We start from the raw sequence: 72,089 nt of genomic DNA, 5'->3' as shown, positions 1-72,089 counted from the left end.
TGACCACATGGCCTGGCAGACCTCTCCTGACCCGCCCGCTGCTCCATTCAGCAGTGTACTTCGTGGATCTAACTGTTCTGCTCCCCGACTCTGTCTCTGGTGAAGCCTCTTGCCGCCCCTGCGCCTCTGGCCTGTACCCCAGTTCTGTATGCATCAATAAATAAATCTTAAAAAAATTAAAAAAAAAAAAGACACTGTCCTAAACCTAGTATTTAAAAGTAGAGAAAGTTTCAGCCTTAGCTCCATTCTGAGTCCAATTAAGTCAACTTAAATACTGTTCTGAGATCTATGACTAAAAAGTAGTTTTCTACTCAGAGTCTCATTGTTTACTAGACATTCAACTTGTGCAGTTATTCTGATTGGGGTAACATCTCCTACACGAGTACTCACTTCTGATAATTGAAAGCAAGTCAGGACATGAAAAGCTGTCAGCACTGCTAATGCCTCCTAGGCTTGCTCCTATTTCTGTGGTGGGACTTTTCTTCCCAGGATACAACATGTCGTCATTTATCTACATGATAATACATGATTTCTGAGTTGTGCTATTTGCATGACTGTATGTTAACAAGAGGCAGGGGAAGCTAATATAGTGTCCACCTCAAAAGCAAGCGTCCTCAGCTGTTTGGACCCTCCCTACTTAGCTACAGGGAAGGCAGAGCTTGTGGAAGGAAAGATTATTTCCTTTTCATTGTTAAGAGTGTTTGCTTTGTTCTGGGTCAGTATCAAATTCTTCATTTTTCTCCTATTACTTTAGATTCTGAATTGTGCTCTGCAGGTCTTATAGTTTATGCAAGTTCTTTTCAGATTTGCAGTAAGTTGGCTGGTGTTTGGAGATTTTCACCTTTACATTTTTTGATTGTTAGGTGTTTTTATTTTTTCTTTAATTTCACATACATTTTTAGAGGAATTCTTAGGGGGTGCTGCATGAAAGCCTGAACTTCAGATGCCATGTGAAAATTGAAGCCCCACAATTCTGTCAATTTTAATAATTGTACATACTGATTTAGGACAGACTACTTTGGGGGCTTTGGAGGCCATAGAAGAATGTGGTGGAGAACACCATCATGTAACAAAGAAAGCAGAAAAACACACAGAAAAAACAAACAAACACTACAGACATATTTTCTTAGTCATTCCTGACTGAGTGTTATATATCACTTTCTTAGTAGAAGCAGGGAGTCAATATATCAACACAAGTCAGTTGATGATTTTAACTCATAAATATGCTTAAATTATATAAATATATGTATATAAATATATATTTACTATTTTTGGTATGTTTTAAAGAGAAGTGTGGAATCCTCTGGGCTTCAGCCAGATATTGAATATCCAGAACAGTTAAGAATACCTACTGTGGGACCTCCCTGGTGGTGTGGGGTTAAAATCTTTGCTCTATTAATTTATCACCAACCACTGCGCATGAGTTCCACCTGGGCTAGGGAGCTGACCCACAGGGCGCAGCAGATCTCTCCTGTCTCCCCCACTGCTCTCCTCTGAAGTGTATCTGCCTGTTCTGCTCCTCACTCTGTCTCTGGTGAATCCTCTAACCCTCTCCTCTCTACACCCAGTTCTTGAATGCATAAATAAATAAAAATAAATATTAAAAAAAATAGCCACTATGGTGTAGGATGTTACATATTTGCAATAAGAGTTGTGTAATCTCATTATAGGGGAAGCAGATGTCAGCATAGGATTATATATGAACCACATTTTTTTTGGAAGCACCAGTGTAAGATGGAAGGGAAGAGAACAGGTAGAAACTTTAGGTGATGATGCTGGCTTGGGACTTGAAGAGAAGAAAAGAAAGGAAGGAATGGGTAGGAAGAGTCTGAGACTGCAGCATATTTCTGGAAAAATCTGACCAGACTGATGGGTCTTTGATCAAAGTGTGTCCTTTGGGATATTCTGCTTTAGATTGTACTGGGCCAGTTCTAGTCCTCTCATTGAGCTCCATCATTGGCTGGAGGGAGAATTGTAATCTCGGCATGAACAGGGTGGCAACTGAAAGGGTCAGTCTCCATCAACATTCATAAAACACACATTATTGTCCATAGCATTTTGATATCTAATTGACACAACAAACTTGTGAGGTAAATGGTTTTGACTCTATTTTATGAATAAAGACATGTCAAGTGGAGAAGATAAACAATTAAGGTCACACAATTAGCAAGAAACATGTCAGAATTTTAATACTGAAATAATATATATTAGACTGCTTTTGGTCAAAAGTAATAGAAATTAGTTTTTTAAAAAGGAATTTATTTTTAGGTTATAGGAACAGCTACCATCTGGAACCAAGGGCGACATAAACCCAGGGTGCCAGAAGCTGTCCTCCCCCTCAGGACTCTCCATTTCCCAACTTTGCTCCTTTCAGGCCATCATTTCTCCCATTTTGTTACTGGATAGATTTTCTTGAATATTGTAGAAAAGTGGCCGCTAACTACTTGCTTTCCAGAGAGCACCCAGGGCTAAAGTTGGAATCACTTTCTTAGGGAAGGGAATTCTACATCTGCTAGGATCAGGCATCCACCTTTACACTGATTCATTGGTTTGGGGACTGGGATCTCGTGAGGACATTCTGTGGGGTGTAAGTGCACTGCTGAGGTTATTCTGTAAATGACTGTGAAAGGTAAAAGGAATGACCGGAAGGGGAGCTGGCAAACAAAGTAGTTCAATAGATAGCTGCTACAAGATAAAGTCTTCTATAGGGTGAGTGCTAAGTATAATTGTAGTGACATATCTGTGCATGTTTATATTGGAAGACAGGCAGCAACACTGTCTCTTCAATTGTTGAACAAGCTATGTTCTTGACTGAGTACCCACTTACTTCACTTAGAGAACTGATCTGATTTTCCCTGATTAAATAACCCATAAAGTTATAATAAACTTTATAATATCTAAATTTAAGTAATACATAAAAATAACTGTAAATTACACTGAAAATGATATAAGGAAATAAAAATGTGAGTTTATAGTGGATCCCTGGGGAGAGAGAGGTTAAGCAGCTGGCCCCTGTCTATATCTCTAAAGATTCTGGGAGGGTCCTCCCAGGTAAAGGAACAAGACGGGTGGGTGACCCATTCTAAACTTGTAAGCCTGGAAGTAGCTGAAACTTCTGGTAAATAAATGAAGGTTTTGTTAGGAAAAGGATCCTTATGTATGTATGATCCTGGTATAAGATTGTCTATGGTGACCAAATACAAATGTATGTGTCACGGCTTCCTGGAAAATGTCCTGTAAGGAGATATAAAAAGGAGGTTTTTCATATATTTTTTTTTAAAAAAATTTTATTTATGCATATAGGGTACAGGCCAGAGGTGCAGGGGCTGCGAGAGGCTTCACCAGAGACAGAGGGGGGAGCAGAACAGGCAGATCCACGAAGTACACTGCTGAGGGGAGCAGTGGGCGGGTCAGGAGAGGTCTGCCGCGCCATGTGGTCACCTCCGGGGCAGGCGGGAATCGAATTTACGAGGAAGTGACTTTAGCTTCTCAGTGCTGTGCTTTAACCCGCTGCACCACCAGGGAGGGCCCGGTTTTTCATATTTTACGTGTTTCCTGCTCTGTGAAGTCCCATGTACCTCATTAAAAATTTATCACTCTGGGCTGGACAGCACATGTCCAATATTAAGATTGAATATTTCAGAACTTCTCTGCTTCATATGTGCCTTTTGATTATTTGTGTTTTTTTGAAATTAATTAGTAAAGCTTGATGCTTAGAACTCTGATTTAGGTGAAATGGATGGAAAAATCTGATCACTGGTGCTTACTCGATTCCAAAAGAAATAGCTGAATTTCTTATAAACATTTCTCTTCTGTAGAATTATCACCTCACAGGATAATATAAAATGAATTGTGTTCTCTCCAAATTGTGTTCTTAAATTATGTTTAAGTCTTACTTCCCAATTCCTCAGCATATGACTATACTGGGAGAGAGTCTTTAAAAAAAAATTAAGTTAAAATGAGTTTATTATGGTGGGCCCTAATCCAGTATTGCTGGTGTCACAATTTATGAGAAGAGGAAGTTTGGCCATGGGAGCACATATGAGACGCCATCTTACCAGCGGAGGAGAGAGACTTGAGAAGACACCCACCTGCTGACACCTTGATCTTGGACTTCTAACCTCGAGGTACCAAGAAATGAACTCCTATTAGTTAAATCATTTGGCCGGTGGGACCTATGCTGGCAGCACTAGAAATTTAATACAGATGGGAGGGGGACTGTGTATTTTTTTCCCCTCTTTTTTTCACTCATAAAATACATAGAGGGGGCCCTCTCTGGTGGTGCACTGCGTTAAAACACAGCACTAAGAAGCTAAAGTTTGATCCCCGCCTGCCTGCCCCAGAGGTGACCACATGGCGCGGCAGACCTCTCCTGACCCGCCCACTGCTCCCTTCAGCAGTGTACTTCGTTATCTGCCTGTTCTGCTCCCAGCTCTGTCTCTGGTGAATCCTCTCACCCTCCGCATCTCTGGCCTGTACCCCAGTTCTGTATGAATAAATAAATAAATGTTAAAAAAAAAGATACCTAGAGGGTCCACTCTTGTTGGTTTTCTTGTCTTTACTCTAGGGTTTTCATTATAATTAAAATTCTTTACCTCTTTAGTATGTAAGGTATGTTTATAAACACAATTTTCTTGCATACTACTACTAATAAATTAGTATCAAGGAATAATTTTCTCAAAGTACAGTAATTCTTGTGAATGATTTCTTTCTCTATTGTAGCATTTATGTCTGCTGCTGGAAACTGCAGGTCAAATATTGTACTCTCATGAATGGAGTAAATTATCTTGATAATATTTTGGGAATATATTAAAATATTAAAAAAGAGAGATGTGTAATATTTACCTGGAAACCTAAGAGTACTTATTTTGCTTTGTGACTATAGTTGGAGATTCTGAACATTTTTATGTGATTTAATTAACTTGTCTTTTTTTTTTTCCTGGAAGCTTTGCAAATTACAAATTTCTAGTATTCTCAGTAGACTCTACCCTGCTTATTATACAAGCAAATGAAGATTCTACTACCATTTTAAATGGAGAAGTTCCCTAGGTGAATGTTAAAATTTAGAACTATCTCATTTAATTCCTTCGTTTGGAAAATGTCTATGATTTTTTTCTCCAAATAGAACAGAAGGGAGTCACTTTACTTAATGTTTAAAGGTCATGGGGGAATCTAAATATTGAATTTTTATTTCACTCATTCCCTGATTGCTAATTTGCACAATGTTTGAGCTATTTGAAAACATTCTTAGAAATAGATACTTGATGTGATATTTTAAGTTTTCAAACAGTTCTGCAGTGAAAGTTGTACCTCCAGCATGATTTCTTTATGAGTCCCTACCTCCATTTTCTGGCTTCAGGCAAATGTTCAATCAAACTAGAGAGTGTCAGAGCTTGTACCAAATCTATTCCTAAATTGAATACCTACCTTCTGCTTGCTGTGTAAAGGAATAGCACAGAGTAGGTAATTTTGAAAAATATTTTAAACTATGGGAACTATATTTTAAACTGTAGTCTTTCTTATTAACTCACAGAAGCAGTCCAAACCAAACAGAAAAGAGACAGAAAGAGTGATTGAGGATTGTTTTATAGATGTATCTTTCTGGAATTAGTGTTGCTAAGGGAGCTATCTTTGAACTGGTGAGAACTAGCTTAGGTACCAAGTTTGAACAGAAGCGAGCAGAGGGCGAGAGGGAAGGGGCCCTATTACTGGCTTCCTTGTAGGTAATATTCGTAGCAGTTTCTGAGCAATGTCTTAGAGGACTTTAAGGGACATCTCCTAAGGGAAGCCATAAAGGTCTTTATTTTCTGTAACCATCTACAAAGTTTGTGTTAGTGTGCAGAAATGTGCTTCTAAATTTGTGCGAGGTTTATTTCTGGTCTGAGGCCCTGACCAATTATATGTGATATCAAATCTTTCTGTTCTTCTCATCTCAGGTCATTTCAGCAGGTGTTTTCTTGTTGCGTATAAACCCCAAGCTCATCCAGTTCTAAGGTTGTGTACAGAAGGGACTACAACAGGATGAATAAACATTTTTCTTTCCTTTAAATACTTTATATTCTTATAAAAGAGAAAGTCGGGAAATAGAAATCACTCAAAATGCTAAACTCTAACTGGTTGAGAAAGCAAGGAACACATATTTAACTTGAGTTATACTGTGTATATGTGACCTTTCCAGAAAAAAGGAATTCAGATTTTATGAAGAAATGTAGCATCTTGTGACCCTCAGAATGATAAGTAGAATGATTAGATCTTTGTCTGTGCATGTAAGTGTGTTATGAGTGAAGGCGGGGGAGAGAGCTGTACAATGGTGACTGGTGTCTTCTCATTCTGACCAGATCATCTAAAAGGCGGTTGCTGTACATAAGGCATGGAGGCATGGGCAATGTTCTGTTGTCTTGGAGGAGATAGGTGAGTTGTGACACAAGTTTTCACTAATATATGACAGCTTACCAACTGTTGTTTCATTCTGTTAATGCTTGTGAGGTACCCTGTGTCTGTCTTACAAAACATGAGGTAAGTAGCCAACATGGAGAAGTCCTCTTAGAAACAGAAGAAGGTTGATACACAGAGGGCTGGCCTATAGAAAAATACAGAGGGTAAATAAATGTATTTATTTATTAGATGAATAATAACAACAAAACACCCAAAATAAATTTTTGGACTATACAACCAATTAAAGTTTACCAAAAGGGAAGGGACAGGGTGGTGGGTTATTTGGCACCAAAGGAACAGTTGTGTGGTGAAGGACAGAATTGGACTTTTGTGGTGAACTTCAGGAAGTATATATTGATTTTTCAACAATGTACACCTGAAACTTATATAATATAATAATGTAATGTTACTTTAATAATAAACAAACAAAGAAAAAAACAATGACCTGTTTACTCATTTGAACACACTCATTAGAGAGGGCAGAGATTTGTCTACCCTGTTATTACCATAACACATTATATAAAGTGTTTTCATGAATTGTATCTATTAGAGAACTACATGAAAGAGGAAAAATTTGTTGTTGAATGGATACCATTGTATAAGGTGTTGTTGATTTTTGAGCTATAACTTAAGACTCCAGAATGGTGGGCTTTTTGGGTATGTGAGAACAGAGGTCAAAATTATATGGATAAGATTTAAACTGAATATGAATGGGAGGAAGCCAAATAATCGGATATACTGGTATAGACTATGATTTTGGAAAATGAATGTAGTAATAGGAGATGTAGGTGATGGGTAATTATTTTCATGGAGAATCAGAAATGGTACTAAAAGCCAAAATTATAGCTTTCAACACATGCCTCTGCAGAAGATGAGAAATGAATGAGCTGTAGCAGCAAGAGGCTTATATACCTTAATAATTTTCATTGAAATTCATTGAGATATAATTCAAAATTGGAAGATGATGATAGTATCCCTTTAAAAGGGACAGACATTTTGTGATAATAGGTTGGAGAAGTAGTTATGTATCATGGAGACATAGACTAATGTGGTAACTCATGAAGTTAGACTATGGCTGGGGAAAATAGACAAGAAAATTGAAATTATATATTGGAGGGTTGATCTTCAAACCTATGGCTAAATGGAAGGAAGAGGTAAATATGTTTTTGACATACAGAAGATAAACTTATACCAAGACACAGTCATATTAAGGGCAGTACATTCATAACGATATCTATTAGAATCTGTACCCGGCTTAGAAGCTGAACACTCACAATCTCATGAGGTCCTTTGAGAAGTTATCAATCTCTTGAAATATAGACCAGTCAGAATACAATAGCTCTGAATTTGCAGCTCACATTTAGGAGGAGAGCCTTGACAGGTTGAAGGAATAGACATTTTGGAGGAAGTTACTATAACATAGGAGTTTATGATAATCACGGAGGGGAAAACTGGCGTGGTTGCTGCAGACCTCAATTTAAAGAAGATCAAGGAACTTATCTTGATGGGAACTTATAAATACAGTTGATTATGTGTATTGTAAACTATATATCTGACAATAATTGGGGAGGAAATTTCAAAAAAAATTAGATGCTCATAAATAGAAATCTCCAATTAGTTCAGATTTTTGGAATGATAAGCTTAAGTGGTAGACAAAAGGTCATGTATCAATAAAGAAGTATGTTAGGAAAAAAGGTATGTTAGGATGGTCCACATGTATAAGAATAATTCTGTTAGACTGAAGGATATTCATGCTTGCAGAAAACGACAGTAACCTTTTCATTATGTTGTGAAAAAGAAAAAGATCAAAGAAGAGCTAGAATAATAACACTTGGGAAGAAGGTGCAGTATTATATCTTACCCAGTAGATTTCCTTGTAGAAGCCTGATCTTCATACTAAAGAGAATGGGCCAAACACTGGAATGGGAAATGCAGTATCAATACAGATGAGGCAGAGAGCATCTGTGGTTTAATTCATATATTGTGATCAAATGAATGACATCTAAGTGTACTTAGAAAAGTCCAACAAATGAGCTGAATAGCTATTTGTTGCCACAAAACTTAGAAACTGGGTGAGATGTGGGAGATGGAAATTAGACAAATATCTTAAAAGTTTTCAAAGGAAAGATCATCTTTGTCAGCACAATACTCATTTCTGTTGCTATTTAGTCATACTGAAAGTTAATCTATTGATGTAACAGTCCTTCCCTCACTCCACTTTTGCCTATAATATTAGTATGATGCTAGATATGCAATTTTATTGCTGAATATAGCAGTATTCATTTGAAAATAAAATAAAGATTTTCTTTACACACAACCATAATACAGGCAAAAGAAGTTAAAAATTATTTAACAAAGATTCATTATCTACTGGAAGTGGAAAGCCATCACTGAATGCATAGGATGTGTTGACTGACACACAACCTTATTGGACTTGCCTCATTTCTTTCTAGGATGGAATTTCTTGTCAAGGATATGCAGCCAAAGTGATGCTATATATATTGAAAATTAATAAGTAGTTTGGCAACTTATTTTTAAGAAGTGGACAAGATAAAGACATACAGATTGGACTTTATTAATTTGATTAAAATAATGAATTATTGTCCAATTGGAAGAAAGGTTTTTAATCTGGGATTTTTGATATTTTTGCTAAAGATTTGAAGAAAATATTGAAAGTCAACTCATTCAAGTTGTGGCTAACAGAGTCATTAACCAAAACAAGCAAACAAACAAAACAACAACAAACCCTACTAGTTGAACTGTATTCAAAGTGCTGAAATTTAACAGATACGAATATAGCTTTGTTTCCAAAAATTTTGCGCTAAGGGGCATGAAGTTTTAGTTGGTAGTAACTATACAATTGGCTTTCATGAAAATTGAAGTGATGATATCATAAGGCTTTCAAAGAAAAGAGAATATGATCTGATGTTGTTGAATACACGTAGGAATTTAGAAGAATACTTTAAAGCCTTGTTCCTTCTCTGCTCCCTTGACTCACTTTAAAGGCGCTCAACAGATAGAGCAGTCATGTAAGCCAGCTTTGAATGAAATCATTTGGAAAATAGAAACCTTGGGTGATATAACCACCTTTTGATATTTGAAGCATTGTTATGTAAACGTATAACTAGACTTTTTGTGAAGACTTGAGTGTTAGCATTTTAGCCTGCAATGTAAGATTTTGGTGCAAGATATGGAGTAATTCTTCTGATGGTCAGATCCATCAAAAGGGAAAAGTGTGTGATTTATTTTTAAGTCACTGGGCATATTCCAGAACAGAGGCATCATTTCTTGGACTGCTATAATAGGCATCCAAGTTTTGGATGATTAGGTAACACTTAAAATCTTTTTTCATGCCTGAATTTTTAACATTCTATGAAGCTGTTTTCAGCTTGTTTGACTTCAAAGAGGCCAATTTTCCAGCAATCCAATCCTAGATAATTGTGCTTTAACCCCAAAGGGCTGGTAATAAGGATCTTGCTTAGTTTCCTTTCTGCTAACTTCTTGCCTGACTCACTTTCAAGTGGTTTCTACGTGTCATCCTGGAAAATTCCTTCCTTCTTTAAACACAACCCTCTTTTATGGCACAGGGATCCAGATCACTTTTCATCTTCTAGCTCTGGCCTGATGGAAATGTACTTTGACATTTGGTTGGCTGGAGTTTGGTGACAAACCCTTAATTAGTTCCAGTGAATATTGTAGTTCTTTCTTAGCATATTACATTTGACCGGTTACAGAACTTTGTATGAAAATTCATAATCTTTATAAATTTAATTTACAGACTATCCCAGTTTAACGCTACACATCATAACCTCCAACATTAGTAAATGTCCTTTCCCAAGTCAGTTTATGTTTGAAAGTTTCTTTTGGGTTGTGGGAGGGTTGGCAGTAGTGTTGGCAAACACAAGCTGAGATGAGCAGGGAAGTTGGAAGGTAAAATTAGACAAAGATTTAGGAAAACTTGTCTAATGGATAAGTTGCTTACGGTACATTTAGAGAGTGGATAATGACAATTTTATCTGTGGGGTGGGTGAATTTTCATGGTGGCCCTCTAGGGGTGCTCTGGTTGTTAGGTAGGAGACAAATTTGTTCAACATTTTGATCAAACATTAATGTAAGAAAAGAATAAAGGAAAATAATGTTGATTTGTGTGTGTGTGTGTGTGTCATAACCTGTGCTAAGTACTTATTTCATTCAATTCCAGCGACAACTGTCAGAGGCAGGGATAAGAGATGCAGGCAAGGAAAAAATTCAGCATGATAAATACTTTCCCAGTATATGCAGCTGGTAAGTTACAGAGCTGTGAATCTCAGTGATGTGTATTTGCGTTTTCTGCTATGCCACACTGCTTTCTCTGTTTTAGGGTTTAGGGATGGAGACATAACATATAGCAATGGGGTGATGAACCCACCACTATCATTTCATCATTTTAAGCAACAAATAGCTATTTGCTCTAAATGGAAAATTCATATGATTAAAGTATTGGATTTCTGGAACCCCTTTGAGTTCAAAGCGCAGCTTATTTTAAGAAGCCACAAGGTACATGCAAATTTGTCAGTCATCAAATACATTGAGCAGGCAGCTCAAAGCATTCTGTTCAACATGAAAAAGCAAAGGTTGTTCTTTTATAATGCTGTAGCTGCCCCTGGGAACCAATGTGGCGAGTTTGCACGACCTCAAGTATTTCAGGTGACAGAGATAAATCAATAAGGGAAAAGGTCTGATCTCCAAATACCTCGAGTTCAATGAGCTCTGCTTGAGAGGAATACAACTGGTTCAGAGCTGTGGGAACCCTTTGACAGGGGGTGACATGTTGGTGGAGGGTTGTGATAAGGCAATCCCCATCAATTCCCTTATCACCTGATTACTCTACTTTTTAGAAGCTATCTCTAGGGTAAATCTCTTCAATTGATTTTGCTGTCAGGAGTCAGTTCGAGTTCACATAGGAAAGGAAGATTAGTACCTCACTGGTTAAGTGCTTTAGCAATTTGCCCTACATGTTAAATTATGGGCTTTATCAGCTCAGAGCTGCTTAATTTCTGGAACAGGGTGAAAATGATACCATTTGGGCCAAATGTTGCTCTTTACTTTTAGTCATTGTGGAGTCTGGCAGTTGGAACTTCTCGTAAGTAAAATTCTCCAAGGCCCAGGACTGACTTTTCTATTATATCTGGCAGTCCCTGTCTCTCTTAATAAGTTTTGTGATCAGGTTACTGTGAATTGTTATAGAGTGTGTCTCTACTATGTCTTCCAATTTCTTTAAACAAGTATATACATTTGACACAAATGATAACATTATTAGTATTGGTTCCCAGTTCATGTGGCTGTGTGTGAGATGTGACGTGTGAAAATCAAGAATGATAGCATTACAGACAGAAGAAGATATAGTTCAGTTCAGTGTAAAAAGTTGGGACATGGTGCTTGTCCCAGTTCCAGTGAGAAGGGAAACAATATTCATGTTCTCAATGGTACATATCTTTAGAAAACTTTCACTGAAACTTCCAGACACCAAAACCCTTTTTTTTCTATTTATAAATTATTTTATTTTCTTTAACCCTAACAACTTGAAATACATGACTTCTATTTTGCAAAGCAATTGTTTTCTAAATGGGAAAGATTTTTTTCCTTAAAGATTTATTTATTTATGCATACAGAATTGGGATACAGGGCAGAGGTGCAGGGGCAGTGAAAGGATTTACCAAAGACAGAGTAGGGAGCACAACAGGCAGATCGACAAAGTACCTGGGGAGTAGGGGTCAAGATTGCTGAGGGCCAAGCCACGTGGATCACCTCTGGGGCAGGGGACTGAACTTGTGCTGAAGTGGTTTGGTGTTAGCTTATTTAGATCACTCTTTTTTTTTCCCCCTATTTTCTATTTATTTATTTTTCTATCTTTACATCATTCCTTGTTTTGTAAATTTTTTCATCTTGGCTGTAATCCCCATGGACTTCCCACCACTAATTCACCCATGTGCCATCACCATAGTCCCGTGCCCTACTTTTGATTCTATTACTCTCTCCACCCCTGTAGAATGTCTCTGGTTTATAGTTGTTTGTTGATTTTCATTTTTACTTTATTAAAATTATTATTTTTCTCAAAATGGAAAAGATTTCTAATGAACTGTCTTATTGAGTGTTGAAAGAGGCTTCGTTACTGTTACCACAAAGGCCTTTTAGAAAAGTGGATGAAAATTTGTTCACAAAATAGCACCTTATAATTTTTCTAAGCAATAGAGTCATCAATTTTGCTCCATGGCTTGTTCCCGATCTCCCGATCTCCTTGACTTCTGACCATTTCTATACCTTTATTTATCTATTTGTCTATCTGTCTGTCTGTCTGTCTATCTATTTACACCTATCTATCTATCTAAATTTATATTTGTTCATGGCTATATGATTCTTACCAAATAGGAATATTGTATAAATAGGAGCAATGTCTTAGGTTTGCCTTCATCTTTATAACTCCAGAATTTAGTACAATACTTATATTTAGATCACAAGACATGGGATTGAAACATTTTTGTGAAATTGAACTTAGCAAATGATACTGTGCATTGGATGAGCATTCAGCTATTTAGAATATGGCAGAAATTGCTGGAAAAAAGGGTAAATATCCAGAAAGAGACAATGGGTAGTTTTTAAGGACAGTCTGCATTGGGTAAATTGTTTATTAAAATATTAAATAGTAATAACATGATTGACAGGTAGGTATCTGACTTAATAAATGCTGCAGGTATTAATAACACCTCTTTTAGAGAACAATAGAACCTCAGAGAGGTTATAAGATATAAAAATTGCATAGTATTCATTATTCTTTCTGGTTGTCTACAGGTGAGATGAGGCTGATCGCTGAATGCAGCATCATTAGGCTGTAGCTGAGGAAAGACGCCATAACAGTTATGACGGGCTATTTGGTTTAGAAAAAACAAATTAATTCACAGAAAAGTAGTGAAAGTGAACTAGGAAATGATTGGTGAATTAGTAAAGGAGTCACCAGAGGTTACTGTAAAGTTGAGTAAATGAATTAATGAATTTATTTATAATTTTTATTCATGGTATGTTCTATTGAATGGCTAAGTTAGTGTTATAAGTACAATTTTAGGGTAAACTCAGTAGGTGCATGGCATACTGATAGTTTGGTGAGAACTTTTACTATACTACATGTTAAGGGATAGTCAAGAAAGCATTTTATTCTGAAGTTAAAATCTATTTTGGCCCTCCCTGGTGGCGCAGCGGGTTAAAGCATTGCACTGAGAAGCTAAAGCCACTTCCGTATGAGTTCGATTCCTGCCTGCCCTGGAGGTGACCACATGGCGCGGCAGATCTCTCCTGACCCGCCCGCTGCTCCCCTCAGCAGTGTACTTCGTCAATCTGCCTGTTCGGCTCCCCACTCTCTCTGGTGAAGCCTCTCACTGCCCCTGAGCCTCTGGCCTGTACCCCAGTTCTGTATGTACAAATAAATAAATCTTTAAAAAAAAATCTATTTTAGTCAAATAGGTTGAAAATAATTATATAATCATGTCAATTCACAATTTCCCAATTTTAGAAAAGGTAGAATTGTAAATAAAAATAGGTTGGAAGAAAAGTTTAAAATAATAATACACACGAAATTTTTAAAAAAATTTATTTACTTATGCATACAGAACCGAAGTATAGGCCAGAAGTGCAGGGCCAGTGAGAGGATTCACCAGAAACAGAGTGGTGAGCAGGGCAGGCTGACTGATGAAGTACTCTGCTGAGGGGAGCAGCGGGTAAGTCAGGAGAGGTCTGCCACACCATGTGGATCACCTCTGGAGCAGGCATCAAACTCATGCTGAAGTGGCTTTAGCTTCTTAGTGCTGTGCTTTAACCTGCTGCACCACCAGGGAGGGCCGATACACATGGAATTTTAACAGGTGAAGAAGACTTTCCATACATCTAATTTACCTAGATACTGGTCTGCAGTCAAGTGAGTCAAATTTGGCTGACACTGAGCAAACTGAATCTTCTTCCAATACTATTTCTATTACCCCAAACTGAAAACCCTGTAAGAATGAAAATATACTCTTTTACCCAGTTATCACTTTGTAATGAAAGAGCATTTATCAAAACAGAGAACTATATTTTCCTTTAATATTCTAGCATTTTGTATTTTTTTTTTCCGGGAGATTTAAGAGATGTTCATCATTGGTTTAAGAAACTTTTTATGACAAATAACTTGTTGACTTTCTTGAAAGTATCTAGTACAAAATGGTCCTTGCAAGCTTTTGGAACAAGTGATTGCATTAGTATGTTTTACTTTTTTCTTTCCAAAGCTGTATTTAGTGTGGAAAACCCACATACTGTTGAAGGCGTTTGAATTTTCTTTCATCAATTGCTGTTTTCTTGAATATTAGCATGAGCCTTTCAAACGTCCTGTCTCGAGTGAAAGGAGCTAGAAACTGGGAAGGAAAAATAAAGGGAAAGGTAAAAGGACATGCCAGGAATCAACTCTCAAAGAGCCCTTCAACTGCCCTTGACTAGTGTTTGCATAGTGCCTTATTATTGACACAGACCTTCGTGTATTTCAGCCATTTGACTTTTCTGACACCCCTCTGTGTTTTTGTGGGGGACATCATTTTATAACAAAAACCAAGGCTCAGAAATGCTTGATGATTTCCCCCATGTAACACACCCAGCACATTGTAAAATAAGGAACTGTTTCAGGGCTGAAGACTTCTAGCCTAGCATTCTATCTTCTCTTCTCAGCTATCACAAGGTGTGGAGATCTTTCAAAGATAATAGCATTTCTGTCTCTAATGGAATTCCTCTGCATTATTATTATTTTTTTTCCAGATTTAATTATTTATGCTCATAGAACTGGGGTACAGGCCAGAGGTACAGGGACGGTGAGAGACAGAGTGGGAAGCAGAGCAGGCAGATCAAAAGAAAGTACACTGCTGAGGGGAGCAGTGGGCGAGATAGCAGTGGGTTTGCAGTGCCATGTGAATCGCCTCCAGGGCCGGAGTGGCTGTGGATTGAACTCACACTAAAGTGGCTGAGGCTCGCTTTCAGTGCTGGCCTTAACCCGCTGCACCACCAGGGAGGGACCCCCTCTGCATTATTTTAAAACACTTGGGACTAAGACTGAATGATCCATATATGTATGTATGTGTGTATGTATATGTGCATGCATGTATGGATATGTATGTGTATACATACATACATACACACATATGTATGTATGTATATATTTATTCTTATTTTAGGACTTTTTTAAAAAAACAATATAATGGATTATTTTCACATCATTTTTCACATCTTGTGCCTTTTTCCATCTCAGTTGTAATCCCTGTGGGCTTCCCATCACCAAATCACCCGGGTGCGATCACCATAGTCCAGTGCACTCCCCCCCCCACCATTTTTTGATCTCTTTCCCCACTCAACCCCCATAAAATGTCTCTGATATATAGTTGTTCATTATTATTATTATTTTCTTTCCTAGTCCTTTATACTCCTGGTATGAGTGAAACCATCCAGTATTTTTCCTTTTCTTTCTGGCTTATTTCACTAAACATCATCTCTTCCATCTCCATCCATGTTGCTGCAGAAGGAATGTGTTTATCTTTTTGATTGCTGAGTAATATTCCTTTGTGTATATGTACTACATCTTTTTAATCCATTCATCTTCTTTTGAGCATTTGGGTTGTTTCCATGTCTTTCCTATTGTAAATAAAGCAGCAATAAACATGGATTTGCAGATATCTTTTTGAATCAGTGTGTTTGTATCTTTTGGATAGATACCTAGGAGTGGGATTGCTGGGTCATATGGAAGCTCCATTTTTAGCAGTTTGAGAAACTTCCAAACAGTTTTTGAATGATCCATAATTTAATCTTTAAAAGAGTTCATGTAACCATTTTTTTGTTACTCCAGATTTCTGATAATCTTCCAGTAGGAGTTTCATATTTACTTGTGGAAATGAAAATTACAATGTGTCAGATTTTCCCACCACACATTGAAGTTTTTTCTTTTAACAGTATGAGTAAAGCTGTTTTGTTTCCTTGAATCTATCATATTTCCATCCCCACAGTAGTCACTTACATAATATCCTACCCAAACAAAGAGCTTGTGGATGTGAATTTCAGTGCTATTAATCATCAAACTTCAACTTAGCATCAATTTTATAATTCTGTAGGTTCATGTTATGGAAAATAAATTAATAATTAATAATATTACACATACTACCATTTTGTTTCAGAAATGTATTTATAATGCATTCACTCTTACAAGATTCCCTTTTTTTTTTTTTTTAAAGATTTATTCATTTGCTCATAGAGAACTGGGGTACAGGCCAGAGGTACAGGGGCAGTGAGAGGATTCACCAGGGACAGAGTGGGAAGCAGAACAGGCAGATCGATGAAGTACACTGCTGAGGGGAGCAGCGGGCGGGTCAGGAGGGGTCTGCCACGCCATGTGGTCACCTCCGGGGCAGGCGGACATCGAACTCATGCTGAAGTGGCTTTAGTTTCTTAGTGTTGTGCTTTAACCTGTTTGCCACCAGGGGAAGATTCCCATATTTTTCTATACAGAATCTAACTTTGATGTTACTAATAATGGTATTGAAATGTACGGTAGCTGTACCTGTTAATGTGGTTTACATGTGTATATGCTCCTATTTTAGACATCAGCTCCTTATTATATCTGATCAGGTCTTCTCCCTGTTGGTGATGTCAAACCATCACTAAGTTAAGTTGGTAACTACTAGAATGCTCTGTTGTACATGCATGTTAACCTTTTATAATAAATAAATAATCCATCTGTAACACATTGAAATCATGTAAATATCTCTATAACTTTCTTTTTCCCTCTGTGGGAAAACTGGGTCCATGCTGTTCTCTTCTGAGATCCTTTTCTATTAACTCCATCCCTTGAAATATCCTTGCATTAACTATATCCCATGCAATATCCCTTTCATATTTACTGTGTTTGGCATCTCTAAGATCACTCAATTTTGATGGCTTATTAGGACTCACACAACTTAGAAAAGCTGCTGTACTCATGGCTATGATTTATTACAGGGAAATGATACAGGTAACTATCAGCAAATGGAAAATATATATAAGGTAGAGACCACTGAAAGTCAAGTTCAGACTCCAGTTGTTCTCTTCCAGGGCAGGCACATGAAGAGCTCTTAATTCTCTTAGTAGCAGTTTGACTTGGCATGTATGATGTATTACCTACTACGGAAACTGTAGGCATGGACAACCCACCTATCTCCCTGCCTCTTGGAGCTCCATTTCTACCTGCGTTCCCCTTTTCTTGGAGATCAAACTTAAACAACATGGCCTAGAGGCCCAGGAGAATGAGAACAGGCATTCGTTATAAATCTCATTGTTGGCGTCAGGTTTCTGGCATAATCCAAGGTCTTGGTATTACAAAAGCTGTATGATTAAGCAGAATTTACAGATTATTTTGCAGGAATTGGTTAAGGGCCTGTGCTTTCACTAGAATGTGCAAGGTTTGAGTACCCCAGCTCTGCTGAGATAGTCCTTAATGGAGCATTAACACAAATATTTTTATTCTTTTTTTAATTAACAGTTTTTTTAAAGAAAATTTTTAATCTTTACCTTTTTGGCCAGTTCTCTATTGTATTTATGAGTTCTTAAAATGTCACTAATATGGCCCTCCCTGGTGGTGTAGCGGGTTAAAGCACAGCACTAAGAAGCTTAAGCCACTTCCGCATGAGTTTGATTCCTGCCTGCCCCGGAGGAGATCCACACCGCGCGGCAGACCTCTCCTGACCAGCCCACTGCTCCCCTCAGCAGTGTGCTTCGTCGATCTGCCTGTTCTGCTCCCCATTCTGACTCTGGTGAATCCTCTCACCCTCCACATCTCTGGCCTGTACCCCAGTTCTATATGAATAAATAAATCTTAAAAAAAAAGTCACTAATACTAGCTGAAAAGATGTGCATAATATTACTGTATTTATATTTCAGTACATGTATTTCTTGATGCTTGTACTTTCTGAAGAAAAATTAGACATAGAAATAAATCAGTACCATCACTTCTAATATTCTGCTGAGAAGCTCAACAATTTCTAAGACTTTTTTCATCTTATGAAACTCATTTGTCCTTTAAAGAACTAGTATCCACAGTAAATTTAATTTTTATTTAATTTCTTCCTGCTTAGTATAATCACTAGTTTCATAATGTGATAATTTTTTATTTTACTTTAATGGCAATTTTGTTTCATCTCAGCTCCAGTAAGCCTTATGCAATATTTTAAGTATGACTTTGGATTCAGTCACCACTTAGACCATCAGTGTTCTCTATAATTGAGATTATAACCATATAGCTGCAAATTAATTTAGGAATATAATTTACTTACAATTTTAAGATTGTATTTTCCTGGTGTCTGAAGCAAAGCTTCTCTTCTGTCTGATTTATAGATTTTTTACACAGCTGTATAAAGCAGTTTTTAAAATCACCTTGTTAATTTTCTGAGTACTAATGTATTATTTCATTCAGCAATTGCTTTCTATTAACCCGAGACTACTACATTAGTAGTCAGAGTTCCTATATACACACGCAACAGAATTCATTTTGGCTTGTATAATGAGAAGATATTTATTTAGAGAATTAAATAAAGAAATCAAAGCTTCACTGAAAAGTCTGAAGAGACACACTCTGGTGGAAGTTTTGCTTTGCTGTAAGCACAGTGTAAGACCAGGCCACCCATGCCCAAGTGACAGAGCTGGTTCTTAGTCACCTGCTCTACTGTCACAGAGCTGGCAACTCGGAGCTAGTGAGAGAGGTGTTGATTTGCTTGCCGCTTGTAAACTCTCAGGTCAAAGTTTGCAGTGACCACCTTTCTCTTCAAGTGATTCCATCCTGATCAGGTATCTTGCATCAGGATACCTGATCAGTGATGGCTAAGTAACATGGAGAATGGAAGCTTCAAGAAAGCTTGGGAAATGTCAATATTCAGCTTACCTGCTTTGGCACTTGAGGAAGGGGTTGGAACTGGTGTTAAACCTCCAAACCCTCTGTTGGTCATGGAAGGGAGGAGTGAGTGAAAGAACCAATGCTCTTGGGCCCTCTCTGGTGGCGCAGTGGTTAAAGTGCAGCACTGTGAAGTTCTGCAGCCACTCCTGCATGAGTTCGATCCCCAGCCAGGGAGGGGACCTAAATGACACAGCAGACCTCTCCTGTCTCACCTTCTGCTCCCCTCAGCAGTGTATTTCAGTAGATCTGCCTGTTTACTCCCCACTCTGTCTCTGGTAAAATCTCTCATGCCCTGTACCTCTGTACCCCAGTTGTTATATATATAAATAAATATATTTAAAAAAATACAAAGAACCAATACTCTTATTTCTCTCAGTTTTTCCCTCTATCAAAATGGATGCTCTATAAATGGATTACACATACCCAGAAGGTACTTTTTAACTAATGCTTTTTGTTGTCCTATTAGTAGGAGCCTGAACGGAGAGTAATTTCCCAAAATGCATATCATTTATGCTTTAAATTTCACTTAGGCCAATGTGGGATTTTCTATTCTCTCTGAACAGATGTTGGAGACTCCATGGAATCACGACCCATGAAGTTGCTTTAGGGTGGGGCAGGGGCATAGAAGATGGCAAGGAACACACTCCAGGTTAGGAAGCAAAGGTTTTTATTTGTTTGTTTAATAATATAATAGTTTACTTTTACATGACTTTGTGCCTTTTTCCATCTCAGTTGTAATCCCTGTGGACTTCCCTTCACCAAATCACCCATGTGCCATCACCATAGTCCAGTGCACTCCCCTCCCCACACTGTTTTTGATCCCATTCCCCACTCCACCCTGTAAAGTGTCTCTGGTATATAGTTGTTCATTGTTATTATTTTCTCTCCTGGTCCTTTATACTCCTGGTGTGAGTGAAACCATCCAGTATTTTTCCTTTTCTTTCTGGCTTATTTCACTAAGCATGGTCTTTTCTAGTTTATGGATGAAAGGTTTAAAAAATTATTTGAAGAGAATGGAGTGATCTATCGTGCACCCCATTTTCCCTGTGGAAGTAAGGCCTGTCACACTTTTGCAAACTTTCCTTCATTCTTTAAATGAAATTAAATGTTATTTGAGAACCATTCACATTTATAAACTTTCTCTACCCTTCCATAGCTGACACGACTGGTTCTTTACCTAGTATGTAGCTCACTAACCCTTGAATTAAGCCTTTTCTAAAAAGTATAAAGTTATTAAAAAGGAATTTTTTGTGCTCCCAAGTTTATTTAAGTCTTGATCCTTTGAGGAGAGGTCTTGCAATATCTTATTTGTTGTCTTTAATATCAAAGATTTTTGGCAACTTACTTAAAATTCCCTTGTTAACAATTTATATTTGGTAGCAGTTGAAATGCCCTGGAAGAAAATTGGTCACTAGGGGACAGTTGAGAGAAATGAATATAATTTCCATATTACAAAGAGATCACTAGTAAAAATATGTATTAGACATTAGAAGATAGCCTATTAAATGGCCAAGAAATTTTGGGGGTTAAAATATATTTTTCTTGGATTCCATTTCTGGGTCTTAAAGTTTTACATAACTAAAAATACAAACCACAGTACCAGTTTTGGCAGATTTATCTCCAGCCGTTGTTTATATAAGAAACATGTATCCAACTGAGTTTCACAAATAGACTTGAAGTAATTCAGTTTAGAGCACGACATCCCATTTAGCCACGAGCGCAGCTGTGAAAGGAAGCTGTTGCCTGCTTTCCAGCATTCTCCTGCTGACATCCCACTCTGTAGCTGCGAGTCCTGTCTTGACTCCGCAGCCCAGCTGCAGACCCAAGACTTCCAAACAAGCTTGATGTTTCCAGGAGAATTATGTATTCAATTCTAATTCCTTTCATTTTGTGATTGTTAGCAAAAAATGTGGCACCTGAGTGAATGGAGAGGCTGATAATTTGAGAAAAATTGTACCCCTGAGGGATTGAGAGTGTGATGTGTCTATCAGAGTCAATGAGAACTTTGCTCAAGGCTTTGCTTTTGGATAACATATGAAATACTTTCCCATATAACAGACATGGTCCAAAGGAACTTACTCATGTTTGTATCATCAGTAACTTGATTTGTAGGGTATCTGTGAGCAGTTCTTTTGAAAAATAAAATCATTTTTTGAGATGTCAATTATTTCAAAAACTTTCTACCACCTGTTGGGTTTATCACCTTTATGGGAAGGTGAATGAAAACTTTTCTAGTCTCCAAAGATGGTCTACTTAGTCCTGTTTTCTACTTTTCTTTGGGTTGTTTTTCATGCAGGCTGCTAAGATTACCCAGGTCCTCTGGATCTGGTTTTCTCTTTCTATTGTGTGGGTAGCAAAAACACACTTAGAACAATGAACAACTATAAACCAGAGACATTTTATGGGGGTGGAAGGGGGGATGGGATTGGAACTGGGTGGGAAGAGTGCACTGGACTGTGGTGATGGCACATGGGTGAAGCCTGTGGGGATTCCAGCTGAGATGAAAAATGCACATAATGAAGAATGATGTAAATAAAAAACAAGGAAACAAACAAATAAAGAATATGACACAGAGGTACACTAAAATAAATTTCCAATTATCCATAAGTAATGTATGTTTAAGTAATTTCATTCTTGGAAACCCCCTCCCAGTACCCCCTCCAAACAGGTACTTAAGTTAATAGAGAAGGTGATATATCACTTCTTAGTGAGGCACATATTATGTATAGCTGAACATTTAGTGCATTTTGAAGAACATTTTAATGGAACTTGATAACACTGAGGGATTTGTCTTAGCAGATATTAATATTTATTACAAAATTATAGTGGTTAGGACAGTATGGGCTAGTGGAGATGAATAGCTTGACCAATAGAGAGATGTAGCTGAACTACATCCATGCAAAGATGTCTCTAGAGCAAACATGCATGGCGTTGCTAATCAACAGGGAGAAGTTGTAATATTCAAAAATTATGTAGGATGATGAACAATGTGGAAAAATTTCCTTGTATACCCATCTCATACTAAAATAAAATAAGTATATAATAGGTAGACTTACATAGGCAAGGTAATCTTTAAAATCTTTAGTTGGAAATATAGAATGCCTTTATGCTCTTTGGCTATGAGAGGGTTACTTAGGGACATAGACACAAATCAGTAAGGAAATGAATGATGCATTTAGCTTTATCAAAAAGAAGAATTTCTCTCCATTATAGATGCTGTAAGGAAAACAACCATTCACAAGGTGTGAGAAAACATTTGCAGAAGAAAACATTGGAAAGGATTTTGTACACAGGACATGTAAACTATATTTTAAGTCAATCATAAAGAACACAACGAGACACAGGCAAAATACGTGAGCAGGCATTTCACAGAAGACTCAGGCCTATAAAAACACAAAAATGAGGAATTATGTCTTTATTAACCTGAGAAATACATATTAAAAGCATAATGTGATTATTTTTAAAGGCAGCTATGTGGATGTTATTGTGGCCCATAATGTAGAAATACATTTAAAGCACTTTTTGACATATTTCTTAATGTTTCTAGAAAAGTACATAATCATTCAAATAATTTCATTTTGTTTTGTACTCTAACGAGTGTTTTCTCATAGTGAAGAAGGCTAGGAAATAATATGGGTCCATTTTTTTCTTTCATGCATATAGAAAAGCATGATTAAATGAATTTATTTAAATTCTGCATCTAGTTAGTGAATGAAACGGGACTAAAACCCAGGAATCCTTACCCTTGGCTGCTTAATAATTTTACTGCAGCAGAAAAGAAGAGAATCTTAACTCTTGTGCTTGGAAAGACTGTATAATGGCCCTTCAACTGGTGTTTCCAGTTTCAGCATCCATTAATTTTATATTCTGCCCCTGACTTTGACAAGCCTCTCTTTCTTTATTGGATGCAACTTGCATATTTCCCCTAGGTTCTCTATAAATTTTCCCAACCTTCTATGATCCTTCTATGACACCTCTCTTCCTAGTATCACTTACATGAACCTCTTCAACTCTGCATAAATTTTCCCAGCTTTAAACTTTCATTGACATTTCTAAGTCATTTTAATGTTTAATTAAATAATTGTCATGTGACATTATGCATGGTACATTACTTGACTTTAATTTGGCAACGAGTCCTATTATGACTGAGAAATCACTGGTACTCACACATGTTCTACTTTGGAGATTTGACTCCCCACCTGCCCAAGATTTTTCGTTCCCCCTGAGTTTATTCTGTTTCCTCTAAGTTTTTGTAAATGACAAATATCTGGAGTTGAGTAGATGCAACAAATGTATCAAATTTTATTCTCCAGAAAAGAAGCAGTTTTGTTTGTTTTTACCCAATGGCTGCCCTATATTTTCTTGAAGATTTTTTTTTTTTGCTTTAGAGATTAATGTGACTTTCTATGAATGAAAACTTTTGGGTGATTCAGCTGAAACTGATTTAGCACCCTGAAGTTATTTTTAATGACCCAGCAATGTTAACTTTTGTTATTACAAAGGAAGGGATGGAAGAAAGCATAAAAGGATAAACTATGAATGGTACTTTATGTCAAAGAAATGTAAAGAGATAGCAGAAAGAGGGAAATAGTAAATCATTCATGCCATGCAAAAATGAAACCAAGTGATAGGAGCAGGGTGATCTTAACTGGAGGGCTTTCTTGGAATGATTCTTGGAATTATAAGCAATCATTTTAATGATACTCAATTTTAATGTTCAGTGGTATAGACAATTATGTTGGGAATGAAAATATTCAGTAACTCAAAGAGCTGTGATAAAACAGATAATAGCTTTCTTTTGATTTCAGTATATTCTGAGATTTCTTCTATCTTGCGAGATGGAAATGTGTTTGATGCTTTTTCAGAGTGGTGTTTGTTCAATGTGCTTCTAAAGATGCCAGAGTGTGTTTATTGGTGATGGCCTCTGATAATTGATAATTAAATTATTGCAAAAGTAAGTGATATGACACAGGGCAGTTTCTTTCTTTTTATCTCCTTACCATGTTGTAGTCAGTAAAGGGAAGTTAGTGGTTTTTCCCGTTCAATGAAAGTGACCCTAGCTTAGGTATCTGGATATCACCATCATTATTGCTTTTTTAGAATACCACATTACATTTAATAAATCACAGTAGAACTGAACATTTCTTTAGAAAGTTCATAAAGTTCAGGCAGCTAAAGAGAAGAGGTGTTCTAGTCCTCACCCTAGAGCTAAATATTCATCTGGCGAAATGTAGGCTATGGAGCAGAGAGGTGTTTTCTCAGAGGGCAAATGAGCTCTACATAGGTTAAACTGCAAAAGAGAAAAAATTATAGCTGTGATCAGACACTAGCCAAGGCCATACCACATAAGGAAAGCTGGGTCCTGGAAGCTTGAGGAAGACTGATCTTTGGTCAAGTTTTCCTATAATACCCTATAAACAGGAGGTGCCTGATTAATATGTGTTACATAAATGTGTGACACTTCAGTATTATTTCCTCAAGATTTGGTTCAGAAATCTGCTGGGAAGAGCAGATTTAGAAAATTGAGATTTAGAAAATATCTCAATTAAAAAAAAATTGTTCTTTTAGAAAATGTCTTAATACCTATGGTTCCCAAATATAGAGCTGTGAGATGGAGGAAGGCTTGAAAGGGGAGACAGAAGGGAGCAGGGTGCATGACCCCTTTCTAAGAGAAGTGACTGTGGACAACTTCACAACACCAACCTGCCAAGTTCAAAGCTAAAACTATCCTGACAGGATGTGGTGCTGCCATGGGCTAAGGTCAAGCACCTGCCAGCCTCCATGTCTTGCTGTCTGGAACCTGCCTGTTTCTGCCACTGCAGAGCATACCAGTGCCAACACTGCCTGCTGAAGAACAGGCTCTACTCATACGCCCTCAGGCCCAAAGCACTCAGCTGCTGACTTGGGGACAAGCAAGTGCCTCCTCCTCAGCTGAGGCCCACCTGATGACTTCTTCTATGGAGACTGGGACATGGCCCCTCACATCAGTCACTGCTCCTTCTCTTTGATGAAGTGCGTTGCCCAGTGTCTCCATTCCAGGCACAGGCTGAGCTAGTGAGGCAGGTTGTCCAAACATAGCCAAGTTGGTGGCTTTCTAGGAATGGCCTTCTCAATCTGGGTGCCCTCATGCCACTCACTGAAAGAAAGAGGTAATGGAGATGATGTCTTATTACTTGCTCTTGACTTTACTCCAAGTATTGTGGTTGTTTCAAGGTGGGATGCTGGTGTCAGTGGTGCCAGGTCCCATACTGGGAATGAACATGAGATTGTTGGCATAACAGAAGTTCTTCACAGCTTTCCAGTTCCAGTGTGGGGAGCGGGAGGAGAAATCATGGGAAGCAAAGTAGGTGTCCATACCATCAGATCCAGATTATGGAGAATTCATCCCGGGTGATCACAGTGGCCCTACATACATTCAGAAGTGTCCTTATATGAGATAGGCAGAGAGACTCGGCAGAGAGATTGGAGTCATGTGGCCACAAGGGAGACAGGCTGGCCCACACAGAAGCTAAAAGAACTGATTCTCCACTGTGCTTCCCCCTTGAGGGAGCAAGGCTCTACCACTCCCACCATTATGAGCCAAAGACACTAATTTTAGACTTCTGACCTCTGGAACATGCAAGAATAAGTTCTTTTATTATAAGCCATTAACTTTGTGGTTATTAAAGGACCTTAAGAAACTAACATACTAGGTTTAGAGATTAATTGTATGGTTACGGGCTTCTAAAGAATCAGCCTTAAGAAGTGGAAAGTTAGCTGATATGAGCCACACTGTTCCCAGCTCTTACTCCCTGGTGATTGGCACGGTCACTTCTTGATTGATGGGCAAGATTACATATTAGAAGCCCATTTCTTGAGAACCATTTCATTGAGGATGTGTAGAGGGTTCAGTGGTAAGTGGCTTAATACAAGGAAGTCCAAGCAATGAAAACTCCTCTGAAATTGTCAACTTGTTATCAAAATATTAATCAGGACCCTAGCTGGTGATGCAACAGGTTGGAGCACAATACTGTAAAGCTGGCTGAAGCCACTTCCCTGCGAGTTTGATCCCAGGCCCTGGAGGTGATCCACATGGTGCAACACAACTCTCCTGACCCACCTGCTGCTCCCCTCAGCAGTGTACTTCCTCAGTCTGTCTGTTCTGCTCCCCCACTGTGACCATGGTGAATCCTCTCACTGTCATTGTACCCCTGACCTGTACCCCAGTTCTGTATGCATAAATAAATAAATCTTTAAAAAAATACTAACCAAATAAATATAAGGCTATCTGAATCTCATGAATATTTATTGCTACAATCAAGAGATGTTTTTAGATCACAAAGAAAAGTGTTAAGTTAAAATTCCTTGGTGGTATTTTCCCTTACGTATTTCATATCTACAATTTTCTGAGTTAAAGTTTAGAAAATACTAATTGCAGGTATCTTCTTTCAAAGCCACATCAATAACAGAATCTTCCTTTAATATAAATAAAAAGAATTTCTTTGAGGTTTTTTTTTTTTAAGATTTATTTATTTACGCATGCAGAACTGAGATTCAGGTCACAGGTGCAGGGGGTGTGAGAGGATTCACCAGAGATTGAGAGGGTAGCACAATAGGCACAATGATGAAGTACACTGCTGAGGGGAGCAGCAGTGGGTCAGGAGTGGCCTGCTGTGCCAAGTGGGGCATCTCTGGGGCTGGGGCTCAACTCCAACTGAAGTAACCAGCTAGCTTGCAGTTCTGTGGCCTCAGGGGAGGACCTGATGTTTTGTTTATTTTTTTGGTATGTTTTCACATTATATCATCAGCATTAGTTCATTGAACAGTATGATCTTTTGAAAAATATACTAGAAGAACAGTATACTTCAGAATTTCCTGAACTGAATTTCTTTCTGGAAAATGTAGATGCTAACTTCATTCATTAGTAAATATTCAATAAATGGAACTTGTTCTGATTCAGGCCTCCCTTGCAACCTGTTCAGACAAGAGCCACATGCTGAGTGAATGTGGCTGGTATCTCTTTTCATTTTACTTTTACTTCCTTCTCTTTGTTTCATTTTACCCATACTTCCTTACCAGTGTGGGTTTATGTCTTCCAAATAAAGGGTTAACATCTCAATTTTTACCTCAGAGGTCCTCACTGGAAACCTCACTAGATAGGCATGCGGGCTCTGGGGAGCTATGTGGAAAAGAACGTTACACTTTTCTCAGCTTTGGACTTGTACCAAAGGCTTTGGGGACTTGGAAGGAGGCATATGGGGGAGGAATTTGTAGTAGGCTTGAAAGAGACGCGTAGGTGAGATAGTCTCGGGCAGCTGTTATTTTGATTTGTTCTTTGATTTTGCTCCTTTCATCCCAGATTGCCTGGTCCCTTTTGCCCCTTTAAATGGTTTCCTGCAAGAATGCACCTTAGACTTATGGCACAATTTCAGGTCTCAGCAGCCCAACTTTGTGTCAACACTGTTTGCACATTTATCCATGAGGGGATGGATAACTTCAGGTGTTTTATTGGAGAATGGCTATCCTTTCTTCTCTTTTTTTATGCACACTAATTCTATTAACATTCTTTCATACTAAGTATCTCCTTTGTCTTTGTGTGCAGCGATGGCTGGACCTTTTTAGAGCATGAGAGTTTGGGGGTATCAGGGTACCCCCTTGGTTTGTGTATAAACAGAAGGAAGACAACAATAATAGTTAACAGCCAAAAGTGAGAAAAAAATAATAGCAGTTTGAAATTTATTGGAGAAAGTATTCATAAGCCAAGAGGAAATACATCCAAAAATATGTCCAGGGTTGTCTATGAAATTAGGGTAAACTCATTTTTATGTTTCCATACCAAAATAAATGTTATAAAATTCTGAAAGCTTTTATGCTCCTTTGTTTGAAACTATGTGGTTTTTTAAAACTTATTTGGTAAAATCTCATAAGATATTTCAAAGTATTGTAATACCTAGGCACAAGTCTGAATAGAATAAAATTTAAACTTTATAGTGACAGAAGGTTAAACTGAATCTAGTTGCCTTAACATATTTGAAGTAAAAAGCTCTGGCCTCAAAATTTGTTGTACGTCTGGCCCTGGCGATGTAACCTTGGGGGTAAGTGAATGAATTCTTTTTGAGTCTCAATTTCCTTGCCTGCAGAATGAGATAGATATCCCATCTCTAGCATTTATTCCTTGGTCCCTAATTACTTCATGCCTGATGTAATTATGAATAACTAACAACCTTAACATTTCTTGTTAAGATAAGATGTTCCATCTTTACAGTTGTTGAAGGTAACTTGTCATAGCAGGAAAAGAAAAAGATAACAATGGAATGTCAACAGGAAATCTCTTATCCAAATCCCACAGAATAAATGATCCACGCATTCTATGAGGCTGGACTATGCATGAAACAATGAGTTTTTTCAGCATTAGTGTTGTGAAAACTAAGACTGAAGAAATAAACTTATTGCCAATACTTCCACTCTGAGAGCAGTAACTGTGCTTATCGTCTGATACTAAATGGTGACTAAACTGTAAGGGTTTGTATGCTCAGTTAAAGACTCTCTGCCTACAGTATTAGTGTGCATGCTATGGAACTTATTGTTTGCAGTGGCTGATTCTCAAATACTGGTCATTATCTGTGAACTGACAAGCTGCACAGAAATTCTGTCTTCCCCAATATTGTCAGTCCTTTGTGTCTGAAACGCTTCTGAATTGTATCAGGTTAATCCTACAGAAAAATCATTGACATTGATCTTCTTGGTGGGGAAGGCTACAGTTTAAGGATAGACCTCAACTTTGCTGGCAGCTGAGTTTTCTTTATATGATTTATACAAACCTGTGGAGAATATAATATAGATCATCGTATATAAGAAAATGAGTTAGCAATGCATACTGAATGTTCACTTTCACATTACTTTTTCTTTCTCTCACTAGTTTATATGTGTTTGTTGATTAACTTTAGGAACAAAGACAATGCTTCTGTAAAATCTATTTAATCAAATTATGATCAAGAAAATAAACAACTAAGAAGTGGTATAATTGTTGATAATCTAAAAGGAACAGGAGAATAAAAAGTCTGTATTTGGCATATGGTATTAATTCTGACTTTATAATTTATTGCATTGTTTTAGAAAAGTTTATTTATTTATTTACTTTTAATTAATTTATTTGTGCATGCGTAACTGGGGTATAGCTAGAGGTGCAGGAGTGGTGAGAGGCTTCACCCGAGACAGAGTGGGGAGTAGAACAGGCTGATCGACGAAGTATACTGCTAAGTGGAGCAGCGGGTGGGTCAGGAGAGGCATGATCCACGCCATGTGGATCACCTCTGGGGCAGGCAGGGATGGAACTCATGCTGAAATGGTTTTAGCTTCTTACTGCTGTGCTTTAACCTGCTGCACCACCAGGGAGGGTCCTAGAAAAGTTTATTTAACTCATTAGACATTAATTTCCTTATCTGTAAAATAGGCAATAGAGCACCTAATGTATTTTTTCATCATTTCTATTAAACATTGAGCTAGAGGTCCTATTCAGTGCTACAGGACAAGACAAAAAAATGAAGCACATTAAGATTAGAAGAGAAATAAATTTTCTTTTTTTTTTATAAAGATTTCTTTATTATTCATACAAGAACTGGGGTACAGGTCAAAGGTGCATGGTTGTGAGAGGCTTCACCAGAGACAGAGTGGGAAGCAGAAAAGTCAGATCCACTGACATGCACTGCTGAGGGGAGCAGTGGGCAAGACAGGAGAGGTCTGCTGCGCCATGTGGGTCACCTCCTTGGCTAGGGATTGAACTCGTGCTGCAGTGGCTGTGGAGAGCTTCAGGGCTGCACTTCAACCAGGGAGGACCCAAGAAATAAATTTTCTTATATTAAATTGTGGTATATTTGCCCACAGGAAATTCTAACTGTATAAAGAAGAGCAAGTTTCATAATATACAAGGTCAGTATGCTTAAAGAATTATATTTCTGTATACTGACCATGAACTTTTTAAAAATTAAAAACAAACACAACAAAGAAAACAAAAAACCCATTTGCAATCACATAAAAAATTGAAATTGTTGGGAAAAACCCAGATATGTTAAAGACAAGATATGTACAATAAAGACAAAAAAATATTGATAACATAATTTAAAGAATGTCTACAAACATATGGTCAATTGATTTTCAACAAGGGTACCAAAGTAATTTGAATGGAAAAATAAATGTTGCTGAAACAGCTGGATATCCAGATTACAAAAAATGTTATTTAATCCTTTATATTTATTTCTTACAATGCTTGCTTTCTTTTCTCATGCATAGTCTCCATAGAATTCCTACCACCAGTTCGTCCTTGCACAATCTCATAGTCCCTTATGCTCTTCCCAACCTTGTTTTTATTCCTTTCCCTCCCCATACCCTGCAGAATGTCTCTGACTTATAGTTGCCTGTTTATTTTACTGTTGTTGTAACTATTTTTCTCTTTGATCTCCTATATTCTCTCTATAAGTAAAAAAAAACTGGTATTTTTCTTTTTCCTTCTGACTTATTTTACTGAGCATAATCCTTTCAAGTTCCATTCATTTTGCTGTGAATGACATTAATTTATCTTTTTTGATGGCTGAAGAGTATCCATTGTGTACATATACACACATCTTCTTGATTGAGTCATCTATTTTTGGGATTTGGGTTGATTCCAAGTCTTACCTATTATACACAATGCTGCAATATACATAGAGGTGTGTCTATTCTTTTGATTTAATTATTTTGTATCCTTTGGTAGATCCCTAGAAGGGGAGTTGCTCAGTCATACAGTAGCTCTATTTTTAGTAGTCAGAGGAATTTCCACACAGCTTTCCATAGTGGTTGGATAGTTTGCATTCCCACCAGCGTGTAGGAGAGTTCCTTTTTCATCATATTCTTACCAACATTTGTAGTTGCTAGTTTTTTCTAATATGTGCCATTCTTGCTGGTGTCAGGTGGCGTTTCATTGTGTTTTTAATTTGCATTTCCCTGATTATGAGGGATGTTGAACATTTTTTCATACTCCTGGTAGCCATTTTCATTTATTTGCTGGAGGAGTGTATTTTAAGTTATTCTGTCCATGTTTTGACTGGATTGTTTACTTTGATTTTGGTGAGTTGTGTGAGTTCTTTGTAGATTTTTGCCATCAGTCCCTTATCAGTTGTATGGAGTGCAAAATGTTTCTCTCACAATCAGTGGAGTATCTCTTTGTTATGGTTAATTTCTCTTTTCTGTACAGAAGCTCTTTAAGTGATGTAGTCTCAGCTGTTTATCTTTTCCTTCATTTTCTTTGCTTAAGGTAATGTGACTTTAAAGATGTTATTGAGATGTATGAATATAGCACTTAATTCTTAACTTGTACTCTATAAAAAAATTAACTTGAAATGAAAAAAGAAAAATGTAATAATGGAAAATCTAATACCTCTAGAAGAAAATATAAGAGATTTTGGGGCAGGTAATTTTTTAAATAGAATATTAAAAATTCAAACTAAACCAGAAATATTTTCAAATTGAAATTTAACAAAAATGAGAATTTCTGTGAAGATGAAACTAAATATTTTAGACTTTGTGAATCTTAATTTTTCTGCTGCAGCTACTTAACTCTAATTACTAATGCAATAGAAGCCATAGACAATATATACTGAATGGGCATGGTTGTATTTCAGTAAACATTTGCTTGCTAGACCGGGAATGTGTAGGGCTTGGCCCATGGGCTGTGGTAGACCCACAACTTCTGTGGCTTGACACAAACTCTGTCATGAAGTTCAGTAAGATGAATGATTTCCCCCAAGTAATTATGAAATTTAATGCAGAAACAAATTCCAATTTCTTCTCAGTTCACTATGCTATTCCTTTTTATTTACAAATTTGAAGGCAACATTCTCTTTCATGAATAAATATGCAGTTATCTAACTATAGATATTCAGGTATTGACTCAGATTTCCTTTTTTGTTCTATGCTTTGATTAATGCCTTTCTCTTGTTATAAGGAGGAAGAAATTAAAAGTAAATAATTTTGTATTCATTTTACCTTTGTATTATTTGGAAGTTATTCTCATTGCAGCATTGTTCACAAGAAGATATAAAAAGCGACTATATTTATGTGATATTTTATTTAAATCTGTCAAGAAACAGAATTATGGAAGTCATTCATTCATATTTTGACATGATTATTGCTGAGAATATCACCCATCTAAGCTGTTACATGAAAGGGAACATGACAGGCATGTATCACAGGATCTTTTTTCATAACAAAGATTTCAAAGAGAAAAATAGAAAAAGAGAATCAATATGCCTTTGCTTTGTGTTGCTCTAAAAAAACCTGCCATGTTCAAATGAAATAGAAATGTAGCGATGAATCATGTAGCATAGTTTTGGGAAGGGAAAATTCTATTGATTGAGAACAGAATATAACAGATGCTATGTGAAATATTTTTCATATATTTTCTCACTTTATCTTCACAGCTTATCTCTTGTGGGTCTAAATGTCCTCTTTATATGGATGAAGACACTGATCTTCTAGGAAATTTAGTAGCTGTATAAAGTTTAATGCAACTGGGAAAGGTATAGACTTATTAACACCAAATTAAGCTCTACTGCATCTTAAAATCTATGGCTCAAAACAGGGGACTGAAGACTACGGTGATGATGCATGGATGAAATTGGTGGTGGGAATTTTATGGGGTATACCTAAGAGGAGAAAGCAAACACTGTACAAAAATGAACAATGATGGAAAAAATTTATAAAAATAAATAAATTATAAAAGAAATCTGTACTTTGAGTTTTGTATGTCTGGGAAAGAAAGTGAAAAAAAATCTGGGAAAGTCTTAAAGTTTTAATTATATATGGTTATGTTACACACACCTCTGTGAAGAACCATTTTCCCTGCCCCCACATACATGTAGCTGCCTTGGATTACAGGTCCCAGTGTTCCATGAATGAGGCTTCCCAGTCAGGGGAGCTACTGGGAACTAGAGGCTGAGGTGAGTGGTGAAGGTATGTAACAGTGAAGCCAGGTGGGTTCTGGGGTGCTTGCTGCCTGCCCTTGGCATGTACCCTGGCACTGCTGGGAAGGAACTTGGAGGAGAGGCATGTGGAGACACTGGAAGACTCATCTGGGTTTGAGACATGCTGGGAGGCTGACAATGAGACTTATCATCTTGATTTGCAATTTTGTGTCTCTTCTGTCCCAGACCCGCCTGGCCCTTATTATCATTTTTCTTTTGTTCTCCACTAGAAGGTAACTTAGATTTATGCAACTTTCATGCCTTAGCACCCCCATTTTGGGTTGAATCTGTTTGGACACTTGACCATGAAGGGATGGGTAATCTTGGACATTTTTGGGAAAACTATTATTAGGAATGTCTTTTATTTCCTTCTCTCTCTCTGGATAACAATTCTAGTAAAAAACTTTGTCTTTGTGTACACTGATGACTAGACCCTTTTAAAGCATATATCCCTTAATAATTTGGGGGTACCTGGATACCCTTCAGTCACTTACTAACAGATTCAACTTATTCAACTCTTGAATCTTATTCAACAGATTCAACTCAACAATTATAGCAATTATAGCAAAAAAAACCACTTGCAATGCCCTAACTTTAATATTATAGAGATTATGGAGAGACTGTACTCTATGATTTCTTTTATCTGTATTCAAAGAGAGGGAAGAAAAAGTGGTTAAGACACCAATTATAAGTCAAAGACATGTGTACTGAACCATCCTCTGTTTGGATAAAGTATAAATACAAACAATCATTAGTACTTTTCAAACATTGAGAGAATGGTAACCTCTTCTCACCAATAGTCTTCATTATTTTAACCTATGCTGGGTTTCTTTGTAGTCTTGGTAACAATTAAATTGTTCCATTGGAGGCATATGGATTTCTAAGAGATTTTGGTGGTTTTCTTATTAATTTAGAAAAGCTCATGAGATTTCTTCTGGAACTGAAAATCGAGTTATGTGATTATTAGTATTAAGCCTACCCTGACTTAAAATCCCTACTGATGTCTGCAAAAAGAATCCTGGAATAGGCAATTTCCTTTTCAGACCTCAATATCTTTTGGGGGCTGTTATGGACAGTATAACTGAAAATTTAAAAAAATGGCAAATACTTTCCATTTTGTTTTGTATAAGTATGGTTTGTAGGTCTGTAAATAAAGATGGTCTAGGAATGGAATTTATAATTTATGCTTCAGCAGGAAGTTTGACATTAAGGCTTTTGGCAAGGAAGTTTAGGACAAGGAGATGAAATCGATAATGCTTTGAGCCTGGCAATGGGTTTTCCCAGAAGAAATAATGCAAAGCCATCAAATGAATGATGGTTTTTGAAGTCTGCACAATGAACTCTCTCCATGTCTTGACAGATGGAGCACTGCAGAGGCCACGTGGCATGGGAATTCCCAAATTTACACTCTAATTTCATCTCCTTTTTTAAAACTTTGGCAGCTGAAACTACAGAAGCTGACCTCTAACTGCTTCTCTGGGGGATCACCAGGACTGATGCAGAGCAGGCAAAGTAGCAGACTCTTTATAAATAAAGGCTGTAAATGACGCTGGTGATCATGGGCTCCACTGGAGAATACAAAAGTATTTTGTTGCTTTCTCAAATGTCTCCTTAGTTACATCTTCAAGGAAGTAGTCTGGTGTAGATGATCAAACATCCCTGAAACTATATCCTGCTTTACCACTGACAACTTGGTTCTCTTTTCAACTTTTTTAGGCTTATTTCCTCATTAGTCTCATAATTATCTAGATGAAGACTGCCATATGTGAAATATCTGCTGATTTATTAGTTTTTGGGTATCTAGCATGACATCTTTCACAAAACAGGAAGATTTCATCTACGACTTAGACAATATATCTATAACTGTGATAATGAATTCACGGGGTTGGGGGGATCTGTATAAAGTAAGCATGAATTTCAATTGGCAGAAAAAAGGAGAGGTAATGAATCTCTTGGCAAATTTCTGGAGACTGGCATGCAGAGTGGGATGGGGTAGGAACTGGGGAGAGCAATCTCGGCCCAGAGATTCCTGGAATACATCCATCCACTGGAGGGGGTTGCCACTTCTCAGAGTGAGAGTCCTCAGTGGCTTGCCAAACCTTTAAATTTGGTGTCTACACTTACACTACTTTTCAGAGGCATATTATTAGCACAATCTGGTAATTCTGATGTAGGCAGCAGGACCTCTCTGCACAGAGAGGTTTTCGTCTGCCCTTTTCTTTTTCATGTCTATTGAACAGTGTCTTCATAGCAAGTGGTTGCTTTCTAACTGCTAAGTCTATCTCAATTGCCCTCAGCTTTCCATCAGTTAGGGTCATTATAATGTCAATACATATAATATCTGGAACAGTCAGGATTATTACATTATCACTATATATGATAAATATTCAGCATAGGTTAGGTCCCAATAAAGGCTGGAATTTTTCAACCAAGTAAAGTTATTTAAAAAGTATATTGTTTGTTGAGGGCCCTCCCTGGTGACGCAGCGGGTTAAAGCACAGCACTAAGAAGCTTAACCCACTTCCGCATGAGTTTGATTCCCGCCTGCCCTGAAGGAGATCCACATGGCTAGGCAGACCTCTCCTGACCCACCCACTGCTCCCCTCAGCAGTGTACTTCGTCGATCTGTCTGTTCTGCTCCCCACTCTGTCTCTAGTGAATCCTCTCACTCTCTGCATCTCTGGCCTCTACCCCAGTACTGTATGAATAAATAAATAAATCTTTAAAAAAAAAAGTATATTGTTTGTTGTTATACAACAATAGTGACTTACAACACTGCATATGATTTAGGAGTGTAATGTCACACCTCTTCATATAGGTGTTACTACATCATACCCACTATCAAAGCACCAATGGTCCATTGGACCAGCTCTTTTCTCTCCTCTCCATTCCCAACCCCATACCCCTCCTGGTAGATTCAATTCTGCATTCAGATTTCTAGGGTCTGTCATAGTTTAGTGTTATCCTTTCTTTCTTCTTCTTTTTTTTAATATTGTATGTATGAGTGAAGTCGTAAAAGTGAAAGACAACAATTGCCTTTTCTGAATTTATTTCATATAACATAATCCCTCAGTTCCATTTATGTTGAAAATTTATCTTCTTTTTTAATTGTTGAGGAGCATTCCATTACAACCACACCCACACTTGTGCATATGCATGGACACATAAAACACACACCCCTAATTTTTATCCACTAGTCTTTTGATGCGTACTTATATTGTTTCAGTAACTTGGCTATTGAAAATAGCGTGCTTCAATGAATACAGGAATGTAGGTGTCTCTTCACATCGGTGTGTTTGTGTATTGTGAGTGAACATGGAGAGTGCAATTGCTGGATATAGGGTAAACCTCTTTTTAGTATTTGAGAAGCCTTCATTTGGCATTCCATAGGGACAAGCTACATCTTCATAAACAGTGTATGAGAGTTCCTTTTCTCCACACCCTCACCAACACTTGTTTCTGTTCTGTCAGATATTGACTATTCTCATGGTTATGAGGTGCATTTATCTCATTGTAGATTTGACCTGCATTTGATGATAAGTGATGTTCACCATATTTTTCATATGTTCATTGGCTACTTGCATATCTTATTTAGAGAAATTGTATTTTTTACTTCTTCTGCCCATTTTTGTGATTGGGTTATTTGTCTTCTTGTTCAGTTACGTGTGAGTCCTTTTTAGGACTTGGATATTAGCCCCTGGTTAGAGGTATGGTATACAAATATTTTCTTTCATCCAGTGGGTATATTTTCATTTTTAACTATTGTTTCTTTAGATGTATGGAAGATTTCTAGTAAGATGTAGTCCTAATTTTAAATTTTTACTATTGTTTTCCTTGCAATTGGATTAGAGTTCCCAAAGACATCATTGAAGCCATTGTTGTGGTGTTTTGTCTATGTTTTCTTCTGTGTATTTTATGTTTTCAGCTCATGCATCCAAGTCTTTAACTACTTTGAATTATTTTTGCATATGATCTTAGATAGTAGTCTAGTTTCCTTCTATATATGTGGTTATTCAGTTTTCTCAGAACCATTTGTGGAAGAGAATTTCTTTTCTCTATTTTATACTCTGGTCTCTGTTGTTGCAAAACAATGATCTATGTAAGTGAGGGTTTATTTCAGGGCTCTCCCTCGCCCTCATACCATGATGTTTTGCTTATTATAGCTTTGTAGTAAAGTTTGAAGTCTGGGAGTGTGATAACTCAATAATTGTTTTTTTGTCAGAAGAATTGTTTTGGCTATTTTGGGGTCTTCTGTAGTTCCATAAAAACTTCAGTGATGTGCTCTATATTTCTTTGAAGAATACCACTGAAACTTAGTGAGTGTACTGAATCTGTATATTGCTTTAGGTACAATGGCCCTAATTAAATTCTTGTCATTTTTTTTTTAATTTCCAGAAATTCAAATTTATAGTTGTTTAATTAAGAGGTACAAGCCATGGTACTAGCACAGTACTGGGAATTAGAAGATACAAAGGTGAGGAAAAATTCATCTCTACCCTCAGATATGAGTATTTTCTCTCTGTCAGTTGACAACACTCTCAGTTTTCATTTCTTTTAGAGTCCTATCAATTAATGAATATGGTTGCAACCCTCTGACATTACAAATGCTGAGAAATAGCATTCAATCTGGCTCATTTTTCATTGTTCACTTGCCTAATTCAGTGCCTCTATTATTCAATTTAATATGCATAATTAACAAATTCAGGAATGCTGTTCCATTAAAATTTATTGGACAATAATAAGTATTTTTAGTATGAAAAATCTATGTTTACAGAGATGAATACTTGGACCCTGCAGGTATCCTGAACATGTTAAATTAAAATATAGGACTCTGGTTTTTGTCTGTTTTGAGTTGAAAAAGCAAGGCATGTGATACTTACTCTTTGATCAGAGGACTTATGTAAAACTTTAATTCAATTTAAAACTAAATTCAATTTCATGTGAATGCTACTATGATGCCATGTTTCAGAAGCTACATGAGTTTTTGTGCCTTTTGTCAGGACATCTGTGGATCAAGACCATGAAATAGCAGAGTATATCAATACATAGTTTGTCACGATTGGTCAGTGCCATTGAAAACAAGTAGGTCTTGATAAGAATCCGCGCAGTTTTGCATATCAGAGTCAAATTAAGCCATATTTGTGACTTAATGGAGATTTTAAAACAGAGGAAGTTTTTATATTCATTGCACAATTCCATTTAGGGGTGTTGGAAGATAACTAAATATATAAGCATATGTAAAAAGCTTCCTTGGCTATGCTTATTTTATGGTAGTAACAATAGCATTTCCACGTAAGAAGGCTTGAGTGTGACAGTGTGTTGGAAAAGGGTCAATTGTGGCTGGGGGATTCACTTTGAACTGGCATTTGCACCGCCAGCAGCGTGCTCTGACTTACATTGTGTATTTATGGAGATTATTGATGGAAAGTGTGTGATAAAACTCCCAGTGTCACTTACTTTGCTATGGCACTGTTCAGCGAAGGTACAGTCTTGGAGTGCTTTGTTCTGAGAGATAACAGCTGATCAGCTGGTACTGAATTGTCCTCCAAGTGATATACACTCTGTGTCTGTATATGTGCATAAAGCCATGGTGTTTGGACAGAGATTCAGATTTGAACTTCAGTTCTTTCATCATAAATTCAGTCATTTTTTGGTGAGCAATGCAGAAAAAAATATTGGGCACTAATCATTAGAGAACTAGGGAGGGGGCATAAGAAATGGCTTGGTTCTGCTTCCATGGAGCTCAGGCTTTTAGAGAAATTAAACTGTGTTAACATCCCATTCCTACACTGATGATGAAATAAGGCATCAATGATTGACCTTCTTTTGGAAATGGGGTAAAACAGTTTTTGTAAATAACATGTACATATTTATTACATATTACATGTACATATTTCTGTTTCTCACCACTTGATCTGACACAGTGACAACAATATTTTTTAAAGCTGCTTTAGCTGCCCAAGGAAGAGTGTAATTGACCTGGCACTCAAATACACTCCAGCTTGAACCCAGTCTGTTTGGGTTCTCAATAAATGTTAATTGTCGGGTCCATCCATGTTAGAGTAATTCAGACAGGGTCAAAGCTGGTGTGAAGTGGAGAAGCCAAGGAAGGTTTAACCATGAGATAGGGACTGACTGGGCATTATGATGAACTTTGGAAGGGACCAGCACAAAGAAAGCCCAGTTGCTGGGGCAAGGCAGTGTGTCTGCAGGGCAATGAGGTTGGGGGAACAGGTTTCTTGCAACAGCTGGTTGGGAGGAAGGTCAGGCAGCTTTAGCCTGGATTTTGGCGACTCCTAGAGAATTGGACAGAGGAATACACTTGTTTCATGGGCATTCAAAAACCTATTCTTGTTTACACTGCAAAGACCTGGGATGATGAAAGTAGCCTTATAAAATTTGGTTCAATAGCAATGTGTTTAACAGATTAGTTCCAGAGAGACATTGGAGTCAGGGAGAGTAGACTGAATGCTGAAGCACATGACTGAGACTCTTGAATTTAAGGAGCAATTTGAACATCAAGGTTGATATTTTTTCTTAATTTAATCTTCATTTCAAATCATAAATCTAGCACTAATAAAGAGAATTGAACATTTTTGCTCTCTCAGGGCATTCTATGGAATCCCAGCAAATGGAATTTAATTTCTACCTAACCTGCTGCCTAACACCCTTTGAGACTCCCCAGTCATATTTCTGTTTCTCACCACTTGATCTGACACAGTGACAACAATATTTTTTAAAGCTGCTTTAGCTGCCCAAGGAAGAGTGTAATTGACCTGGCACTCAAATACACTCCAGCTTGAAAGACAGGAAAGACAAAGGTTGCTGCAGTGTTCATCTTGGTAAATGTGAAGAAAGAGTCTTCGTCATTTAAATGCTCATTCCTCTGTCAAGGTGTAGGACTCGATGTTGATCAAAATTGACTTGAGCTATAAATTTGCAGAGTAACCTTGAACTTTACAGACACACAGAATTTGTAAGCTCTTAGTTTTGACTTTTTTTCCCTTGTTAAAAATTAAATGGATATAGCTCATCTAAGTGCCAGATCAGACTACAGAGAAGTGTTTGATCCTCAGGATACTTAAGGTTAGGGAACTGTACACTGGTTATAAATGTTCACTAGATCTGGCTGGGGCCTGGCCTGGTTCTTTGTCTTTGTTTCTGGTCGGCAGCCCTGTTTCTTGATCTGGTTTTGATCATGCCATCAGGAAGGCAGGGCTAAATAGCTTGGACCAGAAAGGAAAACAGCTGAATATTAAAGAAGTTGTTTCAGTAGGGAAGTAGTGAGTAAAGAAAGCCCACATGGGATTGATTCGTGAAAAAAATGTTGGGGCCAAAATGTCTGTGTATTGTCTGGTTTGCAGTGTGCATGTGACTCGTGGTGACTCGCGGTGGGGTGTACGGCTTACCTTATTCACTCCAAGAAAATATTACATTTTCTGGTACATCATTGGCTAATCTTCACTGGCAGTGTGGAGAACTCTAAAAAGAACAGTAATACTCTCAAACAAGAGGGTTCCTGGCTAAGCCTTCTTTAACCCTTTCATTGGCTTTTCACGAAATATTTCTCTTTAATTTTGGTATAAAATATATAAAAAATAAAAGATAGAAAGAAGAAAATAAAAAAAAAACTCATCATAATCCTGATATCCATATACAACTATTACTGTATTTCTGACTTATTGCGTATTTGGAATTAGGCCATAAATTTAACATCTTGCCCTTTCTCTGAAATTTTTTTTGTGAGCCTTGTTACATATCACTTCAATTTCTTTAAAAGTATTATCTTGATGGCTGGAGAGTATTTTGTAGAAATATCATACATTTATGTAGTTCTTACCAGGCTTTGATCAATTATTAAATCCTTGCTCTTTCATAAAGTCAGTACCTCTGTACTCTGCCTTATCTTTGACCGTGTCTGCATGGATAGATGGCTACCATATCCAGTTGTGCCCACTAATATTTCCCTACTTACTGGTGAGGGAAATTTGGCATTCTGATTCATTGCAATGTGTAACAAAAGACTATCAAGAGAGTTTGCCTTTGAAGGTATGAAAATTGCTTAAAATAAAAAAATATTGCTGAAGGTATGCATGGAAAATGGAAAATTTTCACTTTCTCTCTAAGACCTCCTCTTCCTTTTTCTGATTATCCCCACCTCTTCAGCTATCACAGGACAATCATTTTGGACAATGTGACTTTACCCATTGGGAAAGTGAGAGTGAACAAGTGACCCACAGGAAACAGATGCAGGGGTTGCAGTGATCAGCTACAAGAAATGAAGAAGAAATACCGGTAATTAAATAGCTGATTTTTACTACTCCGTGGACCTTGAGCATTCTAAGAATTCTTATTATTAAAAGTTCTTTTTTCTTCAATTTTATTTGGTTCAAAATGGTTTTTTGTCACTTAAAATTAAAGTCCACCCTGACCATGACTTTAAAGCTGTCTAGATCCCAAGTAGTTTCTGCCTGCCCTTTTCCTTGGAAAATTTCTCATCTTGATCCTTGTGTTATTTCTGGGTCTGATTTTTTTTGAAGTTCATTTAAATTTCTTTGTTTTAGAGAGAAGCAGCTTAGGAAATATATGAAATAGGGCTGTAGGCAAATAAAGCACTACTTTTCAGAGAAGGGGATATGAGATCTGTGACATTTTAAAGTTAAGTGTTTGGCGATAAACTTGCCTGCATGTTACAGTCCTAGAGAATATTGTTTGTCATTTTGGATCAGAAAATTCCCCTCAGAGTTCCTGAAGCATATTGGGGCCCTGCAGTCTGATCTTCTTGTGAGATGTGGTATCACTTTTCAAAGAAGTTCTTTAAGTATACTGCTTGGTCACTAATACATCAGACCTTTATAACTTCTGCTTAAAAAGGAATGCTATGCTCTGAAGCTGTGAGTACCTCTTGTGCAAAAATCACTGGCCTGGGGTAAGCTGAAGCATGCAAATGAGCTTAAAACAGAAATGTTTGCCTAATTTAAAATAAGTGTGCACACATGTACGTATACCTCTCTGTGTCCAGGGAAGACTACACAGGGTATTTTATAGTCATTTCTGATTGTTCCTTACCACACCCCTCCTGGGTCTATTTATTGACGAGAAATCTCATGTTTATCTAGGTTAATAAATGAGCAAAGTTGTGAGGTTGGGATTTTAATCTGTGTCTTCAAAGCCCATGCTGTTCACATTGTCTTATTCTTTCATTACTTTATTCTGTCTCCTGTTTAGTTAGGAAATAAAACATATGCACATGAAAGTCTAGCCAGCACAAGAAGATGGGCCACATGCTCAAAACCAAGGTTAGAGATGCGGAAAATAAATAACCCAGAGCCAGAGCAGAGTCCCCCGAAATGAGGTAGTTCCAGGCCCCTTTGTGGATGATATGGGACTTGAACTGGTCCATAATGGGGGGGATGGGCTTAGACACTAGACACTAGAGTGAAGTGTGTCCAGACCTTTAGGAAGTGTAGGTAACTGGAAATGTGAAGAGATAGGAACTGTGTCACTCTCACAACTGATTATTTACTGATTTAGCTAAAGTGGGGCCTCTAGTTACTTCTGTTGGAATAGCAAAGCCTATTGCTGCTGGATATTTTTAATGATCTGCCTGAGTAGGCTTGAAGATTAGGGCAGGCTGGTGAGACCCATATAGACCTTTAGTTCTTATCTGCAAAGCTAATTAGGTTCTTCACAGTGAATTAGATTTTCCATTTTCCTATACACCCTATTTCATATTGGAGAAATGAGAGTATTTAAATAATTGCAATTTCAATATCTTCAGTACGCTCACTACATATGAACGTCCCTTGTTTTGCTCCTAAGAACAACGTTAAGTTAAATTCAGTAAGACCTTCGTCAAGTCAAATACTTGGTTTGAAATGGTAGATTTGTGCTGAAGGGACAGAAGAAAACAACAGAGAAGGTTGTTATTTTGACTGTAGACCTCAGTAGGTATGTGTTGCTTAAACTCTTTTGTGATGACTATTTTAGGATGAACATCAGATCAAGGAGGATCTAAGCAGAACTGTTCTTTAAATGGCTTCTTTCCCCTCTGTCCCCCTCGCCCCTTTTGAGACACAGAGTCATTAAGAGAATATTTTTGATAAAAATTGCAGTATGCTAATGAAGAATGACCTAAACTTTTAGGTCTCTAGCAATTGACAAGTATGGTTTCACATGGACTTTGCATACTGGAGGTAATAATCAAATATTAAACTATCAGTGGAAAACCTACAACATAAGGCATGAAAATTCAACTTCTTAGCTCTGGATTGCACAAAACACAGGATGTGGCATGAGTTCATCAAATATTAGATTCTTCTGAAGAGGGTAGTGTTTGCGCTGCACATTTGCCAGTTAGTCATTGACAGCAGCATGCCCAGATTATACTGTTTTCTTGTGCTTTGTTGATGCGTAGTAGTTAATAAGTACCAGCTTAGAACACTGACTTCAACCTTTATGTGCTAATGTGATTAACATAAACTTCCCAGATCTTTCCTCCCTTCATTCCTCCCACACTTTCTTCCTTTCTTCTTCCCTCATCAGATTTATTGAGATATTGACTAGAACATTTTTAAGTTTAGACATGTAACTTGGTGATATGACATATGTCTATGGTGTGAAATTGTTCCTACAAAAAGGTTAATTAACACCTCCATTCTCTCGCATAATAACCATTTCTTTGTGTGGTGATAATATTTAAGATCTAGTCTCTTAACAACTTTTAATCATATCATACAGTAGTGTCTATTGTAGTCATTATGCTGCATTTTAGATGCCAAGAACTTACTTATCTTATAGATGAAAGTTTGTCCCGTTGCATTAACATCTCCCTAATTCTCTCACCCCCTCCCCATACATTGGTAGCCACCATTATATATATACACACACACACACACACACACAGATATGAAATTTTTGGGTCCTATCTTAGATAGCTTTCTATTCATTGCAATTTCTTCAGTTCTTTCATCAATATCTTATAGCTTTCAGCATATAATTTTTTTTAATTTCTTTGGTTAAATTTATTCCTAGGTATTTTTCCTTTTTATTGATCAGATCATTTTCTTTGAAATTTGTTTCTCCAGATTTTTTATTGTTGATAAATTATAGCTGTTTTTGTGTGCTCATTTTGTGTCCTAGGTTTAATAATTCAATGATGGTTTAATAATTCAATGATGATTTGGGTTGAAGTCTTTTGGATTTTCTATGTAAGACATGCCACCTACAGAGACAATCTTACTTCTTTTTTAATTTACATGTCTTTTATTTCTTTTTTCTTGCCTGGATTTTCTCATTAGGACTTACAGTACTATATATAATAGAAATGGTGAGAATAGGCATGTTTTTCTCATCCCTGATCTTAGAAGAGAAGTTTTCAGTGATTTGCCATTGAGTATATTAGTGGTGGGTTTGTCATATATGACCTTTACTATACTGAACTATACGAATCACCACTACCTGCTATATAATGACCTTACTTGTTTCTTCTTACCTTACTATTTGTATCTTAAAGTCTATTTTATCTGATATAAATATAACCACCTCTGCTTTCTTTTGACTTTCATCTGCATGGAATGGAATCTGTTTTTCCCTCTTATTTTAAGCCTATCTATGTCCTTACAGCTGAAATGAAGGCAGCATATATTTGGGTCCTGTTTTTTTCTTTTTAATCTATTTAACCATTCTATATCTTTTGATTGGAGAATTTAGTCCATTTACAATTGAAGTAATTATTGATGAAGACTTAATTCAAGCTGACTATTTTCTGGCTGTTTTATTGTGGTATTCTTTTAATCTGATTTTTTAAATCTTCTATACATAATTTTTAGGGTTTTTTTTTGTGGTTACCATTAAGCTTATATGGTGAGTTTATATGGAACTCATATGAAAATTCCTATAGCCCTAATACTCTATTTCAAACATCATTTTCCTTATACTCAACATGGATTTAATAAGTACACCTACCTTATAAGGTTATTGTTATTGAAATAACTATAACTATATATATATATATATATATACATAAAGTGCATGCAAAGTGGCTAAGAAATAGTGAATAACTTATTTTAATATTTCCTGTGGAAAAGTGATGCTGTAGTTTTGTCTCTTTAACTGGTTTGTAAGTTCCTTGACTATGGGAATTGTGCTTTATTTTACTCATTGTCTTTTAAAATTTCTGGCATAATAACCATAACACATTTATTTTTAGAACATGTATGTATTATATATGTAACTATATAATATATGCAAGTATATATCACTTGCATATATGATACATATTGCTATTTTAAATTGTTCAAAGTAAATAGAACAAATATTTAGGCATTTTTTATTCAAATATAAAGTTTGTCATTGAATATGAACAGCTGTTAAAGGGTCATGGTAGGCTTATTTCATGCCCTGTGAAAAAAATGGAACTTCATAGTTATCACTCCAGTCTTAGCATAATAAATATAATTAAACTTTTGGGATTTTTAATATTTATGTTAGTGATTGCTTCCTTGGGAATAAAAAATATGTGTCTGTACATGGTTCAATAACTGCATACATGGCACAAATATTTCTGAAGTTTTAAACAAAGATGATTTTTATGGTCTTTTCTGAACAATTAGGAATTTTCTAAAGGAGAATATCATTATGTATGGGACATTTTGGTGAATAAAATAAGACCTGAAGGTAACAGAGGGCAATTTTTATGTGCTGAGGAACAAATGTAGTTGGGATTAATGGCCCAGATAAAGCAAAACCAAAAGCAAATAATATACGTCTAGTAAAAATTTTTACACGTATTCTCACGAACATAGAGCAGGGCTCAACATTCTGACTTCTGTCTTCTTTTGTGATAAAACATCCACTTCTGGGCCCTCCCTGGTGGCACAGTGCATTAAAGCACAGCACTAAGAAGCTAAAGCCACTTCTGCATGAGTTCTATCCCCGCCTGCCCCGGAAGTGACCCACATGGCGCGGCAGACCTCTCCTGACCCACCTGCTGCTCCCCTCAGCAGTATACTACATCAGTCAGCCTGTTCTGCTCCCCACTCTGTCTCTGGTGAATCCTCTCACCACCCCTGTACCTCTGGCCTGTACCCTAGTTCTATATGTGAAAATAAATAAATCTTTAAAAACAAAACAAAACAAAACAATCCACTTCTACAAGATTGGGTTCTTCTCCACTCCACCGAGCATTTTGTGAATGAGTTGAGTATGCAGGCATTAGGCTTGTGTCTCACACCATGGGATCCAGAATACATCATTGTGTTAAGAAAACAAAACAACCTAGATATTGGAAATACATTCTCACTCTAAAAATATTAGAAGGAAATCACTCTTCCTTCTCTTCCTTTACCTTTTCCTTTTCTTCTCAGCTCCTTCTTCCCTCGGTTACATTTGCTTTTAGTTTACCCTTCTTTTTGTTTATACTAGGATGCTGAGAGAGACCTAGAAATTATCCAGTTAAATTTTCTCAACTCAAGGAAACAGGCCCAGAAAAGCTAAGATGCTTGTTCATTATCTTGCATTTAGCTTATCTCAGAATAAAACTGAGACATTTCATGCTTTGTGCCCTTTTAAATTTTTTATCTCTTTCTTGCTCATTTTGGTAGCCAGTAGTACAGAGAGTTAAGTAAATACTGAATCACTTTGAGAGAACATTCTCAACTGCTTTGTCTCTTACATGTTATAATCCTTGTTTCTGTTCTTTTGCTAATATCACTGAGAAGTCCCCGAGGCTGGCATTTTCCTGGTTTATTCCTAATTCAATTTGTGACCTGCACTTGACCTTTGAAGAGTAAATCTTACCTGCTCTCCTGTTTCAGATGTCACTCAGGTGGAAAGAACTTTCTTGGTTGCAAGATGTGGTGGTCTCAGCTATTTCTATTGCAGTTGAAAGGAAGCAAATAGTAAATGACTTTATGTTCAGATGTGTACTTGCTTGTTGGTGTTACCACTTTCAGCTAACGTCCTCTTACTTTATTTAAATGTCATTTCTGACACTCAGGCTTCACTATGTAAACACCAAAATACAGAACACTCGCAATAGTTTCAAATCAACAAGTGGGTGACAGTGCTGGAGAAAAAGCAAAAATATTATTTGCCACATGCCTGCGGACATCTATTCTCTAAGAAATCACTAAATGCTTTAGTGCATTCATAAAGAAACACTCAGAATGTGGAAATTTAGTTTTTGTTCCCCCCAATTCAAATCTCCTTCACGAACCTTAACTGACCCTACCATGTAAAAATGATTTCTTACCTTCCTTGAACCACTTTAAAGTTTTATATTCTCTTTGTAAATCATCTTAAATTGATAGAATCATATTTAAGGATGATCTCTGATTCAGTGTTGCTTTCTTCAAGCACTCAGCTCAGTGCTTTGCACACAGTAAGTTCTTAATAAATATGTAAAAGTTGTAGATTTTATAATCCACTACTCAAGTATTGCAAAATACATTCTTTATTTTCTTATAGCTGAAGGTAATTGCCCTCTTAAGGGCCATTTAATCTAGTGGCCGAATCTTCATCTTACATGACTCAGATCAATGTCAGTCACTTTTGGGTTTTTCCAACAACTCAGTTTCCACTCATTCATCCTTCCCTTAGAAAATGAACTTACGTAGTGCTATCATGTTGATACAAAATGGTATCTTTTTTATTTGTCATCTCTGTTTTTGCTGCCATCTGCTACTGAAGTATAAGTACTTACCTGTATTAGTGTTAATCTTGATTTACATACTCTGAAATTCTGGGAAACTAACTGGCCTCAAGCTCTGTGTCTCACTGACTTGCATGGCCAGTAGGGTAAGGGAATTAATCAAGCTTTTAAAATCACTAGCCTCTGTGGCAATCACGTGTGGCCTTGTTGGTCTTAATGTAGAAGGCCCGTGGGTGTGGGGCATGTGTGTCTGACCGTGGGCATCTGGAGCTTGAGTGTGTGCGCATGCGCGGGGTGCCCCGGTGTGCACGCCTGCGCCCGGCGCTAGGGATATAAGCCCCGCGGCTGGAAGCCGGCTAGGGAGGAGCGGCTGCAGAAGAGGCAAGGTCCGGAGAGCACCGGAGAAATCCCAGACAAAGTGTGAAAGATTCTCTGGGGCTTGCCATCCTTTCTGCCTCTTGACCTCCCTGCCTTGCCAGCCTGTACGCTTGCCATTGGAGGCCCTTATAAAGACAACAAAACCCTAACAGAATCCTAACAGAACCACGATGTCCAAGAGCATTTTTCACCCAATCCTTCCACTGGCGGTAAGTTTTGTCTCTTTTGGGGTGCTTTAGGTTCCCTTTGAAGCTATACAGACTTACCTATCACAGAACCCTGAGTGGCCATATTTTTCTATGTGGTGCCATGGTGCCAAGTGAAATTAAATCAGACTGGGGATCATTTTGTAGCTTTAGGGTTCTTATTCTGAACCATGTGTGGTATTATGACGGATCTGTAAGGGTTGGGGTTCTTCAAGCTCCCCTAATCCATTCCTGGTGTTATAAGGAGCTCCTTAGACAGGGGACTTCCGCGTCCAGGTGAGCGTGCTCAGCATCACAGCAGGGAGAGTCCCGGCCACAGAGCTGTAAAGGGCGGCAGTAATTGGGGTTTTTACAAACACTGGGCGTACTTGATCTGTACAAGCCACAGATGTTGGACACAGTTTTGCAAGGTATTCAAAACTGCATGCTCTAATGGTTAAGTTTGTTTGGGGGGGGGGCTATACTGAAAACAATTGAATGTGTACAAATTTGAGTTTGGCACAGCAAGCTTTTGAGTTAATGGCCCTCACCTGCTGTGAGAAGTCAGAAAACTTGCAGGTCACTATACAGAATTCATCCTTAGGCCACTTACACAGCACTATTTTAATCAGTTGAAAAGGGCCTTCTATGTACTTTTGAAGATTTTGAAGACTGAGTATACAGCGTGATTCAGACAATAGCAAGTAGTCTGGAGCATGTGGGGATAGTAATGGGAAGGGAGGAATAGTCAACAGTCTCAAAAAGTGAGAGGGCCTTTTTAGCCACCCTAAGGAAATTCAGCTTGTTACATAAACCAGCCCCCTGTTGGCCACAGTAAGGTGGTTTATAGAAACACACGTGCATGGACTCTCTTGGACCAAACAGAATAGGAATAGACATTGGTTTTATCGCATGCAAAATACCCTTCATTAGCAGTTAAGGATTCCAGAAGTCTGAGAATAACGAAAAAGGCTCACAGACAAAATTAAGATGCTTGAATGATGACTTATCAGCTTACTGAGTGAATTTAAACCAAACAGTGAAGAGCAAGGGGAAAGATAGGATAAGTCAATACATCTTGGATAAAGTGGAAGTGGTGTGGAATGACCTTTCTACTTAGTCATGTTCATACATGCTTTGCCCCTCTTTCTGCCTTTCTTATGTGGCTATTAAGGCAAGTGGATGTTAAGGGGACTCTTTCAGATAGAAGCATCAAGTCAAATTAGGCGTTTGCTCTGTAGGAAAGGGTTAGCTGTAGCTTAACATTTAGCCTCATGAAGAACTGTGGGTTTTATTTGAATTTCTTAGACAGAAGCCACGTGAGACTAGAATGGTGCTCATCAATGACAGGGAGAGGGAGGATCTGAGGAATCTCGGTTCCTTGGGTGCCATATATTTGCTCAGTGTGTTGCAGATTTTTGGTTGTATTTGACATCTTTGGTGAATCACTGCTCTGCCTACTCTAGCAGAACCCGCCTCATATTATCTATGTGTGCTTAAAGTGTCTTACAAGCTTTAGGCCTCCTACTTTTAAAATTTTCTCTTTCAGAATCGAATATTATTAAATAATAACACAAATGTATTTTAGAGTTTAAGGAAAAAAAAAATCTTGAAAGCACAAATGTAGCAGAGCACATCCAATACGCTAGTCTTACTCTCAGATCTCATGACTGAAGGCATTTGTATCTATAGTTTAACTCATGTACTTTTTTCCAAATACCGCTCTCCCCAGGTCCTCATGATCCCATAGAGGAGAATGCTGAGGCTAGCCCAGATGAATCAAAACTGCACAGAGAGGGTTCTGGTAGAGAAGAACTCTTTGTTTATAATGTTTCAAAAATTTATAGATAAGGAGAATAGAGAGCAACTCAGTGACTTCAACAATAGAACTTCCTGGTGGAGAAAATTCTTTTGGTAGAAAGAGGAGCCTCTGGAGTTTAGGTTTGGAGGAGTCAACTGTTCTTTCATTGAACTACTCTGTGGAACCAGCTTTTCTCTAACTCTCAAAGCCTAGAGAGGGAGGATGGGGGTGGAAGTGGAGGGTGAACCTCTGAGGCTGGGAGTTAGGGAGAGTAAATGTTAGGGAGATAAGAGACCAGTTGTTTCCATTGTACTTTTTGTCAGTTCATTTCTTTTTTTTTTTTTAAATCAGTTTCAAACAATAATAGCAAATTCTTATTCCAACCATATGCCAGGCTTGTTTAAATTTGCCTGGAGCATCCCTCAAACCTTAACTTCTTGCTCTCGTTCTTTTCCCCATCCTCTTCTTTCTTTCAGTTATTCTTGTCTTGTTTATCAGCAGTGACAGAGAGAGGAGTGGGCAGAGTAGGTAAATATTTGACTCTTCTTCCTTCCTACTTTTTTACTTCAGTCATCTCCGTTATCCCTCAGCCTCTTCTCAAAACTCTGCAAAAAGTCCTCAGCTTCTAAAATCCTTAATTATTGATCTGGCCAGTGTTTTGTAAAGGTAAGAAGAGAACCTACATGCTAAGTTTACTGTAGTGTGATTCTATGATTTGTCATCAAATATGATTATCTGATATTTCCCCCAAAAGTACAATTATGAAAATCAATGAATGCATATTTTCAGAAAGAAATAAAAATTCTCAGTGTTCATTCAACAATGTTAAATTATATGTTATAATCAGAATGCATTGAGATTCTAAGTTGTGTCACCAGATTATACTTATTGCTTTCAAGTACCTTCAAAGACTATATTTTCATTTGTCACCTGAGTATGGTTTATCTTTCACACTTGCGGCTATGGGATGCATCTCCTTCACCCCTGCTCCAGCATGTTTGTGATCCCAGCTCCTTTCCCATCTTTGACCAAGGATCTAATGACATAACTTTTTGGAAGTTTTTGGGGGTCATGATCAGATAATGATAACAGATAACGTTATTTTATTCCTCTCTCCGTATTGGCAAATGGGTTGATATTTGACTGATCTAGACTGGGATCACATGATTAGGGCCAGTTTAGCTCCATCCAACAGGTGAATTTTCTTCATCCAACAGGGGACTCAAGGAAGATTCTCATGTTGATGGCAGAGATACAAGAAGGCAAAGTAGAAATATGAGCTGCTCCTTCATGTTTATTTTCAGAACAGTCACACTGTCACTTCAGCTAATAATGCCTTGGACAGAGCAATTATATTTTAATTATGTGAATGATTAATATACAGACTATTCGTTGCATATAATTGTATGTGACTATATCTTTAATTTAACATATATTAAATGTATCTTTTTAATTAAAACTTCCTGTCCACATTTTTTATTTGCTTAAGCTACTGGCCCAGAACCCAGGAAATATCCAGTCAAGCTGAGTAGAGTCGGTTTTTTTTTTTCCTTCTTTGAATTGTGACCTGAAACAGTGAAGAAGGAATTTGATGTTATAAAACATTGTCTCTTACTATCAAACAAAATTTTGTATTGTTTATGAAACCAATAACCTCCTGAGGCCACATAGACTATAAGATGTCTTTCATTCATTTTACTCTGACACATCATTTCAAAATATATATACACATAGATTTGTACTCACATACTTTCTATATATATAAATATACAATATGGGTAGATGACGAGTCATATTTTCAGTGTGTATACATTGAGTTTTTCTATATTTCAAAAATGAGATTGAGAAACAGTCTTTTTTTAGTAGTATCATCAGTTTTATTATCCTACTTTTTAAGCAAATAAAGTCTAATAATATTGTAAACAATGCAAATTCCCATTTTAAATCTATCACATTCATCTTCTAAGTTGTTATTCCTTCAAGAATAGCTCCTAGGTTTTCAAAGACTTTCACATGTTTAGGTTGAGAGTCTATGCTAATAAAGCAAATGACTCTGAGTCTTGAAAATCACAAATTTTCCCAAATTAAGAGTTGATTCACTTAATTTTTTAACAAATATTTTTTACTACTTCCTATTTTTTCCTAATAAAGTTATGCACTGGATGTTAAAAATTGAACAAAAAACTTGATCTTCCAGTCTAGTGGAGAAGTTGTCTTGAAAATAACACATAAATAATTATAATGTATGATAGGCTTTATTCCATAAATATAAATCAAGTGATTTGAAGCAATATCGCTGAAAGGGTTGCAGGAGTTTCCTCTGCTTCCTTTTTCAGCACCCCACCTACTGCCTAGCTGGAGAAGATAAAAGAGATTTATTATAACTGTGATTCAAGGAGGAGAAGTATATGAGGGTTGATCCTGGGGAATTTTTTTCTGTGGTGAGTTCTAAGTGGAAGCGTCTACCTGCTCAGAATATATTGAGTATAAAAGGTAAGGCAATTTATTCATCAACAAATACTCATTTTGCATCAAGTGTGAGCTTGGCATCATTTTCATTATTGCAGAACTTAACATGCTAATGGAAGGAGAGACAGTAAGCAATGGAAATAATAAATAAAGTATCTTGGAAGGTATTGGTCAAAGAATTACTAAGTTCATATCTCTTTGGGATTAGGTAATAATTTTGAGCTACAACTCTTACAGACCAGGGAGAGGGGCACCCCTAAACCCCCCTGCTTTAAATAGGTTCTGCCATCTGCTGCATCAAGACGAAACATAAGATTTTTAATGGAAAGAAACTTTAATACAATTAGTGTGCAATACAGAAAAGACAAAGAATATAGTTTCTAAATGAAACACCCTAAGCTATCCATCTCCTCATGGGTAAAAGTCTGCCCAAAAGGGATTGGCCCAAAGCAAGGCCTGAAAGCCCGCCACAGCCTAAAACACTTTCTGGCTGGGACCCATAGAAAAGGGTCAGAAATGGTCACACACATCTGGGAGGAAAAGAGCAAAAACAAAATCAAGATAAAAGCTGCCATAGTCAATCTCCCCATGGGTCTTTCACCCACCTCTGTTTCAACCAGTCCAGGGCCACGAAGTAATCATAGTTTCTTCACATGTCTCTCTGCTCATGTGGCTCCCTCAGGTCTTCTTCTGGCTCTCCATCCTGCTTCCTTTCTCTTCAGTCCCCTGGCCAGTGTCTTCTCTTCTCTGCTCAGCTCCGCCCTCCTTTGGGTGGGGAATAGAACCTGGGATCTCCCCTTTTCCTGGGGACCACCCTGTCATACAACAGTCACTGGAATTACACTTCTCTTTCTTAGACTGCACTTTCTTTTGTTTCTTTTTCTCTTTGTTAGACTGCACTTTCTTTGAATCCACAGGACATGGAGCATGGACACTGGGGCACTTGAGTTATATTCAGGTTGTACATTTTGTGATGCTTCTTTGTGTACATGTCAGTTTGCCTTAACCATATTACAAATGCCTTCATGGCAGAAATTAGTTCAGTTTTAAATTTCCAGAAATAATCACAACAGATACTGTGCAAAAATACACACAAAGGAGCCTTGATGGATGAGTGGACACACAGGTATAGTAAGGGCAGGTGGTCAGTATGTGGAGGGTGGGCAGAAAAGAGTGTAGAATATTTGAATTATTTAGTGAAAGTTGAATTCTATCTTAAAAACTTCAAGATGTTCCTTTGATCTAGAAAAAAGAACAAGTTGAATATTTGATGAATGGGAGAAATTAATAAGAAAATAGGAATCTGTCCTCTTTAATGTCACAATGACACCTCCCCACCCCACCCCCCAGCTCCCAGTTTATTCTTCTGTATGGAGGAGGCCAGCCACATCAGTTTATCACCATGTAGAATCAATTGTGCAAAACCCAGTTTGCAAGTTTAATTAGAAGTTATATTTTACCAGATAGGGTTTACATGAAGGAATCTGTGCCTCTGAACTGTTTGAAGCAAAATCTAAGACATTGCTTGCAATCAGTGTAATTTATGCTTGGGTTTTGGCAAAGTCCATCTTTGAGGGGGTGGGAGGGCTATTTTTGCTGTCATGATAGTCCTATGAGACTTTGATCAAATAAACTTTTCTCATTTCTGACTCTTCACAGTTTAACTTTACAATGGATTACTTAGTATCAGGAATGTTTAACTGATTTCAGGGGAGACCAGGAACAATTCCTGTTTCACTTAAGCACTCTGGGGTCCTGCAGAGTGGAGATGCTTTAGAAAGGGAACAGGACATTATTATTGTAATGAGTGAGGGTGTGGAAGGATGCAAGTGGGATTGCATATCGTTATGATGAAAAGATAATTAGTGAAACATCTGTAGCCTGGGCAATTCATCTAGCAATGATTACACAGAAGCAATACGGTGTATTATACAGGGTCCTAGAGGACCACTAAACAGAGACTGCAGCACTTCTGTGAGAAAGAAGGAAGTGAGACAACTTGCTATGCAAGACAAATAGTGAAAGGAGCCTAAGCAAATGGCACAATAATAAACGTTGCTCTTCTACTGAATGGAACTTTTAAAAATGCAAAATGCTGGGAGTGCATATTTTCCATCATTGTAGCTTCAGTTTGAATACATTTGGGACTTTTCCCCAAACACCTGCTCCTTCCTGCCTTTCCCACTGCCCTCCCCAGTAGGGGGAAGAGAAGAAGGGGCTAAACAAAACATGGGGCACATTGATTGGAAACAATTCCAACAATCAGATCAGAATAAATGAAAGATAGTAGAGTGAAGTCATCTATAAACATGTAACTGAACAAAAGTGGTAATTTGGAAACAGCAGGAATGATTGAGTATGTGAGTAGAATAAAGAGAAAGTGGAATTCATAAGGAGAGCTTATTTCAGTGTAAATGTTTTCTTGGTGATGTGATTTTGGGAGATAAATCAGAGATAACTCAGACATTTCCATTATCTCTTGCCTCTGTGGAGAAGAGGGGTGAGGGATCAGGTTGCAGTTCCCTTAAGTATCAGCTCACACGCCGCCACTTAAGCCTTAAACCATGTGACCCCAGGAGGTCTGCCTTTGCCTCAAAAATTTCTGGAAATCATAAGGAAATTCTGACATGTTAAGTAAATCTGTCTTGGAGTCTCTCCAGGTGCCTGCTCTGAGCTTCTCCACCGATCATTCTAGTCTGCTCTGTTGCTATTACCCTTCCCACCCATTTTGCACCCTTCATCCTGAGCATTATTGAAGACATGAAGATTCCTTGCTCTAATGCTAGTAAGAGAGGCAGAACTGTGTAGTTGACCCAGATGCTTCTTTACAGGGTCAATGCTTTCATCTCCATTTGTAAAGATAAAATCACTGGAATCTTTCAAGGTGAGAAACCAATGAGGTTTTTGAATTGTTAATAGGAGATGCTGGATAATGAAAAAGAAATGCCTAGGGAAGGCCTAATGCTTTTTAGTGTCAACAAATTATATATAGTGTCACCAAGATTCCTTTTAGAGTAAGGATTTATTTCACCACTTCTAGTAGCTTAAGTGTTGGCATTAGACTATTTCTGTAGCTAGAGGGTCTATACTGTAGAGAAGCTAATTTTAAGGACCAAATGAATTAGGCAAGGGCAATATTTAGGAAATATTTTCACTGCACTCATGTTGAAAGTCTCTATGCTGTGGATGTTTAATAAATTCTGTGAACTGCCATTGGGTTTAGCTGGAGAAAAGGATCCATCCTTTAGCATGTTATCTGGCGTCCATGTCTGTTCATGCAGAGAATATATACTTTGAACACTAGTGCAATAACAGTATATCCTAAATAGTGCCCTCATCCACTTCATTTAGACCTTAGAATTAACAATGTTATGTATCAATCTTAAAAGAATATGTACAAGATAATTCTTTAAATTTACTTATTCTGATTCTGTAGCTTGATTCTATGCCAACACAGTAGCTCAGGACAAATCTGAGACACAATGTAAATATAGACTTGTCAGTAAAAAGAGTTTCCTAACTAAGCAAATGATGCCATTTTAACTTTTAAAAATGTGTTCATTTGAATCAAACAAAAATAAGTCAAATGGATACATTTCCAATGACAGGCATAGAAATTGTGCTTTCAGAATTAAATTTGCCTCATCTCCCTGTTATTTGAGACAATTGGCCATTTGTGTGAAAATCAAGTAATTATATGCTTCAATGGTTTTTGAAAGAAAGGATGCAGAAAAGACAAAACACAGTGTGGGCCACCTGTAGAAAACAACATAACTTGACTCTGATTGTTCAGAATGAACTGAGGCTGTTACTGTCACATACCTTGTGGGTGACTGAGTGACCTTTGAATATGTTTTGAGTTTTGTATTATAAGCATGCAACTATTCACTTCTTGAGGATGGAAGAAGTTTAAATACTTCTGCAGAGTTACCCACATAGATCCTAAAATTCCTACTAGTCTCCCGATGCAGGGCATAAGTGGATGTTGACGGCTATATGCAAAATGCAATCCATTATATGTTCTTACATGTCATAGACTAAGGTGACATTTGTATGTGATGTGTTGACTAACTTCATTTCCATCCATGAGATCAATAGAATGGGAAACATTGTACTTGCAGGTGACTGGGGTGACATTTGCATGTGTTGACTAACTTCATTTCCATCCATGAGATCAGTAGAATGGGAAACATTGTACTTGCAGGTGACTGCTGAGCCAGAGCAGTTTCCAAGATCATCCAGCAGATTATGTTGGAACTAGGACTGAAATTTGACTCTCTGGTGCCTTCCCTATAATGTAATGTTATTGTATTATTTTGCCAGGTATAAATTGTTACAAGATTAAGTCAATTTATTCTTGGGGCTTACAGAGCTAAGAGTGGCATATGATAATGTTTTGAAAATTCCTACTTGTCACTTGGTCAGGTGGGTAGAAGTAAAGTATGAGATGGATAATTGCGCACCATGTATATCACTTTACTTGGTCCTTTGGGTTTCATGTCTTTCTTAGTGTCAAGTACTGCTGTTCTATAATTCGTTTTATATCCAAAGACTTCCTGTAAAACTCTATTTGTGCAACAGGGATAGAAATGGAAAGGATAATGCTAAGAGAAATTAAGTCTGAAGGAGACAGACAAATACAGGATGGTCTTACTAGTAAGTGGAATATATAGGGAAACACACAAAGGAACAATCAAAGTGAAACCAATAATAGACTTTTAACATCTCGTTGCAAAACTGAGGCAACCAGAGGGAGAGGGTGGTATAGTGTGAATGGGGTGGAGGGTGCAGGGGCCCAGGGAAACATGGTGGGGATTGCTAGTGCAGGATGTGAAAGTGTACATGTTGGGGGTTTAAGCCTATTGCCCCCTGGAGCAGACACAAGGATATAAACATTTTCTACCTCATAAGTATAATTTGAGAAATTGCTTTCTGAGTGATTGCTAAAGATCGTCTTTCCAGAAAAATTAAGAACCTTTTGATTCAAGTGATCTAAATAGAAACAAATCAGCCAACAGATTTGGGATCAACAAATGATTGAATGCTGTCCCTCCCAGTGGTATATACACTTGAAAAGAGGAGACTTGAAGGTTAAGGTGCACTAAAGAGAAATTAGATTTGTGGTGGCTATTATATTTGAGGGTTCGTGTGTTTTAGTAATTCTAGGCAATTCTGAATTATAATCTCTTTGAATATTATCCTTCCCTAATTCTCTCTGTTCTTTTCTTTCCTACTAGGCTTTTGTTGGATAATCTCAAGATATTAGCACATGGTTTCTGCATAGTAAGTTGTTGGTAACAATGATAATGAGGACAGCAATGATAAGTAATTTTGAAATAGCTATATGGGACAGGTCAAAGGTGAAGAGCTTTGGAGTCACATTGACCTGGACCTGGGTTCAGATATATTAGTTATATAATGTGGGCCACATTACTTGACCTGAAATTTCCTCAGTTATTTATTTTTATTTATTTATGCATACCAGAACTGGGGTGCAGGCCAGAGGTGCAGGTTGGGAGGTGAGAGGATTCACCTGTCTCATCAGAGTCAGAGTGGGGAGTGGAACAGGTGGATCTACTGAGATACACTGTTCAGGGGAGCAACAGGTGAGAAAGGAGGGATCTGCTGTACCATGTGGGTCAGATCCCTGGCAAGGGGTCAAACTCAGGCCTTAGTGGTGATAGATTGATAGCATGGACTTAACCCCCAGGCCACCAGAAAGGCCCTAACTGGTTCTTAATAAGCATTTGTTTTTCCTAACCTGATAAATGCTTTTGTAACTCCAAATCATGCTGATTCTTAGTAGGAAGCTAAAACTCTGGAAAGAACTAGTGATGCTGTTTTGGAATATACAGGAGTCAGCAGAGAGGAATTATAGTTTGGGATATGGTAGAAAGAAGACTTTTGAGTATGGAAACATGAAGGGACAGAACATGTGGCTGAAAGGAGAGGTGATGTAGGTGTACAATGGGAACTCTGATTAAGTGTAATGGCAAGAATTGAAGTGACATTAATTAAAATAAATTGAAGCAGATCACTTGGAAATATAAAGATCACTTGTCTGTTTGGACAAAAGAAAGGGCCCATACTATAAATGCATTAGTCATTTTTGAAGAGAGAATAACATCAAATTCAAGAAAACCAACCTACTGACAGTAAAATGTATTGGGGTAAAGAAAGTTCAACTATTGTCATTGTTTAGGAAAAAGGTACAAAGAACTTGAACTAGAATATGGCAATAGAAAAGAGATTAAGGGTGAAGACATAGAATTTGGTAATTGAATGGGAGGGTGAGTCAAAAGGAAAAAAAAAAATGAAAAGAGATTTAAAGATACTGGGCCTGGATATATTTTCAAGAAGAACAGAAGTTTTAGAGTTTAGAAGGTTTGGAGTTGAGGAGGAGAATAAACTTAATTTAAATATGTGAACTATGTGCTCTCAGGACAATAAAGAAGCTCTATCTGCTTTGTTGGTTATCTGGAAATAGGCAACAAACCGGTCTCTTTCTTTTTGCCAGCAACCTTTCTTTTTTTTGTTTTTTTTTTTTTTTAAGATTTTTATTTATGTATACAGAACTGGGGTACAGGTGTGGTGAGAGGATTCTCCAGAGAGAGAGTGTGGGGAGCAGAGAAGACCGACTGCTTAAATACACTGCTGAGGGGATCAGTGGGTAGGTCAGGAGAGGTCAGCTGCGCCCTGTGGATCACCTCTGGGGCAGGGATTGAACTCATGCTGAAGTGGCTTTAGCTTCTTAGTGCTATGCTTTAATCTGCTGCGCCACCAGGGAGAGCCTGGCTTCTACTTGTCTTTTAAGACTCAATTTGAAAGCCACCAAAAAATCATTAATAACACCTCCACTCCCAGCAGACGGATGTGTCTCTGGTAGGATTTGGTTAAGCCCTACTTAGACTTTAACCAGAATACTCATAACCCTATATTGGAATGACCTATTTATTTGTTTTCTTTCCTGAGAGAACTGACAGCTCCCTATTATTAAGTTGAGTATACGGCAACAAAAGGGAAATAAAAATTACTTAGTGAATGGTGACTAATTGAATCCAAGTAGAAATATCCCGCAACTGGAAAAAATGTGAACAGTGAGGGATTTTCTTTTTCTTTTTCTTCAGAATTTGTAGCAGATAGAAACATGCATGTTTGGTTTTAAGTGTCAATTTATCTGATTGCTGCCTTGACTTAAAACTAGGCCTACAATTTTGGTAACACTTCTGAAAAGATTCTGCTCTTAATCAAAATCCATTAAACAATTCTCTGGATGGAGGGCGTTTTAATTCGTATTCATTCCTTTCTACTTCTAGGAATCAATGGAGCAGCAAGAGAGCAGATTTTCTTGATTCTCACTGCTCCTTGAGGTACAAACCAATTTTCTAGCCCCAACACATCCTAGCAAATAATTGTTTGGTTCTAAAATAAAACTTTTTATTATAGCAATAGTGATAGGACACCAGTAGAACAATAAAAAATGAAGTCTTAATGCACCCAACGTGAGGCCATCAGGCTGCCAGGACTCCTGCAAGTGGTAAACGGAGCCACACAGAACTGCCTGACGGTCCAAGCACAATCATAAATGATTTCCATAAATAGTCGTGAGAGAGTCTTTGCTGTCTTGTGTGCTGTGTTGAAAAAAGGGGACGAGGCTGCTATTCCTGGAATGAAATGGACTTCTTTTTATGTTGCTAACAAAGAGGAGCCCACTGGCAGTGCACACTATGGCATTTGCTTTGGGTTTTAAAAACATGTAGCTCTGCCTGGTTGGAAAAATTGAAATTCTATACGGCAACTGCCTGTGACACATGTAAGCAAGATATCCTAGTTCATTAATGATGTGACTAAGAAAAAAGGAAATCTGCTTCCCACCACCTGGGAAGAACAATACCTGGGCCAAGGGACAAATTCACAAAAGGAATAAATGGATGAGGAAGCAGGAGATTGAGATAAAATAGAGTACGGACTTTAGAGGTAGACCTGGATTGTGACAATCTGTCTTCTGATTTTCTTACTTTACTGTGGGGACAATAGATGTCTTTCCATGGGGTCATGAGAATTAAGTCAGAAAATATCCCCTGCAGAGAATGTATTTCTGCCAAGCAGGCATTTAATATGGTTCTATTAAACAGGGCCCTTGCTAGAATACTACTAGAAACTATTAAAAACAATGAAAGGCTTAAGCTAAGCTCCTTTGTTTTAATGGAAATAATGTGACCACATGCCCTTCCACAAGTGTTCTATGAAAGACATGGTGGATTGAATATGCATATTTTACTTCTTTTAGACTTGTGTTTGTTTTTAAAATTGTGTCATTTTTCATTGAGTTGATGTTAGTTTACTGTACTGTAACTGACTTAGAGGTATAGGAATGCACCTATTCAGGTATATGTTGTGGCACCAGACTCTGTGTGTGTGTGTGTGTGTGTGTGTGTGTGTGTGTGTGAGTATGTGTGTGTGAGAAAGAGACAGAGACAGACAGATATCTCTATGCACAATATATTTTTTTTTTTCTGGAAAGGAATGGAGGATGATGGTTTGAAGTCAACCTAAGAGTGTTAGGGAATATATTTTTCTATTATTGTGCCTGTGCCTTATTTTTCTAGATTCGAAAAAATGGAATAAGACAGAACCTGAAAATCATGAAGAATAACTACTTATTTGCTAGGTGGTTGTGGGAAGAGCTATAATTTTCAGTTTACTCTTATTTTGATTGAAATTACTAAGCAATTTAATCAGGAAAGAAAAAACCATTCCCCGATTAGTTGAGTATATTAGTCCAGATTTAGTGTTAAGGAATGACATCAGTAGCATGTCTCTCCTCAAACATTACTTGGGGATTGGGTGTCTGTGAGCACCCTCTTGGGCTTTTAGAAAGGACTCAGATATAACTGGGAGATCCAGAATCATTGGAATCTGGAAATGGCAAAGGACAGCAGAGGGAAGGAAATGAATCAGAGGGCTTTGAAATATAAGGACCCCAAATTCACTTTGAGCCCAGGAAAAGATGGCAGGGTCAATGGGATGCACACACAACCCTGTGAGTTATGTGAGTGGAGACCTTTCTAGGTTTAGAGAGTAGGAAACCTGGAAACAGAAAGAGGAATTGGGAAGACATCAGCATTTAAGAGACAAAGAGTTCTAGGTCCAAATGTACTTCTACCAGCCTCTGCAGCTGATAATTTATTAATTATATTCATGCTTTATTTTCTTCGTTTATAAAATGGCAAATTTTAATATCTACTTTACAAAGCTTTTGTTAAGATAAAATTATTAAAAATCCCTACCAAAAAACATGTATTACTGTTTATGGCAAATAACAGGGCTTGACATGGCCGTCATTGTGATGATAACTATTTTGCTAACAAAAAGTCACTTTACATCCTGGAATGAAGATGGTGGGCACCTCGTATCTATTTTTCTTTTGAATTTGAAGGAACATTCTCTAGAGAAAGTCCTTTGAGCCAACGGGGTTAAAATTTCATAGTGTAGCCCCTGAGAGGAGGCTCTGCTGAAGCAGGGTGAATGTTCTTTCTGAAGTAGCCTTCTCTTCTCTGAGATGAAAGAACCATTGAATTCAGATAACGCAGTCAGACATGTCTGTTTTTGATTGTTGATAAATATTTCATTTTACATTTTAAATTCATATGGGCCACAGAATCATTGAAGATGAAAAAGAATTCAAGACTAGGCCATCCCTTTGCAGGATTGTTTGTTAGAACACACTTGTTCTCGTTTTGTTCAATTGAGATTGAAGCACCTTGGCAGCCAGCCACTGACAGCTCCCTCACAGCTGTGGGGAGCACGCTCTGTGGATGAGCTGCTTTCCCCTGTCAGTGAGTCCACAATATCCCTCTTCCAAGATAAACTAAAAAGCAATCTTTCCTTACCTAGCTACAGGCTTGATTTTTATCTCAAAAATATCTTTAGGATACCAGTACTACATGTCTACATGTCTTGCATTATAATGGAGAGATGTGTAGCTGCTTTGCTAATTTTCACATTTTATCGCAAAGAATGGAAACATCTTGGAGCTAATTATAGGGTGGTACTTTAATATACACATGAAGATGATATTCGATTAGGAAAATTCTGAGAACAACTGAAAATGGCTAAGAGCACAAATGTTTACATGATTGTGTTACTTTCCCTGATGCAGCTTGTTTCTGGAGGGCTGAGCCTTCCTCTCTAAATTTCAATTATATTATTAGCAGTAGGCCATCCTCACAATAATTGCTACACTCGCTTTATCTAATGGAGTATTTTTCATCTAATTGACTCCAAATTTATCACACAAGTGTCAAAGCCAAATTTTCCTATAATAACCTATTATCTTTGCAGTTCTGGCTCACTGCACCTACAAGAAATGGCGCAATAATCATTTTGGGGAAAGTGAGGGACAGCAACTTAATTTTCCAACCTCTGATGAGAATGGCAGCTACTTTTAACAAGAAGAAACTTTTAATTTATTTACTTAATTTTGCCAGAATTCTCATTCACAAGGCTTCCTCTTACTGTAAGAGGAACATTCATCTGCTTAGAGTTCATGTTGGAAATCAACATTATTAGCAGCAGCAATGGAAAGATGAGCGAAGAACAGACCCAGAAGCAGGAAGTCAATGTTGCTTTCAGATTGGGTGATGGGGCAAAACGATTTATTTCCTTTGTTCTTAGATATTCTAAGTGTGAAGGTTGTGGGTACAATAATTGCTTCACCAATTTGGATCCCCTTTCAAAGTTTTACACAATTATGTACCAAGTATCCACTTTTGTGCCTGTTGTCTTACATTGTCTCAGCTAACTTGTCAAAAATATACCTTTGAAAAGGAAACTTAAAATAAGCAACAAACACAACAGTACTACTGATTACAACAAGTGCAGCCCTACAAATGAATAAAGTATCAATTTAAAGGAAGCATCCTTGTGGGCCACCAGCAAATATCATAGCAGGAATGAGTTTCCTGATTTTGATGTTTCTATCATGCATGCAGTTGGCAATTTGTACTAACAGAATGCACATCACACATTAGGATTGGCTGGGGGCCTTTTACTGCTGTAAAAGGTAATGCTTAAGGTATTTAAGGTAAGGCTTTTGGGGTGCATATTTCAGAAGTTATTTGTCTCAGGAACCCTTCTGAATAATTCTTATGGAAAATAGGATATTCACTGCTGAAGGGTGAAATGCTACATACTATCTTATTCTCCAGAGGAACGAATAAAATTATGGAGACTTGTGGAAAAGTCAGAGTGAGAGATTAAATAGAAAAATTATACTTTTTCCCAGGAAATATTAAATTCATGAATCTTAATGTGACATTAAGACAAAAGTGTGAAACACTATAATGCGTTTTTAAAATTGGCAATGTCTCCATTCATTTCACTTCTACATACCAAGTCATATACTCATGTCCATATGCAGAACATACTTTTTACATGGTCTAAAAAGATAGATGCCTACATTTTTCTACTGTAAGAAAGGATGAGAACACTTGGAAATAGGGTAAAAAATATGTCTGGCTTCTTTGAATCTACATCTAGTGCTTTCTCTTGTAGAAAACAACCAGAGATGGACAACAACAATGATTTACAAAGATGTTTACTGTTGTGATATTTGTTATCACAAACAAACACCCTAAGAACCCAATGTCCAGGTTATCCTTAAACAAACCACAGTAAATCAATTTATTGGTACTTTAATGTATAGTTATTAAAATTGTATTTATGAATCATTTTAATAAATTGGGATTAGGCATATAATATACTGTAATATGAAGCAAAATCCTGTCATCAAAATTGTCCAGATGCCTTATTATGGTGTTTACACATGTTGTTCTATGCCCGTGGTACTAAAGCTGTAGTGAAGTATTGGTTTTTCTCAAAACACAGGAAGTTCTTTCACAATTCTATGCTGTTCAACATGCTAGATTTACTTTACAAAAATACTTTTTTCCTTAGAATAGATTTAGATAACTGTTGTATAGCAGGAGTGGGTAAAGAAAGTCATAGAGAAAATAAAACCAAAATGAGTGACTTTGGTATAATTCCCTTATGATTTCTTCCCTTTGTCAATTAGTTGTAAGTAGAATTGTACTACAGCTAGTACTTTGATGAGGTCCCTGCTTCTGGCTATTACTCTAATATTGCTTATAAAATGCAGAGAGAGAGAGAGAGAGAGAGAGAGAAGAGAGGAGGGGAGAGGGGAGAGGGGAGAGGAGAGAGGAGAGAATAGAGAGCCAGTTAAATTTGTTGTTCTCTACTACTGGAAATAAACTTGTGATAAAAGAACAGAAAGGTTATCTTCAGGGCCAAATGTGGAATTTTATTCTTCCTCTGCCTTCGGCTGCAACCCAAAAGACCCCTTTCAATTCTAATACTTTAAATTTAGAAATTATTTGACATATGCCCCACCCCACACACAGAAAAAAAATCGTTTTTTCCACCTACTATAATCAGTTGATTTTTTTTCAAGCAATATCTTGAGGATACATTCCTTCAGGTCTTATAAATTTCTTAAAGATCAAAACAGTAAATGTGAAAGGAATTTTGATAGAAACTTGTTGCTGCTCATCAGAACTTGAAGTAGTATGGATCCCTTTGGTATATTCCAGACTATACATATAATAACAAAGACCCTAGATTCTGATCTGATCTGAATTTCTCACAAGATTCTTCTAAGGAAAAGAGACATAATATGTGCAGGATTCTGAAAATTGTAAAGCATTACATAATGTTAGAGAGTTTCCATTGTCAAGGAGAAAGGAAAAAAACTTCCTAACTCTCTTCTGTGGTTGTCACTGGGTGTGCGATGTATACTGACTAGAAAGAGTTCCCTTGAGAGAGCAAAATTTGTTGTGTTCACTTTGGAAATGAAATGGCCATCCAGAATAATTGATAGAAAAAATTTAATAATACTGAGAAATTCAACTCAAGATTTCACTGCTGGTGGTGGAAGAACAATTTTGTCCAATAATTAACTTGAGTTGGAGGATTATTGGCAGGATTCATGCTACAAAGAAACAAAAATTTGTTACTTCTGTGTCACTTGGAAAATTGCCTGGTTCAAAAATTCCTCTCTTCTTTGTTCTTGGAGTACAACAGTCTTCAAACAAATTTTCATTCAGCAATTTTCTGCAATTAAATCCAGGTGAATAACTTTAATTCTGTACTCACAGAGAATGCTACTTTTAATTTGCATTATTGTGTGTATCATCCTTTCTCTTTCTAGACTTTTAACTCTTCAGGATCAGAAAATTACATCATTTTCATTTTTTATTTCTAATATTATAATTCTTTCACAGTAGATGTAGATGGTTAATATATATTATTGAAAGAGTAAATAAGTGAATAATCATACTTTTGTAGATAGAAAATCAACTTGTACTTACTCAGATTATGACACACATGACTGGCATCAGATTCTGTAATAAAGCATTTTAAGATGTTGGAAAATGAGCAAGAGGCAATGAGATTCTGAAAAGAGAAGAAAGGAAAGGAAGACAAGAAAGGAAGAGGGGGGCATTTAACTAATCACAGCTTTAGCCACTGAAGTTCCAGCACAGAGGTTTTCTGAAAACATACGGTATTTACTGAGCAATAACAAAGACAAGGTTGCTAATAATGGATTATATAGATAAGAAAGGAATTGAAAGTTTTTTCTACATGTATAAGAAATACATTTGGAATTGGAACAGATAAATGCTGAAAAGATTATTTGCTACCCAGGGGCCATAATTCAAAGAACTAAATAAGAAATCAACCAAAAACAAAGGAGGTTTCAGTTTAAAAAAATTGGAAGGAAGGAGTCATAGGGCCAGATACATGATAAGGCCATGGTGAAGAAACAGACCCTACTTTATAGAACCATCCAGAAGGGGTGGTGGGAGAGCAAAGAAGGGCAAACATGGTAAGCTGTGGTGTTGGACTAAGGGAGATTTACTGGTGGGTGAACTGTGGTAACTCTTTCTAGTGGAGGGTGTCCTGCACTTCCAAAACCCTGATAAGCCAATGATAACCTCAATAATGATAATAAAAAAAAGATAAACTGAGGTGTATTAAAAAAAATGTAAAGGTAATAACCAAAAGCCAACAGCGCAACTCAGAATTTCTGTATTAGTAAATGGAAAAGGAAAGACTATAAAAAGAAAATCTACCTTATATTATTTTGATTTTCTGTTTCCATTTTTTTTCTAAAACATACCTCAGAAACTAAAATACTTGCCAAATTGATTTGTGATCAATAGAAAAATTAGTTGGAATTGAAAAATTCGGCCAACTTTCATATTATATCAGAAACTGTAATTTCAAAGATAAATACAGAAAAATCTCATTTACTGAATTAATTCACCCAAGTCATCCTTCCTGTAACCTTAGGGAAAAAATAAATGTACAAGAAATTAATCTGTGTGTGCTTAAAGTGATGATTTAATTCAAGTCAGCTGAGAGCTCATCCAGTCAGCCTTAATGTTTGTATCTCCATCTGCCTGACTCTTCCAGGGTCACTCAGCTGCAAAATGCCAACTTTTAGGTCCATCAATCATCAAAGAAAAGTTCAGCCATTGCTAATGTACTCAACATATAAAGATAGAAGTCAAATTCATACTTTGAGAAATATTTTTAGGAAAGGATTTAAAGTCTGACATAATAGGGAAAAAAGTTGGTTATCAGGTTTAATAAAACTTGTAGTTACTTTAACAGAGCCATGTATAACATCTTGAAGAGCATATCAGAATGCTACCAGTTCTTGTTTCAAGTCTTTGCTCTGTAAGAAGCTACTTATATAACTTAGGTAACCTATCTGAGCTTTGGTATTTTCATGCTTAATGTCAGAAATCCAATTACATGAACTCTGAGGTCCCTAAGGTTTTTTTTAGGTTTGATTCTAGAGTATACCACAGCCTGGGTATTAATAGATATTTTAGACTTCTTCAATACCTTTTTAAAATTATTTTTTTTTCTTACATTGGTTTAATTTTTGTATAGTATTTGATTTCTGCCCTCAGGTATAGTTCCCATATATCTCCTACTATCATAGCACCCTGGGCCCATCATCATAGTTCCTTGTGCTCTTACCTCCCCTGTTTTGAGCCCTCCCCCTTTCCTCCCCCACCTCTGCTGTATGCTTCAGACCTGTGATCAGCTTCTGACTTTTGTATTTTTTCTGATCCTTTACTCTCTGCTTATTGCAGCACTATTGACAACAGCCAAGATATGGAAACAGCTGAAATGCCCCAAAAGAGATGAATGGATGTGGTATATATACACAAGGATAAATTCATGCCATCTCTGGCAACATGGATGGAGCTAGAAAGGTTTATGCTAAGTGAAATAAAACAAAAAGAAAAAGTTAAATATATGGAATAATAAAAAAAACTTTGTAATGAACATTGTGAATCTCTCAGAGCTTACTTTGTGTTGCTTTGAGAGCTCTGGAACAGTGTGCAGCAGCACCATGTCACATACCTTCTAGAAGGCGAAGTGCTGGGAGACGGTGAGCACTGTGCAAGGAAAGCAGCATAACAGAACACACAGGAAAGACATATTAGCCAATTCAAGACTGGCATATTTATACAAACATTAGAAAGTTTCTAAGTTTGAAAAGGCAATTTCTATGGAACCTTTGTCCAAGGAATGATGTGAGCAATGAGAGGCATTGTTCAAGGAGATGGGCCAGAGCTGTGATAATGATTTTGGCACTGGACCATTTTTTCATCTGTGACATTTATCATGAGGCAATATTCAGGATCTTGATTGGAGACTCATGCTGTGAAATACAATGAATGTAATATCTAGAAAACAAGGGAGAACAGATGTAGCTGGGTTGTATAATACAGTGTGACACTCATTATCCTTATGAAAGGAATAACTATCAAGCTTAAAAGATGGAAAATAGATGCAGCCAAGATGGTCAGAATTCTGCCTGGCTTTAAAAGATGCCTGTGATTTCTATACCTGGGAATAGTCATTATGAAGCAGGATGTCATTATGCCAGTTCTTATAACACATAAGCATCCCTTATAATAGGCAGTGTAGCCTGGCTTTTTCCTCTGTAGAGATGTTTAATTTTGCTCAAATGATAGTTCATGGACTGCAAACTCAAGAAAAGTTAGGGCAGAATAAGATGGTCAGGAAATGATTTTTCACAGATATGGAGTCTTATTTTCATTATCTTATGTTAGTGATGATGAAAGTTTACTATACAAATCCTTTTGAGGAAAGAAACTTGGAAAACTTGCAAAAAAGAATGTTGTCATTATTTTCAAAATATTTTACACATTTAGAGACTTTTTTCTTTATTTCATTTTTTTTGGTGTTTTTAGACTCAGACAATTGAAATAAGCTGCTGAAATCACAATGACATAACGTTTCCATTTCTAAGCTCTTATACCCTCTGGTATTTGAGTTTATGAAACCTCTGTAGTATTTCAATATGAAAGAATAATTTCATTTCTCTCTACAAAATACTTTTATTATGAAAAATTGTGAGCATTCAGGGACTTCCTTGTTTGGCCATTGCTATCAGAGTCAGAGACCTGAAAGAGAGATTATGGTGACTGAAGAGCAAGTGGTCCCCAGATCATACATTTGGTTAAAATCAAAGTAAAAAGAATCTTCAATTTTTTGCTCTCTGGAACCAACCTGTATCTTTGAGATATTCCATGTAAGGTTTTATGCATTTAATAAGAGAATTTTGTGGTTCTCATTATAAGTATTTGTCTAAAACTCTTTGCAGATGCATATTTTGCTTTGGTTTTGGGAATACCCTTATTTTCAATTTACATATTTGAATTTCTGTGCAAAAATACACTTGACCTCATTACTAGCACTCTTCCTATTTTCAAAATAGGTCCTTAAATTGATTCTCGAATGAATAGCTTTCTAAAGTTGGTTTACTTTTGAGTGAAAGAGTCTTCCTCGCCTATGGAGCCCAGAACAATTGCTAGGGATTTGTGGCATGGAGGTGCTGGTGGCATGTGCTTGAGTATAAAACATGCACAGAAGTGTGTCAAAGTCCTTTGACTCTTCTGTCTTAAACTATAGGACCTGCTGTGGATTGTGGCCTCCAGCTTAATTCTAGATGCTTTCACAGCTAAAAAATTAACTATCATTTTCTTGATGAACATAATACAGATGTTGATTTATAATGCTGTGCACCTGAAATCTATATAATGTCATAAAAGTAATGTAACTTCAATAAAAATGAAATATATTTAAATACGTTTATCTACTTTTCAGATGCCTTTATTTCCTATTGTCTTTCACAAGACTTGCATTTAGATTCTTGGCCCAACTGTAATATTTGAATTTATGATGCTCTGGCTGGAACAGCCCAAGGCAGCCATCTCTCCACACTGTAAGCCATAAGGTGCTTCTTTTTTCTTTGAAGTATATTTTCATTCAGCAAAAAATAGTTTATTGTAGAGATAGGAATAAAAGTAATTCCTTATTGGTATTTTATATTTTGATAAAATGGGAAGCTTCCTCTGCTTTCTTCCCTTCCTCTGTTGTTCCCTGTTCTCTTATACTTGTTTCAGTAAGAGCCTTGATACAGTACCTGGCTTCTCCTGAGCAGTTAGTGATGATTTGCCATATGGCTCTCTACAGTCAAGACAGCCCAGAGGGCATGCTATTTCTAAATCACATATTCTCACTTTGTTTTCTCAGATGCATCCAGAGGTGTAGAACAAATAGGCCTTAATTAGACTGTTACCCATTACCAAGCAATAAGTATAAAAACCTATACATACATTTCAGATGTTTTTGGGAAATGTTTATAGGCTTGTTCCTGAATAAAACATATCTCTCATTGAAAGATATGGTAGTTAATATTGTATATATAGTAACAGTACAAAGTATCAAAATCAAGAAGTAATATCAGTATAATAGTATCAACTACACCACTGATCTTATTGAATCTTATTAGTTTTCCCCATAAGAGTCCCTTCTAATCACCCTACCAGTGTCTCTACCTTCTCATCCTATCCTTCTCTAAATAAGGAATGACTTGAGGAACAGGGTGTAGTTGACTTCTCCAGTTTGTATTGCACCTTAATACAGTTCCATACCCATTGCCACTACATTGGAACAAATTGACATTTTGCAGTCTCCCTGGTCTCTGTGATGACTGACTTTTCACCCTGCTTCTCTACTTTGTCTTCTCAAGTACTGACCTGGTGACCCATAGCTCCAGTTGACCTGGAGCTTACTTTTGCCCTATTGAGATTTTGTTCCTCCCTTTATTATGAACTAAACTTCTGATCTGTGTCTTCTTAGTGAGAGGGATATTTAATATAAGTTAAATATCAGGACTAATAACCTAGACCACCTGTGTCAGCAAGTTTTAAATACTTGTTGCTGGAAATTCTTATTCAGGAAGATAAGGCTGCAAACCAACATATTACCACACTGTTTATTTCAGGAAATTTTGAAAAAATAACTTGTTCAGGCAAATTATTTGCTCATCTGGGTAAACAGCTCTCTCCCTTTATGGATAAGGGACTGTACACCTGTTTAAGCAGCCCTCTTCTCCAGCAAAAGCTTATTTATCAACACTCTGTGTTCATCAATCAAAAACTAATAGATCATAAAATGAAGAATGATGTAAAAAAAAGTGTAAACAAAACAAAACAAAACAAAAAACACAAAAACTAGACCTTGTAGCCACTAGAATATTTTTACTCATCTCCTTACTAGATTTGTCTTTGAATTCCATGCTTCTTCCCTTAATCTTGATTACCTTCCACCCCCTTTCCAGTCTCTGAGTGACAGTTCCAACTGCTTGGCCCCAAATTACATGGAGTTATCTCTGGTTGCATCAAAGTGAACTGTATTGATGCCCTCCTTTGCTTTTGGTGCAAAACTGTTTATTTTCCTCAGCTGCTTAAAAATCATGGACCAATTATTGTCTCTGAGCCTGTGGATTAGCAAAGAGTGAATTGCCTTTTTCCTGTTACATCACCAATATCTAGCCCAATGTATTTTACAACAAATATTTGATAACAGTTAAATGTGTGAGTGAATGATTAACTGAAACTATTAATGAAACCAGAGTGAGGTCCTCATGTCCTCACATGAGGAGCTAATATGCTGGAGTTTCCCTTATTTTGATGTGTCATGTTAAGCCCCATTGAATCCCAATGGCTATAGAAACATGTTCGGGCAGGCTAAGTTTTGAACAATTCCAACTGCCATTTACATTTTCATAACTAACTCATTTCAGCAAATTCTACAT

The sequence above is a fragment of the Condylura cristata genome, unplaced genomic scaffold (genome assembly GCF_000260355.1).
Source record: "Condylura cristata isolate star-nosed mole 26May11 unplaced genomic scaffold, ConCri1.0 scaffold00003, whole genome shotgun sequence".
Taxonomy (NCBI): domain Eukaryota; kingdom Metazoa; phylum Chordata; class Mammalia; order Eulipotyphla; family Talpidae; genus Condylura; species Condylura cristata.
The sequence above is the reverse complement of the archived record's forward strand: the minus strand, read 5'-3'. Positions refer to the sequence as shown.